The sequence below is a fragment of the Camellia sinensis genome, chromosome 11 (genome assembly GCF_055761805.1).
Source record: "Camellia sinensis isolate YWXY chromosome 11, ASM5576180v1, whole genome shotgun sequence".
Classification (NCBI taxonomy): domain Eukaryota; kingdom Viridiplantae; phylum Streptophyta; class Magnoliopsida; order Ericales; family Theaceae; genus Camellia; species Camellia sinensis.
In genome coordinates this window covers 169,217,314-169,278,211 of record NC_138971.1, presented here as the reverse complement: position 1 = coordinate 169,278,211, position 60,898 = coordinate 169,217,314, and the positions used below count along the sequence as shown (strand labels likewise).

Here is a 60,898-nt window from a genome sequence, read left to right as displayed (position 1 = left end):
TAGTTGCTATTAATAATAAATAATTAAAATTTTACACTTAAATTTAGCTCATAAAATTATTATTATTTTATTGTTGATCACCAAAAAAAAAAAAATTAAAATTATAAAGTGCCCCTTCTACCTTAATTTCTTGGTTCCGCCATTCCTTCAAAGCCAATTTGTGTTATATAAATAAAAAAATTTATATGTATATTTAGAAAAAATGTTGGGTTCTCTCAAGTTTAAAATTTGAAAGATTTGTAAGATTGATTATGGTTCCAATTTCGATTATTCGAATTATTTAGTTTGTAAGACCCTCTGTATATGTCAATCATAAAAAAATTAGATCAATTTAATAATTATAACATTTTTATTTTATTGTGTTTGTCTCTAAAAAAGAATGTCTCTTAATTTTTATAATAAAATCATGGGTAAATTCACTTTTAACTCCTATAATTTGATTATAATTTTTAATAATTTGATCTCTACACTTTAAGTCTAATTTCAACTTGATTATTTTGTTCAAGTTATAATTAAAAATTAAAAATTAGAATACTTGTCAATTTCTTAAAATGTACACAGAAAAAAAAGTAACAAAAATTTAAATAGAAGAATCAAATTAAAACCAAACTTAAAACATATGGATCAAATTATTTAAATAAAATAAAAAAATTAAATTAAACTATAAAAGTGAAAATGATTATAATTTACCCTAAAATCAAAATGATGCGTAAAAGGTGGAGATGAGGATAAACCATTTGGTCCCCATGGGGTAGCAGGTACCGTGAACCGCGAGCTACACGTGCACTACCACGAGGACAACTGCTTTTTTTTATTTCTTTTATTTTTTTTTTTAAAACCAAGATGAAAGAGTTTTAGTTTGGATGAATTAAACTAACTGTCCTTATAATTTGAAATTTATATCATTTTAGTCCTTGATTTTTTAATTATGACATATTTAATCATGAATTTTGAATTTTGTTCTAAATATGGACAATTGAAGATAATATTAAATTTTTCAAAGGTAAAATCGTCAATTTCATAAAATATAAATTAATTTGACAAAAATAGATGTCAAAAAATTATTTTTGAATTTTTAAAAATTATTTCTACCTACTAAAGATAAAATTATATAAAATTGATAAATCTTTTAGACATTTATTTATTTTTTTTACCAAATTAATTTTTATTATGTATTTGGATGATAATCATGTAAAATTAATTTTTAAAAATTAATTATGTAATTTTTATTAATTTTATATAATTTTATTTTTGATGGATAGAAATAATTTTTAAAAATTTTAAAATATTTTTTTGACATTTATCTTTGTCAAATTAGTTTATATTTTATCAAATTGACGATTTTGCCCTTGAAATTAAGCAATGGTATGTTCAATTGTCCTTATTTGGAACAAGATTCAAAATTCAGGGTCAAATGTGTTATAATTGAAAAGTCAGGGACTAAAGTGACACAAGTCCCAAACTATAGGGATTGTTAGTGTAATTTGCCCTTTTAGTTTTATTAGTAAAGTTGTATTACAATTAAAGGGTACTTACGTGTAGGTCCTAATAAGTAGATTTATTATCTAATAGGTACTATGAAAAAAATTTGTTATAAAAAAAGTCACTAATTGTAAGTTTTAGCGACAATTTATAAAAATCATGACAAAAAAAGTCATTAATTGTCAATTTTTAGCAATATATATATTAAAGGGTGGTCGCTATTTCGTTAGTTTAAATTTTTATTTTTTTTAGAAATAAATAAATTTTTTCATGTTGAATCTATGATAATGAGGATTATTTTGGAAAGATGGTTAAAAATTATTTTTAGCGTTTAACTCATTTTTAATTACATTATCTCTCACATTTTTTATACGTTTTTTCAAAGAAAAGTTAAAAAAATCAAAAAATAACTTTTAACTATATTCTCAAAACAACCCTAATGCTGTGTTTGGTTAGGAGATTTAGGGAGGAATTTGGAAAGAGAAAGGAAAAAGGTGTGTAAAACTAAATGAAATATGAATACATTCACATTTTACCTAACTTTTCTCTTTTCCTTTCTAAATCTCTCTTCAAATTCTCCAACTAAACATAGCGTAAGTAATCTTTTATTTCTCAATTTCGTAATAAAGATAATCAACATATCCTACTCATAAATTTTTTTATAAGTTTATTAGTTTAGAAGATCAATTAATTAATATTACATAGTATTTCAACATTATTAAATAATTACCCCTCTGATGCAAGAAAGGGACAGAGAAAGACAAAAGGAAAAAAGTGGAAAACAAACAAGGTTGAAGTTATCTTTAATTTAAAAAATAATGTTATGCTCACATTTTATTGCCTTTTCTTTAATATTTGACTTGGTAACAAACATGAGAGGTTTCAAATTATTTATCTTGAAAGTTTTATGTTTGAACATACCATCGTGTAAAATATAAGTTGAATAGATGTCACTATCACATAATCAAGTCTCAAAACTACGTACAAAATTATTAGTAAAGTATAATTTTAAAACTAAATCATTTACTTTTTAAAATCATACATGTTTCTTTTTTCTTTGCATGATTTTGTGATTCGATTATATAATTATTAATGTCTAATCAACTTAATCTTTGCATGAGTGATTTGCTCTAAAAATTTTAAAAGATAAACGATTTAAATTATCAAAATAAACTTATAAAAAGTTTATAGAAAATAAAATTATACAATCGAATCAATTTTCATGACTAGAGAAAAGCCTTCATCTAATAAAATAGTCCTAACTCATAATAATGATATATATATATATATATATATATTGCAATAAAATAAAAATAAAAATAAGAAGATAGATTTGCATGGTGGAGTGACATTGTTCATAATTTGAAAAAACTAAAATGATGATGCTGTCCGTCCCGGGTGGATGGGTCGGGCTAGTCCAGACTCTTTAAGCTCCGGTTTAGAGTGGTGATTCCGTCAAATGACCTGCATGCAAGTCCAAAGGGGAACGGGGCAGTCCCCCAGTGAACCCTCCGGCGTGAGAATTAGTAGAAGAAGAAGGAAATGTAGAGAGAGAGATGGATAGATCAAAAGCTTAACATTTCTCTTGTCTTTCTATTCTTGCTTATATCCTTTGGTAATCATTTCACTGTCCCTTGTGACGTGCCCCCCTTCCGCCGAAAGCCTGTGCCGTAGCCTACCTTGTTCAGGGTGAGGGGGCTCTGTTCCGACGGGGGGGTGTTGTCGTAATAAATGCTGTGATGGGATGCATTAATGGTGATGTGTTGTGATAATAACTCTGCAGATCTTTGTCTGCTGATGTGGCCCGTGTTCCACCTGCCATGTGCCCGAATGCCATTGGCCCCCCTATGTCTAGATGGCCTCCAGCTGTCCTGGGCTTTGCCAACCGGGTTATGCTATTGGTCCTAAGCGATGGGTTCGAGGTGGTTTGCTGTGGGCCGTATGCCTCGTAGGCCTATCCATGTCAGTAGTCCCTCATTTTCGAGTGCAGCTTTAGTCCAACGAAGGGAATAGGAATAAGGAAGGGAAGTTCGAACCGAGTGGAGAGGTCTACTGGAAGCCGCGCCGATCGCAAGGGTGACTGAACGGGAGAAGCTGACCGTGAGGGTGGCCGAGTGAGAGGGGTCGACCGTGAGGCGTGCCGACCGCGAGGGTGGCCGAGCGGGAGGGGTCGACCGAGAGGCGTGCCGACCGCGAGGGTGGCCGAGCGGGAGGGGTCGACCGAGAGGCGTGCCGACCGCGAGGGTGGCCGAGCGGGAGGGGTCGACCGAGAGGCGTGCCGACCGCGAGGGTGGCCGAGCGGGAGGGGTCGACCGAGAGGCGTGCCGACCGCGAGGGTGGTCGAGTGGGAGGGGTCGACCGAGAGGCGTGCCGACCAGGACGGCGCGGGGCTCAAAAAGAGAGGGGATAGGGTGGGGCCATGTGATGATTTAAAATGGAAAGGACAGGGGAAGGGGAGGGGGCAGTGCATCGTGGCCATACACGTGGTAATATCGTGGGGGAAGTGAAGCGTTGGAGCAGAAATGAAACGAACGGTCACGAGGGGGGTTTTGAAAAGGCGGTTTTGGCGGTTGATTTGAAAGGTTTTGAAACGGGCGAAAATTAATGTGGATCCATGGAATACGGGTAAACCGTGGGTGTTTGGTATAATGCGTTTCACCTACCGTTTTACGAAAACTCAAATTATCCAAGTGTTAATTCCTTCACTGCGTACGACACACCTGTGTTGCATTCTCTCAACTTCCTTGGTCCTGCGTCAGAAGTGATTTGTAAGCAAACCCTAGAAATGGCACAAGAAGAAGTAGTCAATGTGAGGGTGGACCCGCTGGGGGATGATGACACGGGTGGTGTGGGCGGGGGTGGGGGAATCGGTGGGAGAGTCGCAGGCGTCGGCCCTGATATTGGCTCCAAAGCCACTAAGCCAGGTAGAGCCAGATCAGTGGCACACTAAGGCGGACAAATCCACACTCACGGCGGCGGATTTGGAGGTTATCAGGGAACGATACCAGATTCCGGCGGAGGTAGAGTTACTGCTGCCAACATCAAGGGAAAGGCCGTCTACTGCGAGGCCAGGGGAGTTTTCCCTGTACGAGGAGGAGCTAAAGGGTGGGCTGAGGTTGCCACTGCCTCAAGTGGTGGTTGACGTGCTGAATCGCCTGGAGGTAGCGCCGGGGCAATTGATGCCCAATGCATGGAAGATTCTGTTGGCCTGTGCGAGTGCGTGGCCTAAGGCGAATGGGGGGGAGGCCATGACGGTAGACGAGTTCTTTTCATGTTACAAGGCGTCGGGGCAGCAAGAAACTTGGGTCACCCTGCAGGCGGTGATGGGGAAGGGATTAGTGGCGGGGCTGCCTATGTCGATCAAGGGGTGGCGGCCACGGTGGTTCTACGTGTCTGCTAATGGGGGAGTGGGGGTGCGCACCATCTGGAAGGTGCCAACCAGGTCGATGGAGTCGAGACTGGGGGCGATGGCAGAAGAAATGGTGAAGAGAGTGAAGGAGTGGAAAGAGAGAGAGAATGCCAAATGGGACGAGCTTGTCCAACTGTCTGCATTGTTTGAGGTGGGGCTGGGACCGCAGCCGAAGGGCGGAGACCTCGGCCGGGCAGAATTGGAGGTGAGGAGAAAAGCTCAGGAGGTAGAGGATCGGGCCGTTCTGGCCAAGGCCACGAAGTTGAAGGAAACGCAAAGGGACCGACCGCCTCAACCGATCGCGCGGGAGAGGATCCGACCGCGCTCAAGGCCATTGGGAGAAAAAGACTTAAGCAGTTTTGAGCCGCGGCTGCCTCCTGTAGACCCTGTAAAAGAATAGGCCAGAAAGGAGGGGGAGGCTCTGAAAAAGAAGAAGAAGAAGAGGAGTGCCCCAGAGGGAGCCGCAGATGAGTCTGGGGCCAAGAGGGCTAAGGTGACCCCAATTGAGGTGGAGGTCCCTGTGGCCAAGGACGCCCCAGAGGTGGTGGAGATCATCCCAACGGTGGAGGTTGTGAAGATTGCGCCAACAGTGCAAGTAGAGGCTGGGCTGACTGAGGCGGTGCCAAGCAGAAAGGAACAGGTCCAGAAGGGGCCTGACCTCCAGGAAGGAGGGGTTCGTCTGGCTACAGCGATCTATCATGCTCGCGCGGTAGCTGGGAGGTTGGAGGGGGAAGGAGGCCCAGCCAGGGCGGGGGCAAACCGCCTGGTGAAGATTGTGGAGGAGACAGCTCTGCGCGCGGCATCAAGGTATAATGAGGCTGACCTGCTGAGGGGGTTATGCTCCGTCCAAATGGAGGTAACTACCTTGGCAGGGGCCCTCCTTAGAAAGGCAGGGGCTGCCAAGTTAAAAGCTGAAGAGGCCAAGGCCCAGTTGGCCAAATTGAAAAAGGACAATGCCGACTGGAAGACTGCCCATGCCGATCTGCCAGCAGTCAAGTTGGAGCTGGAGGACACACGCCGCAAGGTCGTGTCGCTTGAGTTCCAACTGGCTGGTGAACAGAAAAAGTTGGAAGAGTCTGAAAGGGCCTGCGCCGTGGCGGTCGAGCGGCATGAAGAGGCCATGATCAGCAATGAAGAGCTGGTCAGGCAAAAAGATGAAGCAGATTCTAGAATTGGAGATTTGTTGAAGGAGTTGGGGGAGGAGCACGCCAGAGCAGAGGAGAAGAAGGGGCGGCTTCTGAGGGAGTGGGAAATAGAGAAGGCGAAGGCGGTGGCGGGGCTGGAGAGTCTGAGGAAGGGGGTGGAAGAGGAGAGGGCGACGGCGGCTGCTGAAAGGAGGGCCCTGCAAAGAGAGCTGGACGAGGAGAGGGCGAAGACGGCGTCTGAGAAGGAGGCCTACCCTGATCTGTGCGTTGCAGTAGTGGAGCAATATAAAGGGTCCCCTGAATTTCAGAAGGTGGTAGATGCCGCTGTCGCCAGGAGTCTGGTTGGGCAAGAGTCTGGGGGGGTGGGCCTATCAAGGAAGACTGCTGGAGGTAGGACAGAGGCAAAGGTGATTGAAAGCTTCCAGCAGTCAGACTTCTATAAGCACGAAATGGCCGAGTTCTGGGACAGCGGTTGGAAGATGTTCAAGTGCAGAGCTGAAGAGATGTTCCCACACTTGGACCTTAGCAGTGTAACGATAGGTGAAGATGATGTGGCCCAGACCCCCCTGGACGAAGGCATTGAAGAAGAAGATCTGGCGTCTAGCGAGGAGGAGTAGCCAAGGAGAAGAAGAGTTGGGCGTGCTCTGTGTTTGTGTGTTTGTTTTTGTTTTTGTTTTTGTTTTTGTTTTTGTTTTTGTGATGAATTTGTGAACACATTGTAAAGGAATGAGTGAATGAATGAATGTATGAAAAATTTAATTGTAATGAATTTATGTACAAAGGTTATTTTGTTTATTTTGTTTATGTTGCCAAAATGAATGAAGTGTTGTTATAAAAACTGGTCATAAAGATTGGGTCAATAAAAATATCGTGTAAAGTTAAAGTTAAAGTTAAAGTTAAAAGGTCCTCCTTGCGGAGTGTGATTGGAGTTGTATGAAAATTGAAAGGATAATAGTGTTTGATTGAAAAATTGGAGTGGGAAATTGTAGAACATAATATTAAGCACGGATGAAGAATCCACGGATGAGGACAAGAGGCGGGTTGCAAATTGTAACTAAACAGTTAATTGTAAACTAGGTGAGGTGGCAAATAATCTGATTAGTAAATGAAATACGTGAGAGCATGTTTGGAATTTAACTAGGTAAAAACGTGGTCCTGGAATTGGGAAGAAGCTTCAAAATGTGACTAAGTGTTAAAAATGTGGTTCTGCTTGGCTTTGAAGTGCTCAGTCTGGCCGAGGCTTGAAAGTGCTCAGCCTGGCTGAGGCTTTGAGTGCTCCGACTGGCTGAGACTTTGAGTGCTTGGTCTGGCCGAGGCTTTGAAGTGCTCAGTCTGGCTGAGGCTTTTGAAGTGCTTGGTCTGGCCGAGGCTTTGAAGTGCTCAGTCTGGCTGAGGCTTTTGAAGTGCTCAGTCTGGCTGAGGCTTTTGAAGTGCTTGGTCTGGCCGAGGCTTTGAAGTGCTCAGTCTGGCTGAGGCTTTTGAAGTGCTCGGTCTGGCAGAGGCTTTGAAGTGCTCAGTCTGGCTGAGGCTTTTGAAGTGCTCAGTCTGGCTGAGACTTTTGAAATGCTGCAAGTGAAAAAGTTATGGGGGCGACATAGAGACAGTTGAATTATGAAAGCCGAGGTCACCAGTCGGAATTTGCATTATGTAAAAAAGGGAAATACAACAATATTGACAATACAGAAGTATGAACTTATTGATAGTAACGCTTCAAATGTTCCGCATTCCAGGGATGGGGCAGGTCTCGGCCTTCCATGTCTTGAAGTCGGTAAGTGCCTGGTCGTGGTTGGGCTTTCACGACGTAGGGCCCCTCCCACTTGGCTGCCAGTTTGCCCTCGGTTGGATTCTTTGTGGCAAGAGTCACTTCTCGTAAGACAAGGTCCCCTACAGAGAACTCTCGTGGTCGAACTCGGCGGTTGTAGTGTGTTCTCATTTTCTGCTGGTACGAAGCCAATCTGACAGTAGCGGTCTCTCTGAGCTCTTCGACGAGGTCCAAGTCTGTTCGATGGAGTTCTTCGGCTGCGGCCAGATCCGGATGTAAAACCCTGGGAGTGGGCAAACCGACTTCTACCGGAATAACCGCCTCGTCGCCTGTAGACGTCCCCGAACGCCCCCAGGAGGAACGAGCTCCCGTTCCGTTCATATTGGGGTCACTACAGCTCAGGACTCTCAAATGTCACAGTTCTAAGTCTGAACCAAAGAGTCCAAATCCGGCAAATCGTTTTGAGAAAACTGATTTTTGAAAGAAGTACCAAACATGGACTGCTTTGCCAGATACAGAGTCGCCACCTAAATGTTTTTTAAATGGGAAATTTAGGAAACCCTGACTCGGTGCCAAAGGCCACGTGTCCGTCATCACCAAAGTTGCCTCGGCTCGGGAACTTGGGTACGATTGGGGAAGGTCACTTCGTGAGCACCCCCGCTCGCCCGATCAAAGATCGGCCTCTACTAACCATGATATCAATTTTTGAAAACTTTGGGTGTCCTTATTCCGGTTATTAGCCTAGGTTACTATGTGATGCACACAGCATATAAGTATAGACTGCGTCGCTCGAATTGGAACAAAACATTTCCTGCTTGTTTATTTGAAAGATGGTTTGCTACTCGCAAGTAGGCTTAAAATGCAGATTTTGCCACCCGCAGGTGGGCTTAGAAAAGATGGTTTTGCCACTATCTAGTGGGCTTAAAACAAACAGTTGATGATTTATTCCAATCCAAGTAACCCAACCTTCACCCACAGGCATTCAGGCAGTTATATCACATAAGCATATAGCCTCATGGTAAGCATGCTATTCATGGCAGTCACTCACACGCATGCAAGGATGCTAAAGCATAAAACTCACCGAGTACTCCAAGCCAAAACAAAAACTCATTAGAAATCATGCATGAATCCTAAGTATACAGAAATGCCTAATGCAACACATGTAAGAATGCAAACTATAGCAGGCTCAGCTATTCTAAACATGGCATATGGAATGCTACAACTAACATGTATTCAACTTGGAATTGAAATACAATGCAGTTAGTATGATGCGCCGAGCCCGGTGCATGCAAAACAGATGAATGATGCAAACATGCTGTCATACTTTATGCTAATTGAAATATGCCCTAATCTAACCATTATAAGCAATCAATCAAATTAACTAAGAAAGCTGTAAAACTGGCGTGCAAGCCAGGGACTGCCTTGCTCCTGATGAATGATGCATGTTTGGGCTGCCTTGTGCGGAAATTCACTGGGATGCCCCAATTAGCCTCTGTTTACACCTTTTCTTGAAATGCGCGCCAAACTCCAAAAAGTTGCTGATTCTTCATTTTGCTGCAACAGAGAGCAGGAAAGGGGCATGGCAATGTATTTTCACAGATATACGCATGCCTCGATCCTCGTGCCACCAATCACGCATATCGATGCATGATGGAAGAGGAGTCGAAATGTGCAACTCAATATAGAATGAATGCACGTATAAACACAACAAGAACCTAACTCCATCATGGATGATCCGGAGTGTCGGTGACTAGGGAATTGAGACACGTTCCGTCACTCGGAATACGAAACGCACCTCGTTTCCCGTGCCCGGGCTAACTCCTATCCCGGACACGATGCAATATGCATGATATGCATGAATGCAACTAAGATACAGCCTAGCATGCACGATGCTATGAAAATGAGATGTCTCGAAATGCGTGCACACGGACACGTAAATCGAGAAAAATGACTGAATACGATCTAAGATACAACCTAGTATGTACTATGCTGTAAAAATGAGATGCCTCGAAATGCGTGCACACGGACACGCAAACTGAGAAAATGACATACGCAATGCAAATAACATGGAAATGTGATATGGGCTTACACTAACATGAGAGAGCCTCAGCCACACTCACATAAGAGGCCGATGGATGAAAATGAAGTGCCTCGAAACGCGTACACACGGGCACGCAAATCGAGGTAATGGCATATGCAATGCAATAATGGGCTTACACCAACATGAGAGAGCCTCATCCACACTCACATAGGAGGCCATTGGATGAAAACAAGACAACTCGAAATACGTGCACGCGTGCACGCAAACCGAGGACCGACCCTCAAGCACCGAAATGCCACTCTAATGAGACATAGCAAAGACATGGAATATGATATGCAAACATGCAATTTTCAGTAGCAAAATGAGGGGCAAAACAGCCCCGAAACGAGGCGAAATGATACCCAATGCATGGAATTTCTCCCGAAATGCAAGATTAAGTACGTGAAATGGCTTACAGCTATACAAAGCATGCATAATTTGCACATGGAATGAAAATACAGAAGCAAGGAAGCCTCAAAATAAGCATTTTTACAGTTCATAGCATGGCCAATCAGCAAACACAAATAGGGCAAAACTAGTATGCAAAAATGGCCCTAAATATGAGGTTATGAAGCTACTCACAGCTGCTGACCCCAAACAGGTTAGGGCCCTTCAACAACATTGAAGAGGGGCCCAAAATAAGCCACTTTACAGAACTGTAAAAAACCCCAAAACAAACATAGGTATGGCTAAGCTCTTATGCAAGAATTGGACCGAAAAATGGACAAAGAAGCAAGTGGTATATGCAAAGCCCAAACAGAAAAAGAGTCTTCTATAACACTGAAGAGGGGCCAAAAATATGCACATTTACAGTTTATGGCAGCCCCTAAATCAGTATACAAACATGATAGAAATGCAATGCAAAATGAGGCTCAAAAGTGACTATAACATGAGGTATACAAAGAATTCACCAAACAAGCAAAGACCCTTAATAAAACATGTTAAGAAGGTCAAAATAAGGCCACTTTCAGTTCTGATCATGGTCCAAAAATAGAAAAATGATAGGCTAGTGAAGCATGCAAGAATATTGAGATACAAAGAGATATTGAAACAAGTGTGAGATAAGGTTCTCAAAGAGGGTTGAGCCCTTCAACAAACATGTAGAATAGCTCAAAATAGACCTAGTTTCAGTTAAGGTCGGAGCCCAAAACAATAAGCAACTTGGCTAAGAAATTGGCACAAAAATGAGCTACAAAAGGGGGAAAGTCTACTTACCCTTGAAGACCAACACTTTTGTTCCTTCTTGGAGCAGATTTGATGACTCTAAGCTGCTGGAATCCCTTCCTTTGCTGCTGGAATGGAGTGGTGATGGTAGAGCTTGAAGATGATGAAGAAATGGAGCCAAAACTTAGGAGTTTTCAAGGAAAATGAGAGAGATGGATGGAGATATGTATGTATATGCTTGAAGCAATTTTTCTAACCCCTAATACAAGAGATGGCAGCTGGTTATATGGACCAAAGAGAGGGGGAGTATGGAGGGAAAGGGTGGGGGAAAAGGACCAAGTCCTTTCCCCAAAAGGTGTCCCCCGGATAAAGATATTTTCTGGGGGAAACAACTATACAGCTGTAAAGTGCATTTTGTGAGGATCATGGTCGGCCAATTTTTGGAGTTGCAGGTGGCCAGCCGGCCACCCCCCCTAGCCGGCCGGCTAGGGGTCAAAAAGGTCAAGTTGATTTTCTGGCCGGCCACCACAAAAAGGTGTCCTCCCAGGTGCCCTCAACACAATCCTGTGGTTCAAAATTGGCAACTGTAAAACAGGAAAGAGAATGAGCCATTTTTAGAAAGGGGTCAAAAGGGTCAGGTGGAATTACTGGCCGACCACCAACTTTTAGGGTCCTCCCATGTGTGTACAACACAAGTATGTGGTTAAAAGTTCAAGAAAATGGCCCAAGGGTGTTCAACATTGGCTTGGAAGTGAGAAAAACGGGCGTCGGAGGGCGCCGGAGGATATATAACTGGTTGCTGAAACAATTGCTGGCCTCCCATCCTTCTACGGCCTTCCTGGTGATGAAACAGAGGTACCTGCCAAAAATGAACGAAAACCGATGCAAAACGAATGTTCGGGGGCCAAAACGCGCAGTTCGAGGCCCCGAAAACTGCCTGTTAAGCACCGAAAGTGGTATTCGACCACGAAGTGGGTCTCTCAGACCCCAGTGTCCCTCAAAAGGGAGTAAATAAGATGTATGCCAAAATTCAGAGCAAACGGAGATGGTTAGACGGTCCCGAACCGAGGCACACGGCCAACAGTCCCGAAAAACCGGAAACCGGGCTCCGAAATGGGCAAAATGGCCTACGGCCACAAAATGTAGCCCACGGCCACTGAGAGATGGTCTACGGGACCTCTCCCTCCCCTCAGGAAAAGAAACAGAGAAAATCGAGTCTGGTTCGCAAACCGAGGCAAGGCATAGAAGAGGGTTCGGAAGTTCGGAGGCAGGGCTCACGGTCGCGACTCTGAGACTTCTGAACGAGCGCGATATGCAACATCACCAAGCGCTCAATCGGTGACGTCTGAGTCTCAAGGTCGGTCAAAAATAGGGTGTCTACAATTGCCCCTCTTTGACAGAACTCGGAAGTCACAAGTGACGGGAGTGAATGTCAAAGCCCAGAGACGACCCATTTTTGACAAGGCCGAAGACTTAGACAAACGTACAAGATAAACACAGTGATGTGCCCGCAGGCATGCCCGCAGGCAAAGGGGGCAAAATGCAAAATGATATGCAAGAAGATTTTGAAGATTGGACTTATACGCTACGCGAAACCGGTTTTGAAAGTTGGACTTATACGCTACGCGAAGCCGGTTTGAAAAATGAGGATTCATGCAATGCACTGTAATGTAGTGGCTAAAATGCAATGTAATAGCTAAGAGGTAAAGGTACCTTACAGGGGCAATTGGCAATGACTTACCTCATGCTGCTGGGGATCTTTCGCTTCTCCTTGGTTGAACCACAGGTACTACTTTTCTCCCTGACTATGGTCGCAGCTTTCTCTATTCTCCAACAGGGTGACAGACTAGGTTGGATCAGTATCCAGAATTGAGGTGCATACAGATGCTATCTCAATCTATGGGGTTGCCATACAGATTTCAAGCCGGGGATATACCCCTGGGTATTTAAACCAGACTTTAATCTCAGAAATCCCGAACCTTTGCGTTCTAGGCATAAGCCATTCGAACTCTAGTTTCCACTGTCTCAGTTGGTCTCCTAGGAACTCACCGCAAACACAGGCAGGTGGCTATACCAGACCACTGGAAGTCGTTCGGGCACGACAAACACCAAAGGAATTGCACCTTTAGAGGATTTAAGGTCTCCTAGACCGGGGAGTGCACAAGACAGTGCGAATAAAGATGCAGGATTTAAGGTCTCCGTAGACCCGAGGATTCAAGGTCTCCTAGACTAGGGAGTGCACAAGACAGTGCGATGCAGAGTGAATGCACAAAACAGTGCTAAACAGATGCACAAAATAGTGCGATGCTAAAGGTGTACAAAACAGTACGAGCAAGGTGAATGCACAAAACAGTGCGATACAGATAAGGTGCGCAAGATAGCGCGATACAATGCACTAACAAATACAGGTGAGATGCGCAAGATAGCGCGATGGAATGCGTGCAAAATGCAAGTAAGGTGCACAAAACAGTGCAATGCGCAAGAAAGCGCGAGTGATTTGAAATGCACAAGACAGTGCGAGTGATTCGAAATGCACAAGAAAGTGCGATTGAGGTGTGTAAAATAGCGCGAAATGTAAACTGCACAAAACAGTGCGATGCGCAAAATAGCACGAATGATAAACTGCACAAAACAGTGCAATGCGTAAAATAGCGCAAATGATAAACTGCACAAAATAGTGCGATTGAGGTGCGCAAAAAAACGCGAAATGTAAACTGCACAAAACAGTGAGATGCGCAAAATAGCGCGAGTGATTTTGAAATGCACAAGACAGTGCGATACGCTAAACAGCGCGATTGATTTGAAATGCACTAAACAGTGCGATACGTTAAACAGCGCGATTGAAATGCACTAAACAGTGCGATATGCCAAACAGCGCGATTGATTTGAAATGCACTAAACAGTGTGATACGCTAAACAGCGCGATTGAAATGCACTAAACAGTGCGATACGCTAAACAGCGCGAGTGATTTTTGAAATGCAATGCACAAAATAGTGCGAGTGAGATACAACCACAAGATGCACAAGACAGTGCTAGTGAGATACAAAGTGTAAGTGCACAAGATAGTGCGAGTGAATGCATGTTCTATGCAAATGAGGTGCATTTTCTATGCAAGTATGGAAGAGTGCATTTTCTATGCAAAAGATACGAGCATTTTCTATGCAAGAAACAGGAGCATATTCTATGCAATATTGAAAGCAAATTCTATGCAGAATCGAAAGCAAGCATATTCTATGCATGAATCATAACGATGCGCGGCACGCATGTCACAGAAGTGTATATGAAAGTGCACATTCTATGTAGTAGAGGAGCATCAAATAAGTACTCTGGTGCCTCTGATTTACCTCTTAGAGGACTTTGCAACACACTCAGCTCAAAAAGGGCACACCCTGTTCATATTGGCGAGAGATAACATCTGCTGCTGCTGCTTTAATTGCCGTTCTGGCTTGAAGCATGCTTAAGCTTGGAGTAGAGGCACACTCATTCTTCAGGGCACTAGCAAGGCCTGAAGAGGTACATATGGAATGCAATCTCAGAATTTTCTGAAGGTGAAACACACTCAGATGCTCAAAATTTTTCCTATTTTCTTTTGCTTCGTAGTCCGGAACTTATATAGCTTCAGATAGGTCCTTGTTTTACCGTTCACACTTATCGGGAGTGGACCCTGTAGTTTTATGAAAGAACAAATCTTGTTTTGTACAAATGTGGAGAATGGCACAGCACTCTGAGCACAAAAAGACTTATGAAAATTGAGAAATGAGTTTTTAACCGGGTATTGAGCCTACGACTGCACACAGTGAAAAAGACTCAGCAACGGAAAACAAAAGGTAAACAACCTAAACACATTGAGTAACACTCGAAGCGACTCACAACAAGAATCGAGACAGACAAAATAAAACACAAGACTCAAATGTGCACATGGAACCTGTTTCCCCGGGTATTGTTTCCCACCCTTTCTCATTTGTGATCCTCACATTACTCGGCCCTCAAGCTCTATTTTTCTGAAAAAGCCCTCTTCTCACTTTTTCTCTCATCGCACATCTCTCTATTCTTCAATCTCTCGTTTTTTTTTTTTTTCAATCCCTCCCCTGGGCGGTTGATGGATAAACAGGAAGTCGTGGGCCCTTGCCCCTGGTATTCTACCAGCTTTTGATTCTTGTTCACAACAGTGAATTTCTTCCAAAGAAGGGCTACGCTACAATTGGGTGTGTAGCAAATCTGCAGCTGACATCGGTTGACGATGCTCTGCTGGGGAGTTTGGACGTGATCAGACTTGTTTAGATAAAGGAGTGGAATATCTTGTCCCATTCCGGTTCGTGCTTCGCACTTGGCTTGATACCTTGTTGCTTGGAGGATGAGGGAACCTTCAGCCGTTTTGTGATCAGCCTCAGTGGTGCCCTTTTTCTGGCAAATATGGTGCCCTTTCGGCAAGTAGAGTTCCCTTTCTGGCAAGTAAGTTGACAACAGGAGGAAGACAGAAAATCTGACTCAACTGTGCCCCTATTTCATCATTTTGATCATTTTTTATTTTGGTTTTAAAACAATTTTGACCAATCATGAAAGTTAGATTAACATGCTTGTTCAATTTTTGATTTGAAAATCATGCAAGTCAGGCTATGAGCACTGAAAATTTTCCTTTTTTTGGTCCAAGAAGTGGTCCAATTTTTGGAAAAGATGAAACAATTTTCGAGAAAATTAGTCAACCTCAGTAAAAATTCTCAAAGACTATTTTCGCAAACGGCCGATGCTTAACAAGCGCGGAACTTACTCTTGAGACGTACAACCTCGGATCTGGACGAAAATTGCTCCTTTGCTCGAAGAGAGCTGCATGGCAACGGAAAGTTGCCCCTTGTTTGAACGGCACCGTAGTGCATTGAATGGCAACGGAAAGTTGCCCCTTGTGTGAATGGCACCGCAGCGCATTATAATCAGTCCTCGAAGCGATGATTGCAACCGAACTCTCGGATACAGAAAAGGCAAAGATTATCAGAACCATTACATGGACATGATCGAATTTGAAGTGTTTTAGGGCTGGACTTCATAATGAAGTTGCCTACGTATCCCAATGATGGGAATCAAGCCTTACGTAGTTCGGGGTTAAGGTACACTCGGGTATTAACCTCTCCTTTTTAGGCTCTAACTTTTGCCAAGGCGTCCGTCGCGGGTTTTCGACCTTGCGAGCTATGTTTTTCTTCTCTCTTTTTTTTCAATTCTTTTCTTTTTTGATTTTCTTTTTTTATTCTTTTCTTTGCATTTTTCTTCATTTTGTTCTTTTGTTCTTTTCTCTTTTTTGTTCTTTTTCTTCTTTTCTTGCTCTAACTTTTGCCAGGCCGCCCTTTCGGGTTTTCGGCCCAGCGAGCCTCTCAAAGGGTAAAAGTGTAGCTTTGTCTATGTCAAATGGTTTTGAGATCCCGAAGTCATCTGAATCCAGGAGAATGGCTGCTGTTCTAGCTTCGTAAGCTTCTTCTAATGAGACCTGATCTTCTTGACCCGACTTCCTTGCCTCTTGTTCGAGGGCTGCTTTGAATCTGGCCACACAGGCCTCACATTGTAGTTGACCGTTGAACGTTCTGAATGGGCCCAAGGTTTGAAAGCAAGGGCTCAAATCTCGAGGCTGAGAGCGATCCTAAGCTGCACAATCTCAAGAGCGATTCCACACAAGTCTTCGCAGGACCGCGCAAAACATTTTGTTTTTGAAAATTTTTAAGAAAGCGACAAATCGCTCGCGCTGAAGATAGTGTAGAACTAATCTGGATCAAGCCAAAATCCTTCCCAGTACTCACGCTGACAAACATGATTTCAATCATTAAGGGCTTAGCATGCCTCTCTTTCTCTCAATTGATCAAAATTTTGCAAAACCCGAGGAATCCCTTCTTCTTCGTTTTCACCGCAGTGTTTAAAAAGTTTTGAAAAACTTAGGTCAATGCAATGATTTTGGGGTGCAGAAGAGTAGGCGAAAAGTACTGCTGTTTCATTCAAACTTTCTAGCACTAATGGTACAAGGCAGAAGCAAGCACAAAAGCATGAAAAACCACTGTTGTTTCATTCAAATCTGTTGGCACAACTGGCTCCCTGGCAGAAACAGACTCAAAAGAAAACAAAAGGACAAACACAAAACAAAATAGTGATATCCGAAGTAATACCCCCGGAATCACCCGACTCTAACAAAACAGGACTGACTCGACACAACAAGACAGACCCTTAATCAAAAAGACCGACTCAAAACGAAGAGACAGACTCAAAACAAAACCATAGAACTGACTTAACACCCAAGTCAGAAGCTACAAAAACTAGTATTCACAAATGCTCAAAACAGTGCGTGCCACACGTCACATCTGGAGGAAACTGAGTGCTGCCCGCAGGTGGTTCACCCCTTGATCACATCACATTGTCCCCTACAAGTTCACTGATCATGTGCCGATAGACTTTGCAGGACCTGGTGCGGGGATGACCCCATTGTCAAATAGATCCTGTACTTCATGGCGAAGACGGAAGCATGCGTTGGTAGTATGGCCAGTTTGTTGATGGTACGCGCAGTACTGGGTAGTATCATGTGTAGCCGGAAGAGGGTTCGGGAGAGGCCGAGGCTCTAGGGGTTTGAGATGGCCTTGTCCAACAAGGATTTGGAGAGCTTTGGACAAAGGCATATAGAGGGCATGGAAGACCCTCCGACCTCGGGGTTGGTACTTCAAGACTTGTGGATTTTTACTGGGCGCACCAGCAAAGGGATTGGCAGGTGCTGGCCTGGTTTGCCGATCTCTTCCGAGTGGAGGATTAGAGATAGCAGGATTGTCTCTGGTATGACAGTCCTTCTCCCGATGTTCCCTTTGATTCAGACCGCCCCCAACTTGAGCAGCGAAAGTGTCATCCACAGCTTTTGCAACAACTGCGAGGACTTGCTCTTTGTTCAGTCCCTTGGCTTTCAAGCCTCAACAGCCAACAGAAGACGTTCATTGGGATCCATGTCCGCCCCTATCTTGTTCCTCCCACTCACCTCCACTCCGCCAAGGGATTGGCTTTCCTCAAATGCAGCCCGTCCCAACATCGGGGAGTCTTTTGACATGAAGTTCCCGGTATGTGGTGTGGTCGATGATAGAGCCAATGTCCCGGAGGCCAGATCCGTCACGGTTTTTTGAAGATCTTTAATCATTCCCATCAACTCAGAAGTAGTGGGTTCACGGGTTTGAGATGGTTGAGGTTCAGGTGCACCCATCATGCATAAGTCCATGCTTTCTGGGATAAACACCTCAGGCTTGGGTAGATGGGCCGGGGTGATGTATATGCTGGGGTCAAAGGTGGATGGCAGTATGTGGATGTAATTGAGATAGGCAGGAGATGTTTGGTCATTGGGGTCTGAAGGTGGAGCTATCATCCGGTTGTCGATGAGATTTTGGACCTCATGACGAAGGCGGTAGCAACGGTCGGTGCCATGACCGCGCTGCTGATGGTACACACAGTACTTGGCGGGGTTATGTCTGGCTGGGAGTGGGTCGGAAAGAGGTTGAGGATCGAGGGGTTTGAGATGCCCTTTTTCCATCAAGGCTTTTAGTGCGCTAGTCAGGCTCATATAGAGGGGGGTGAAAGTTCTACCCTGAGCTCGGGCTGGGCCAGCTGTTTGTAGGCTTGGTTTGGCAAAAGGGTCGGTTGTGGCGACTGTATTGATTTCGGTGGGTTTGGGAATAGCGCTACTACCAGCGTTGGTACTCCCTGAAATCACCTTCCTTGTCAGTTCCCTTGTCTTGGGAATGATCCCGTTGTTGAACGCATTCTCGATTTGAACCCCCAGTTCATGCAAACTTTTGAAAGTGAATAGTGGAGCGACTATCAACTTTTGCAACATATCATGCTCGAGGTTTCGCACTATCATCTACACTTGATCCTTCTCAGAAGGGCGATGATCTGTCATTTGTGCTGCCTTTGCTCTCCACCTTGTAACGAATTCCACAAAAGGCTCTGTTGGGTTTTGGCGAGTTGCTTCAAGCTCTTGGATGGTCATTTCAACTTGGGTATTGTAGGAATACTGATCGACAAAGGCCTCAGCCAGTTCTTCCTAGTTTTGCTTCACTGTATCCTCCAATTTGGCATACCGAGTGGCTGTTACACCCGACAGGGTTCTTCCATACAGAGAGAGTTTCTGTGGCTTAGTCAGACCCATCGGCTTCAGGACATCTAAGAAAAGTCGGATATGTACCATTGGATCTCCAGACCCGTCGAAACGGTCGATATATGGCATTTTGAATCTGTCTGGGAGCCGGATGGCAGCCTCGGTGCGCCCATCCTCAATGTCAGGAATGGAGTTAAGGCCCTGTGCCTTTTTTAATTGCTTCTCAAGGTTTGCAATTTTCACTACAGTCAGATTGAACTCATCAACATGAAAGGGTTGAGTTCTCTCATTAGGCTGCACCAGGGGTCTGAGCACCTGAGTTTGAGCCAACCCTTCTCGAGGATTCAGACACTGCAAATCTTCAACTGGCGGAATTGGGTCAAAGTTCGGCTGGGGTCCCAAAGCTGGATGTGAGGCAGATGCCCCAGATGGGCGCTGCGTTTCAATACTGGTCTCAACCTGCATGGCAGTTCCCTGATTTAGCGCTGCTATCACTGCCGCAAATTCTTTCGAACCTTGTGCCATCACGGTCTGCTGAGTCTGAACAAAGGTGATGTGACTGGCGACTGACGGATTAGATGAACAGATGAGCCCTGACCGGCTTTTCTTTACCTTGCCTCAGCGAAAGAACACTGGTTGCCCTTGAATTGAATTTCTGACCTAACAAAGTCTATCAGCACTAGTCCAATGTACCCGGGGGATATCGAAGCCTTCTGAAGCTATGGTTCCAAGACTACGTAGCAAAAGAGAAAACAGACAGCACCTCAGCCTGATTTCACGATAACCCACATGAGCAAAGTTGAGTGAGTGTACTCTCTACTGAATTTTGTCCCAAAATTTTGCCTCAAATCTGAGTCTGATACCCACAGGTAAAGCTGACTCCCAAATACTGATAGTAATGCCCGCAGGCCTGATGCCCAGACTTGCAAACTGATACATGCATTCTTGTAGAGACGCACTCTAAAAGCACATAGCAGATAAGTGAGAGCCAAAACACCCCTATGTTGGGGTAGGGTTTCCCTGTCCTATTTTGTCAGGACCTAGGGTTTCACTACGCACATAGCGGTTTCAAACAACCTATAAACGGGTAAGCAACCTGTCCTAGTTTGGAATGGTCATTACGGATCCGAATATGCACTAGGTCGAATGGTCAAAGAGGGTGCCCCGGTAAAATCGGGGTTTGTGTTCCCATACTGGCAGAGCCCACAACCGGTCAGCCTTATGGTCATGCCTTGACAAGACAAGCCTCCGGCAAACCGTTCAGGAATAGCAGATGGCAAACACGGTGTCCTAGGCGCACCAATGCAAATGCAATGCAAAGAAACACACAAGTGTAGTCAAAAACAGATATCAAGAGTTTGAGTCAAGTTCTCTAAATCCCCAGCAGAGTCGCCAGAAACTGTAGACGTCCCCGAACGCCCCCGGGAGGAACGAGCTCCCGTTCCATTCATATTGGGGTCACTACAGCTCAGGACTCTCAAATGTCACGGTTCTAAGTCTGAACCAAAGAGTCCAAATCCGGAAAATCGTTTTGAGAAAACTGATTTTTGAAAGAAGTGCCAAACATGGACTGCTTTGCCAGATACAGAGTCGCCACCTAAATGTTTTTTAAATGGGAAATTTAGGAAACCCTGACTCGGTGCCAAAGGCCACGTGTCCGTCATCACCAAAGTTGCCTCGGCTCGGGAACTTGGGTACGATTGGGGAAGGTCACTTCGTGAGCACCCCCGCTCGCCCAATCAAAGATCGGCCTCTACTAACCATGATATCAATTTTTGAAAACTTTGTGTGTCCTTATTCCGGTTATTAGCCTAGGTTACTATGTGATGCACACAGCATATAAGTATAGACTGGGTCGCTCGAATTGGAACAAAACATTTCCTGCTTGTTTATTTGAAAGATGGTTTGCTACTCGCAAGTAGACTTAAAATGCAGATTTTGCCACCCGCAGGTGGGCTTAGAAAAGATGGTTTTGCCACTATCTAGTGGGCTTAAAACAAACAGTTGATGATTTATTCCAATCCAAGTAACCCAACCTTCACCCACAGGCATTCAGGCAGTTATATCACATAAGCATATAGCCTCATGGTAAGCATGCTATTCATGGCAGTCACTCACACGCATGCAAGGATGCTAAAGCATAAAACTCACCAAGTACTCCAAGCCAAAACAAAAACTCATTAGAAATTATGCATGAATCCTAAGTATACAGAAATGCCTAATGCAACACATGTAAGAATGCAAACTATAGCAGGCTCGGCTATTCTAAACATGGCATATGGAATGCTACAACTAACATGTATTCAACTTGGAATTGAAATACAATGCAGTTAGTATGATGCGCCGAGCCCGGTGCATGCAAAACAGATGAATGATGCAAACATGCTGTCATACTTTATGCTAATTGAAATATGCCCTAATCTAACCATCATAAGCAGGTAAAATAAAAGGGGAGAAAGACGTGGGGTTGGAAGACATACAACACACACACGCACACTTATTACAGTTGTGCCCTCGCGTAGAGGGTCCGAATAAATAGTACAGTCCCGAATAAAAGAATATTACAGTCTAAATAATACAGTCCAAATAATATACAAATTCCTAATTAATCAATCAAATTAACTAAGAAAGCTGTAAAACTGGCGTGCAAGCCAGGGACTGCCTTGCTCCTGATGAATGATGCATGTTTGGGCTGCCTTGCGCGGAAATCCACTGGATGCCCCAATTAGCCTCTGTTTACACCTTTTCTTGAAATGCGCGCCAAACTCTAAAAAGTTGCTAATTCTTCATTTTGCTGCAACAGAGAGCAGGAAAGGGACATGGCAATGTATTTTCACATATATACGCATGCCTCGATCCTCGTGCCACCAATCACGCATATCGATGCATGATGGCAGAGGAGTCGAAATGTGCAACTCAATATAGAATGAATGCACGTATAAACACAACAAGAACCTAACTCCATCATGGATGATCCAGAGTGTCGGTGACCAGGGAATTGAGACACGTTCCGTCACTCGGAGTACGAAACGTACCTCGTTTCCCGTGCCCGGGCTAACTCCTATCCCGGACACGATGCAATATGCATGATATGCATGAATGCAACTAAGATACAGCGTAGCATGCACGATGCTATGAAAATGAGATGTCTCAAAATGCGTGCACACGGGCACGCAAATCGAGGAAAATGACTGAATGCGATCTAAGATACAACCTAGTATGCACTATGCTGTAAAAATGAGATGCCTCGAAATGCGTGGACACGGGCACGCAAACCGAGAAAATGACATACGCAATGCAAATAACATGGAAATGTGATATGGGCTTACACTAACATGAGAGAGCCTCAGCCACACTCACATAAGAGGCCGATGGATGAAAATGAAGTGCCTCGAAACGCGTGCACACGGGCACGCAAATCGAGGCAATGGCATATGCAATGCAATATTGGGCTTACACCAACATGAGAGAGCCTCATCCACACTCACATAGGAGGCCATTGGATGAAAACAAGACAACTCGAAATACGTGCACGCGTGCACGCAAACCGAGGACCGACCCTCAGGCACCGAAATGCCACTCTAATGAGACATGGAAAAGACATGGAATATGATATGCAAACATGCAATTTTCAGTAGCAAAATGAGGGGCAAAAAATCCCCGAAACGAGGCGAAATGATACCCAATGCATGGAATTTCTCTTGAAATGCAAGATTAAGTACGTGAAATGGCTTACAGCTATACAAAGCATGCATAATTTGCACATGGAATGAAAATACAGAAGCAAGGAAGCCTCAAAATAAGCATTTTTACAGTTCATAGCATGGCCAATCAGCAAACACAAATAGGGCAAAACTAGTATGCAAAAATGGCCCTAAATATGAGGTTATGAAGCAACTCACAGCTGCTGACCCCAAACAGGTTAGGGCCCTTCAACAACATTGAAGAGGGGCCCAAAATAAGCCACTTTATAGAACTGTAAAAAACCCAAAAACAAACATAGGTATGGCTAAGCTCTTATGCAAGAATTGGACCGAAAAATGGACAAAGAAGCAAGTGGTATATGCAAAGCCCAAACAGAAAAAGAGTCTTCTATAACACTGAAGAGGGGCCAAAAATATGCACATTTACAGTTTATGGCAGCCCCAAAATCAGTATACAAACATGCTAGAAATGCAATGCAAAATGAGGCTCAAAAGTGGCTATAACATGAGGTATACAAAAAATTCACCAAACAAGAAAAGACCCTTAATAAAACATGTTAATAAGGTCAAAATAAGGCCACTTTCAGTTCTGATCATGGTCCAAAAATAGAAAAATGATAGGCTAGTGAAGCATGCAAGAATATTGACATACAAAGAGATATTGAAACAAGTGTGAGATAGGGTTCTCAAAGAGGGTTGAGCCCTTCAACAAACATGTAGAATAGCTCAAAATAGACCTAGTTTCAGTTAAGGTCGGAGCCCAAAACAATAAGCAACTTGGCTAAGAAATTGGCGCAAAAATGAGCTACAAAAGGGGGAAAGTCTACTTACCCTTGAAGACCAACACTTTTGTTGCTTCTTGGACCAGATTTGATGACTCTAAGCTACTGGAATCCCTTCCTTTGCTGCTGGAATGGAGTGGTGATGGTAGAGCTTGAAGATGATGAAGAAATGGAGCCAAAACTTAGGAGTTTTCAAGGAAAATGAGAGAGATGGATGGAGATATGTATGTATATGCTTGAAGCAATTTTTCTAACCCCTAATACAAGAGATGGCAGCTGGTTATATGGACCAAAGAGAGAGGGAGTATGGAGGGAAAGGGTGGGGGAAAAGGACCAAGTCTTTTCCCCAAAAGGTGTCCCCCGGATGAAGATATTTTCTGGGAGAAACAACTATACAGCTGTAAAGTGCATTTTGTGAGGATCATGGCCGGCCAACTTTTGGAGTTGCAGGTGGCCGGCCGGCCACCCCCCCTAGCCGGCCAGCTAGGGGTCAAAAAGGTCAAGTTGATTTTCTGGCCGGCCACCACAAAAAGGTGTCCTCCCAGGTGCCCTCAACACAACCCTGTGGTTCAAAATTGGCAACTGTAAAACAGGAGAGAGAATGGGCCATTTTTAGAAAGGGGTCAAAAGGGTCAGGTGGAATTACTGGCCGGCCACCAACTTTTAGGGTCCTCCCATGTGTGTACAACACAAGTATGTGGTTAAAAGTTCAAGAAAATGGCCCAAGGGTGTTCAACATTGGCTTGGAAGTGAGAAAAACGGGCGTCGGAGGGCGCCGGAGGATATATAACTGGTTGCTAAAACAATTGCTGGCCTCCCACCCTTCTACGGCCTTCCTGGTGATGAAACAGAGGTACCTGCCAAAAATAAACGAAAACCGATGTAAAACGAATGTTCGGGGGCCAAAACGCGCAGTTCGGGGCCCCGGAAACTGCCTGTTAAGCACCGAAAGTGGTATTCGACCACGAAGTGGGTCTCTCAGACCCCAGTGTCCCTCAAAAGGGAGTAAATAAGATGTATGCCAAAATTCAGAGCAAACGGAGATGGTTAGGCGGTCCCGAACCGAGGCACACGGCCAACAGTCCCGAAAAATCGGAAATCGGGCTCCGAAATGGGCAAAATGGCCTACGGCCACAAAATGTAGCCCACGGCCACTGAGAGATGGTCTACGGGACCTCTCCCTCCCCTCAGGAAAAGAAACAGAGAAAACCGAGTCTGGTTCGCAAACCGAGGCAAGGCATAGAAGAGGGTTCGGAAGTTCGGAGGCAGGGCTCACAGTCGCGACTCTGAGACTTCTGAACGAGCGCGATATGCAACATCACCAAGTGCTCAATCGGTGACGTCTGAGTCTCAAGGTCGGTCAAAAATGGGGTGTCTACAGCGCCATATGTTAAGCGAAAAAGGGTTTCACCAGTGGGAGTGCGAGCAGTGGTTCGGTAAGCCCAGAGTACGTTTGGTAGTTCCTCAGCCCAAAGGCCTTTATCAGCTTCGTGCTTAGTTTTGATGATTTTCAGAAGGGAACGGTTGGTGACCTCAACTTGGCCCTTTGCTTGGGGGTGACCGGGGGAAGAGAAGCATGGTTGAATCTGGAGATCTGCACAAAATTTTCTGTACTTCGCGTTATCGAATTGTTTGCCATTGTCAGAGATGATGGCTTGAGGGATGCCAAATCGGCAAACGATCGATTGTTAGATAAACCTGGTGGTGTTCCGCTCGGTGATTGTGGCAAGGGGATCAGCCTCGACCCACTTGGTGAAGTAATCAATGGCGACAATCGCGAACTTGGTCTGGCCTCGACCGGTGGAAAGTGGACCAACTAGGTCGATCCCCCACTTGGCAAACGGATAAGGGCTGCAGAGTGTGATTAACTCTGTAAGAGGAGCATGAGGGATGTTGGCAAAGCGTTGACATTTATCGCATTTGAGCACGAAGTCGGTCGCATCCTGATTAAGAGTTGGCCAAAAATACCCAGTATGGAGTATCTTCTGGGCAAGGGACCTGCCACCTGAGTGATTACCACAAATTCCCTCGTGGATCTCCTGTATTATATAAGTTGCTTGAGCTGGATTGAGGCACCGTAGATATGGCCGGAAGAAACCGCGCTTGTACAATATACCGTCGACAATGACGTAACTGGACGCTCGGGATCAGACTTTGGTAGCCTGCTGCTGGTCATCTGGGAGTGCTCCTGTGGTCAAGAATAGGAGAATGTTGGATGCCCAAGGGATGGGTTCGTTTTGGATGTATTGTACAGCTTGCAGATCGGGTGAAATGGCTGGGTGGTGTAGATATTCGACGCGGACATCATGGCTGAGAGTAGGATGGTCAGCAGAGGCCAACTGAGCCATCTCATCTGCTTTGGAGTTTTCCGCCCGAGGAATGTACCTGATGTGGAAGGTATTGAAGAGGCGAGCAAGGGGGAGTGCCAGGTCCCTGTAAGCTCGCATCGTGTCTTCCTTGGCATCAAAGTCCCCCGTCATCTGACTGACGACGAGTTGGGAGTCGCTGAATACTCGGAGGTGGCTGACCCCTATGTCCTTGGCAAGGCGGAGTCCTGCTATTAATGCCTCATACTCGGCTTCATTGTTGCTTGCTTCAAACAAGAAACGGAGGGCACATTTAAAGTAGCCGCCCTCAGGGGAGGTGAGGATGAGGCCGGCACCACTTCCTTCTCTTCGGGACGAACCGTCGACATTAAGAGTCCAAGAATGAGGGTCTTCTGGCTCTGTTGGAGTTGGTGGGGGCGGAGGTGTAGTGGTCGGGGCCGGCTTGGTGAACTCCATGATGAAGTCAGCTACAGCCTGCCCCTTGATTACTGTCCGAGGGCGGTAAGAGATGTTGAACTGGCTGAGTTCTACGGACCACTGCATCAGTCTACCTGAGAGTTCTGGTTGCTGCATGACCTTCTTCAGGGGCTGGTCGGTGAGGACCACTATGGAGTGGGCTTGGAAGTATGGGCGGAGTCGTCTGGATGCAATGACCAAGGCTAGGGACAGTTTTTCCAGCAAGGGGTAGTTCTGCTCCGCGCCCCTGAGAGCCCGACTGATGTAATAGACCGGCCATTGGATTGAGCCATCTTCTTTGAGGAGAGCTGCACTGACTGCGGTTCCCAATACTGCTAGGTAGAGGAAGAGGGGTTCGCCCGTGATTGCTTGGGAGAGAAGGAGGGGTTGGCCATGCATTGTTTTAACTGTTGGAAGGCCTCTTCGGATTCAGCTGTCCATTCAAAAGTCTGCCGAAGAACTTTGAAGAAAGGCAAGCACTTATCTGTCGCACGGGAAATGAAGCGGTGAGGGCCGCCACTCGGCCGGTGAGTCTTTGAACCTCTTTGACCGTCCTAGGCGACTGCATCTCAACCAAGGCCTTGATCTTCTCAGGGTTAGCTTTGATGCCGCGCTGACTGACCATAAAGCCCAAAAATTTGCCAGACCCTACGCCGAAGGCGCACTTCTCTGGGTTGAGCTTCATCTGGTATTTGCGCAAGGTGGCGAAGGTCTCACGTAAATCAGTAAGGTGATCGGAGGAGTATTTGCTTTTGACTAGCATGTCGTCGACGTAGACTTTCATATTCCAACCTATTTGGTGATGGAAAACGGCGTTAACCAGCCGCTGATAAGTGGCCCCAGCATTCTTCAATCCGAACAGCATTACACAGTAGTGGTAGGTACCTCGGTCGGTAATAAATGATGTGTGCTCCCGATCAGATGTGTGCATTAGGATTTGGTTGTACCCAGAGAAGGCATCCATGAAGCTGAGCATTTGATGACCGACCGTGGCGTCGACCAGCAGATCTATGTGAGGAAGGGGGTAGCTGTCTTTGGGACAAGCTCGGTTCAGGTCAGAGTAGTCGACACAGAGCCGCCATTTGCCAATGTGTTTGCGGACGAGGACCACGTTGGACAACCACCTAGGATAGTCCACATTTTTGATGAATTGGGCCTCGAGGAGTTTGTCAACTTCGGCGGCTATAAGAGTGTTGCGCTCCGGATGGAAAATGCGTTGCTTCTGGCGGTGGGGTCGAAAGTAGGGTTCGATGCTGAGGCGATGGGTTATGAAGGAGGGGTCGATGCCTGGCATGTCAGAATGGGTCCAGGCGAATACATCTCTGTGCTCGATCGGGAGAGCAGTAAGGTCGGCCTTGGCTTGGGAAGGTAATTGGCTGCCAATCTTGGCGGTTTTGATTGGGTTGGTGGGATCAATGTTAACTTCAACAAGTTCCTCTACAGGTTCACCTCTGACCAGCTCGTCCTCGTCTCAGACGTCAAGCCCTTCGATGATCATGGCCTCTTTTAGCTTGACTTCTTTGAGTAAGGCGACATAACACTCCCTGGCCATGGTCTGTTCTCCTTTGACAGTTCCGACACCGAGATCAGTAGGAAATTTGATGGCAAGATGATATGTAGATGTGATGGCTTGGAAGGCGTTGAGGGCTGTGCGGCCAAGGATGATGTTGTAAGCAGAGGGGCAGTCGACCACAAGAAAGGTGAGCAACTTAGTGGTCTGCCGCGGGTGCTCGCCAATGGTGATAGGTAGTTCGATGGAGCCGATGGAGGTCACACGGTCGCCGGTGAAGCCGACCAGAGGGGTTTGGAGAGGAGACAAGCTTTCTTCCCCAATCTTGAGCTGGCGGAAGCAATTGAGGAAGATAATGTCTGAAGAGCTGCCGTTGTCTATGAGGACTCGTCTGACTTTGTAGTTGGAGAGGATGGCGGAAATGACAAGGGGGTCATCATGTGGGTAACGGACTCCTGCACAGTCAGTGTCGGTGAAGGTAATGGGTTCGATCCATTGTTTTGACTGTTTGAGAGGTCGGTCCACCGTCGCCACTGCTTTGTCTGAGCCCTGCCTGATTTTTCTAAGTTCTGCCTTCTGAGCCGAGCGGGATGGTCCCCCGCAAGCAAGGCCGCCTGAAATAACTCGGATTTCTCCGACTGGTGGAGGGGGATTACCAGGAGGCCGAGGCGGTGGTGGTAGGCGATCGTGGCCTTGGTTAGGTGGGGCTTGATTGCGGGGTGGTGTTTGTCGGCGATTGTTCCTGGTGAGGTCGGTTCTTTGCCTCTGTGGAGGGCGGGTGTCTGTGAATTGGCTGAAACGGCCCAGGCGTATGAAGGTCTCGATCTGATTTTTGAGGTTAATACACTCGTCGGTGGTATGACCATGGTCTTGGTGGAAACGGCAGTATTTGGACTGATCTTTTCGAGTGGAAGGGTTTCGTGAAGGTAGGGGCCACTTGAGGGGGTAGTCCCGTTGGATCTGATTGAAGACGTGCTCCATAGGGGAGTTGAGAGGTGTGTATTGCTCAAACCGACCGGGCGGTCGGGTCGGAGTCGACCGGTCGGCACGGGGGGGTCGGTCATTATAGTGGGGTGTTTGGCTATTATACTGGGCGGCTCTGGGTTCGGAGTCTTTCCTCTTGTTTCTAGGGATCGGATTTTTAGGGGTGGGCTCTTGCCGAGCGGCCAGGGAATCTTCAGCATTCATGTATTTCTGGGCTTTGGATAGTAGGGCTGCCATGGTGGTTGGAGGGTTTTTGAAGAGGGAGAAGAGGAAATCCGACGACCGCAGGCCGGCCATGAAGGCGGTGAGGATGACCTTGTCGTCATTCTCCGCTACTTGAAGGGCCTCGGTGTTGAAGCGGGTGACGAAGCTGCGGAGCGACTCTCCCTCGGTCTGACGAATGTTTAGGAGTTGGGTGGCTGGGCGTCTCTGACGCTGGGCCCCGATGAAGTGGCTCAGGAAACAGTCACTGAGGTGTTGGAAGGTGGAGACGAAGTCCGCCGGTAACTGGCTAAACCACAATCCAGCTGATCCCTTTAGTGTCACTGGAAAAGCTCGACACATGATCTCGTCAGGGAAAGCATGGAGGATCATGAGGGTGCGGTAGGTTTCCAGATGGTCGACTGGGTCTGTCGTGCCATCAAAGGAGTCAATGGTAGGCATTTTGAACTTGGCGGGCAACGGTTTGTCGCGGATGGAGGCAACAAAAGGCGAGTTGGCGGTGGCTGAGGGCTTGTGCTGGATGTTCTGCATGACCCCTTGTAGTTGGAGTTTCATAGCTCGGAGTTCTGTGTCCCAGAGGGGAATGTTGTCGCCATGGTCGGTCAATGGGGGCTGGACACTGCTGGCTTCCCCCTCAGGGGCTAGTGGCACGACTGGCGGGCGTGGAGGCGGAGGTGGTAGGCTCATATGTGGAGGAGGAGGGGGTTGTAAACCTTCTGGGTTGGGGGGAGGGGGTGGTGGAGCAGTGGGGTCCGGGGTTCTTTCTTGGTTGGGTGGAATGTCTGGGGGTGGAGCAGGGAGGTTTCTTTGGAGCAAAACATTGATCAGGGCCTGGTTTTGCTCGGCCATGCGGTTGATACTGTTGGTAAGCTCGATGATGTACTGTGGTGGGTTGTTTGGATGGGAAGGGTCTGTTTGATGATCGGTGGTATTATGGTGGGAGGCCATGGACCTACCTGGACGGGTGAGAGGAAAAAGGTAATAGTGAGAAAGGAGGGCTCCGGCGATAGCGAACACAACTAGCGCACGAATAAACCACAAGGTTCCCACAGACGGCGCCAACTGATGATGCTGTCCGTCCCAGGTGGATGGGTCGGGCTGGTCCAGACTCTTCAAGCTCCGGTTTAGAGTGGTGATTTCGTCAAATGACCTGCATGCAAGTCCAAAGGGGAACGGGGCAGTCCCACAGTGAACCCTCCGGCGTGAGAATTAGTAGAAGAAGAAGGAAATGTAGAGAGAGAGATGGATAGATCAAAAGCTTAACCTTTCTCTTGTCTTTCTATTCTTGCTTATATCCTTTGGTAATCATTTTACTGTCCCTTGTGACGTGTCCCCCTTCCGCCGAAAGCCTGTGCTGTAGCTTATCTTGTTCAGGGTGAGGGGGCTCTGTTCTGACGGGGGGGGTGTTGTCGTAATAAATGCTGTGATGGGATGCATTAATGGTGATGTGTTGTGATAATAACTCTGCAGATCTTTGTCTGCTGATGTGGCCTGTGTTCCACCTGCCATGTGCCCGAATGCCATTGGCCCCCCATGTCTAGATGGCCTCCAGCTGTCCTGGGCTTTGCCAACCGGGTTATGCTATTGGTCCTAAGCGATGGGTTCGGGGTGGTTTGCTGTGGGCCGTATGCCTCGTGGGCCTATCCATGTCATAAAATAAAATAAAATTAGACTGTAAAGGGCAATGTTCCTCACCAATTACAAACCACGACGGCCAATGTTATTTCTTAATGATTTAAAATAAAATTGTAAATTTCATCTATTCTGTCAATCATAATATTTCTAAACACCACATCACCATACCTTAAAACCACCAAATAAGGAATTTTAGGATATTAAGGTCTTGTTTGGGGAGTTGGGTTTAGACTAAAATAACTAATAATATAAAATGTCACATGTAAATAATAATCATTTTTTTTTTTCCCTCACAACTATCAAATAAAAAAAAAAATCAACTATCATCTCAATCATAATATTTTAATTAGGTTAAAATAATTAAAAAATTAAAAATATATTTATTTTAATGATAGTATAAAAGATAATTAGTGAGAGAATAAAGTAAAAAATTTAAAAAAAAAAAAAAAAACCTTCAACACTGTGGTGGGATTAGTTTTTCAATCCAATCTGTATTGAAGGCATCCCAATCCCACCACTGCGTAGGACTTACAATTCATTTGGAGTGACAATCCAAGAGCCCATAAACCAAACAAACAAGATATATGTGGTTCCACTTCAATCCTAAGCGAATCCCACTCATGAATCTGGATAACAAACATGACCATAGTATCATACTCTCTTTTTATCATAATTTATAAGGTCTACGTGTAACACCTTTTTCTTGTTTTAATAACCTGCCTCCACCAATGAATTAGAGTGCTTTTTGTTTTTTTGTTTTGTTTTCTCTTTTTTATCATAATTTAGAAGTCTACGTGTAATACCTTTTTCTTGTTTTCATAACCTGCTTACGCCAATGAATTAGAATTTTGTTTTGTTTTGTTTTATTTATTTATTTATTTCCAATCCCTATAAAAAGGTACTCTGACTCGAAACCCTCACTCTCACTCCTACTTCCACTCTCCCTCTCATTTTAAGTCGCAATATGGAATCACCATCACGTCCACTATCACTCTACTTCCTGCCCTTCCTATCACCAGGCCACATGATCCCACTATTCGAAATGTCCCGCCTGTTCTCCGCCCGCGGCCACCGCGTGACCATCATCACCACCCCTGCCAACGCCCAATTACTCCACACCACCATCTCCAAAGACTCCTCCTCCGGCCACCCCATCTCCGCCCACACCTTCCCTTTCCCTTCCAAACAAGTCGGCCTCCCCGACGGCATCGAAAACTTGTTCAACGTCTACGACATCGACACCGCCACCAAAATCCACACCGGCATGCACCTCCTCCGAGAAAAAATTGAACAATTCATCACCGCCAACCCCCCCGATTGCATCTTCTCCGACATGTTCCACCCTTGGACCGCCGACCTCGCTATCAAACTCCGAATCCCCAGGATCGTATTCCACGCCACCTGTATCTTCGCTATGTCCCTCAAGGACTCCATGAGAAAACCTGACTCTCCTCACCTCTCTGTTCAGTCTGATGACGAACCCTTTTTGATTCCGGGTCTTCCTCATCCGATCACCATGACGAAATCTGAGCTTCCTGACTACGTTCGGACCCCAAACGGGTATACCCAGTTGATGGAACAGTTCAGAGAAGCCGAGCTGAAAAGCTATGGAGTTTTGGTTAACAATTTCTACGAATTGGAGTCTGATTACTGCGAACACTATAAAAAAATCATGGGTCACAAGGTCTTTCACGTTGGTCCGGCGGCTCTCATTCATCGAAACGCCGCCGAACAGGCCGATCGAGTCCACAAGGCGGTGGTCGGAGAGCACGAGTGCCTGAGTTTTTTAAACTCGAAGAAACCCAATTCAGTCCTCTATGTCTGCTTCGGAAGCGCGTGCATTTTCCCCAGTGATCAGCTCATGGAATTAGCTTCCGGAATCGAAGCCTCGGGGCATCAGTTCATCTGGGTGGTGTTTGGGAAAGAGGAAAACGAAAATGAGGAAGAAAAAAACAAGTGGTTACCAAAAGGGTTTGAAGAGAGGACCAAAGGTAAAGGTATGATCATCAGAGGTTGGGCACCGCAGGTGCTGATCTTGGACCACCCATCAGTTGGTGGATTTTTGACTCACTGTGGTTGGAATTCTGTGATTGAAGGTGTAAGTGCAGGGTTACCATTGATCACATGGCCTCTGTATGCTGAGCATTTTTACAATGAGAAATTGGTGACTCAGGTGTTGGGGGTTGGGGTGGAAGTGGGGAAGAAGGATTGGAACTTGTGGATTGATGCTGGAAAGAATGTGGTGAGGAGAGAGAACATAGAGGCCGCCGTAAGGAGGGTGATGGACAGCGGTGATCCGGCGGCGGAGATGATGAGGGAGAAGGCTAAAATGCTGGGAGAGATGGCACACAAAGCTGTCAAAGAAGGTGGGTCCTCTCATAGAAATTTAACGGTGTTGATTGAAGAGCTTGAGCAACTAAGAGATCAAAAGGTTAAGGGTAATTGAGGGGTTATTATTACCTTTTGTTTCCGATGATTGGGATGATTGTCTGTGTCTCTGTTCTTCACTACTTATTACATTTTGTCGAAATAAAAAAATCTGAGTGGCATTTATCTATCTATCTATATTTATGTTTCATATTTTAAATTTTTAAAAAGTATCTCTATATCAATTATATGGACAGTTATCTTCTATTTCTTTTTTTTCAAATTTCTCAATTTTTGATTTTTTTTAAATTTACTTCAATTTTCAAATTTTAAATTCAATCATACACTTTATAATCTTAAATTTTGAAATAAAATAATTATATGTGTCCAAATCGTGTGCATCATCATTTCTAGACTTAGTTTGGAAAGACTAAATAAGTGCACTTTTTGACTTTTTATGAAATATGGATTCGATTTGGGTTGGGTTTGAAGTGATGTGTTAGAGAGGTGATGTGACTTAAATAAGATGATGTGACTTAAATAGGATAGTGACTTTTTGACTTTTTATCTTTTTTCAATCATGCCAAACTTAGCCCTAGTATAAAACCAACACTATTATTTGTGTTTATGTCACAGAATTTTGTTTTCTCAAAATTTTCATAAGAACAGTTACAATAACAATTATGTTATTATTCTTTCTTCTTTTTTTTTCCCTAAAAGAAAAACCTCTCAGTTGTCCCAAGTAGACCTTTTCAATTGCACACATAATGCGCTTTCCTTCTAGTTATCAACTTCAATGACACTTTTCATGCAGATATTGTTCTTCAATTATATGTAATTCGTCTTATGAGAGTATTTTTAACCACAAAAATGTAAATAATATTATAAAGACTAACATGTCACGTGACAATGAACATGCATTTTCTGTTTAGTGTTGAATAGAAATTAGGTTTAAGAGTTAATATAAAAATAAAAATAAAAACTTGAAATATTAAGGATCAAAATAAAATAAAAAATTTAAAGATCAAAGTGGAAAAACAATTAAACATAAAGGGACAAAATGTAATTTACCTTTTTTTAAATTCAATATGCACTTTTGCTTCTTGATAATGCAACAGTTTCAGCGGAGGATGAGTCGGGCTGATCTACACTTCTAATAGGTTTGCTAGCCTTGAAGTCCACGAAACGTGCTTGCAAAAAGGTACAAGGGGGAAGGTAATCCCCCGGCGGACACTCCGATGATCGAGTTAGGATAGAGTAGATTGATTGTGTAGAGAGAGAAGAGGGGGATGAAGAACCTAACTTTTAACGCATCTCGGAATCTTCCTTATATCATTTGCCCATCATTTCCTTGTCCATTCCAGACTGTCTTGTTGGTCGAAAGTCTATATTCTAGCTTGCATCGTTCATGGTGAGTCTGTATCCTTCGACGTGAAGGGGTTGTCACATTTAATGCTACAAGAGCTTCATTAATGGCTGATGTGTGGGTGTAATAACTTTGCAAGATCTTTGTCTGCGTACATAGTTGATTCCCTACCCGACAGGTGTTTGAATGCTATTGCTCTTGCTCCATCACTGATTTCTCAAGGCTATTGGGCTTTAATATCTAGTTCGTGGGCTGGATCCTGAGTCGTGAGCCGGACCCTCTTACGGGCCCATCAATATCAGTAGTCTCTCATTCCCAAGTGCAGCTTTAGTCCAACGAAGAGAATAGGAAAGGTGGAGGGAGCCCCCAAGCCCGAGTAGAAGGCAGGGATTTGTGGAAGGGGGAGTGGTGGACTGAAGATGAAAGACCGAGCGACCATGAAGAAGAGGACGGAGAGGAATGACCAATCGGCAAGGACGGTCGACCGTAAGGAGGATCGACCGCGAAGGTGCCCGAGCAGAATGGCACTAGAAGAAGGGCTGAAAACTCAGTGACGACGCACGGGGCTCGATGAACGAGTAAGCATGTAACAACATGAAGTGGAATAGACGGGGGAGAGGAAAGAGAATTGATGGGAAGAGGAAGGGATCGTAACCGTACATGTGGCACGATATTAGGCCACAGATAGGAATATGAATCGACGGGAGGATGTGAAGGGACTGGTGGTGAGGATGTGGAAAAGGCGGGGGTTTGTACTTATTTGTTGAATTTCAAACTGTTAACCTCGATCCTTGGAACATAGGCAAACCCTAGGCATTCAGACTGGTGTGATTTATTTACCTTATTGAGAAGAATCAACACATTCCAGCCTTGAGCTCTTACATCTCGGTGGACTCTCCTCTCTTTCACATTGTCGATTTCCTCGCCCCCGTAACCAAGGCGATATACAGAAACGTGAAAGAGATGGCACAAGACAAAGCACCGGCGATGACATCGGATGTGTTAGGAGATGATGACGGAGTGACACTAGTAGAGCAATATAGAATAGAGAGGCGTGAAGAGAGGGTTGTGGAGCGGCTAGTACGACTCTCTCCAAGGACAATGATGGTGGCGGTCCAACCGATTAGCTAAGTGGCGCCAGACCACTTGCATACCGAGGCTGACAAATCCACGCTAACGGTAAAGGATATAGAGGAGCTGAGGAACAGATACCAGATTCCGGCAGAGGTAGAGTTGAGAGTGCCCACGGCGAAGGAGAGGGCTTCTGATGCATGGTTAATGCAGTTCGTTCTGTACGAAGAAGCGCTACGGAGGGGTCTGAGGTTACCCCTCCCACAGCTAGTGGTCGACGTGCTAAATCGCTTGGAGGTGGCCCCAGGACAACTAATGTCGAACTCGAAGAAGATTCTATTTGCGTGCGCAATCGCGTGGCCATGGGCGACCGGAGGAAAGAGAATGACGGTGGATGAATTTTTCTCATACTACAAGGTGTCAGGGCAACATGAGACATAGGTGACCTTACAAGCCATAGCAGGAAGGAGATTGGTGACAGGACTACCTTTGTTAGTGAAGGGCTGGCGACCACAGTGGTTTTTTGTGTCGGCGAGCAGCGGAAGAGGAGTGCGCACAATTTGGAAAGTCCCCACCAAGTCATTGGAGCCAAAGTTAAACGCTGAGGTAGAAAAGAGGGTCAAATAGGTGAAGGAGTGGAGGGAGAAAGAAGGGCTAAAGTGGAACGACCTCATCTAGCCCTCAGCCTTGTTTACCATAAATCTGGGGCCTCAACCAGCTGAAGGAGATCTGTTACTAGAGGAGATGAACACAAGGAGAAAAGCTCATGAGGTAGAGGACAAGTGAGTTTTTGCAATGGCGGATAAATATAAAGAAAAACAATTAGGCCCTGCGCCTAAGCTGGTTGCGAAGAGGTCAGTCCGACCACGCCCCAATCCCTTAGGAGAGAAGGACTTGACTGACTTTGTGCCCTTGCAAGCGCCAGTAGATCCATTGAAGAAGAGAAGCAAAAGGGAGATGGAGTCGATGTTGAAGAAAAAAAAAAGAGAAAGGTGGCTTCGGAGGGAAGTGAAGGAGGATTGGTGTTGAAGAAGACAAAAGAAGGGGTGTTGGAGTTGCCCCCAGAAGTAAAAGAGGGGGAGACCAGGGTTGCTGTGGGGGCGGAGGAAGGTTTGACCAAGATCCCAAGTGGCTAAGTGCCGAACGAAGTAGATGAATAACAAGGGTTGGCAAAAGCCGACCGGTCGGTAGACCTACCCTCCAAGGATGTGCCCTTACAAGAAGTGCCCCTAAGTTAGGAGGCAGGGAGAGAGCGGGCGAGCGGAGCAGAGACGAGTGCAGCGTTGAGGACCACCACGTATCATGTTTGCGAGGTGGTCGGCTGCTTAGCGGGTGATAGGGGTGAATCCAGGGTCGCTGCAGACCGTCTGTTGGGGGTTGTTGAGGACGCGACCGTGTGGAGTATGGCATAATTTACAGAGGTTGACCTCATGAGAGGGTTCTACTCAGCGCAGATGAAAGCAGCGACCCTAGTAGCAACCCTACTGGGTAAGGCAGTGGGGCGCGAATGTGGAAGCAGAGCTGTTGAAGGCCCAGCTAGAAGGGGTACGAACGCAATTGCAGAACTTAAGGATGGAGACGGCTGGCTGGAGAAAGGCAGCGCAGAGAGCCTACGCTCAGAGGGCGAAAAAGATGGAGGTATTGGTTATGGTGCAGAGTTACTTGACTGAGCGCGCCAGGGTAGGCCAAGCTGAGGTCACCTCTGAGCTGTCAGTCGCCAAGTCTGAACTTGAAGTGGTATGCCACAAGGTGGTATCACTAGAGTTTGAGCTGGCAAGTGAGCAGAAGAAGATGGAAGAGGTCCAAGAAGCCTGCAACACCACCAAAGAGAGATTAGAAGAGGCCCTCATAAATAATGAAGAGCTATGCGATCAGGCCTTGAAAGACAAAAAAGAGACAGATGCGCGTGTCGTTGAGTTGGAGAGGGCCTTGGGTAAAGAAAGGGCCAAGACTGCAAATTTAGCCAGGATGATGACGTCTGAAAAGGTTGTCTATCCGAACTTATGCCCCATTGCGATGGAACAGTTTAAGTCATCCCTTAAGTTCCAAATGGCCATTAACGCAGCTATGGCGAGGGGCTTGGCCAGAGAGGGGAAAAGTGGTACTAGGTCGTCAGAGGTGGCTGCTGCTGGGCAGACCGAAGAAGAAATAATCCAGAGTTTTTAGCAGCAAACTACTACAAACATGAGATGAGCCAATACTGGGATAGTGGCTGGATGAGCTTCAAGTACAGGGTGGAAGAGCTCTTCCCTAACATGGACTTTAATGTTGTTAGGCCAGGAGAGGGGGATATAACCCAGACCCAACTAGATGAGGGGGTTTGGAGGAAGAGTTGGTATCCAGCGAGGAAAGTGAGGGTGAAGGTGGAGCAGTGTGATAATTAGATTTAGGCTGTTTTGTTTTTCCTTTTCTTTGTTTTTTTGTCGAATTAACTTAGCTCCTTGTAAAGAACGGTTGACATTTGTAAAGAATTTAAATTTTGAGGATGGTTTGTGAAGTTTGGTTTTTATTTGCCTCAATGGTTTTTTTTTTTTTTTTTGAACTTGTTATATAATAAACCTGTACATAGAAAGATTTAAGTGTTGGGTAATGAAGTGGTTGATAAAGTAATGTGGCTAAGGAGACTTAAAAGTGACTAAATGAATCATGTAACTAGCTGCCCACACTCTGAAAAAACTACGTGTTGTTATGGTTTTTAATAAAGTTAAGTTATAAACTGTCGTGTGTTTTGCTTTTTGGACTGTGGTATAATGAACTGGCTGTGCACATGGTGTTGTGTTTCAAAGAACAACTTAGTCTGGTTGAGGCTTGGAGGGCTCTGTCTGACTAAGCTCTTCAGGCTCAATCTGGTTGAGGCTTTGGAGGGCTCAGTCTAGCTGAGCGCTTCATGTTCAGTCTGACTAAGGCTTTGGAGGGCTTAGTTCGGCTAAGGCTTTGGAGGGCTCAGTCTGGCTGAGCGTTTCATGCTCAGTCTGGCTAAGTGCTTTGTGATCAGCTTGGCTGAGGCTTTGGAGGGCTCGGTCTGGCTGAGCACTTCGTGCTCAGTCTGGCTGAGAGCTTCATGCTCAGTCTAGTTGAGGCTTTGGAGGGCTCAGTTTGGCTGAGCGCTTCATACCCAGTCTGGCTGAGGCTTTCGTGGGCTCAGTCTAGCTGAGTGCTTCATGCTCAGTCTGGCTGAGAGATTCATGCGCAGTCTAGCTGAGGCTTTGGAGGGCTCAGGCTGGCTGAGAGTGGTTGAATATTTGTTCAACTCAGTCTAGTTGAGTGCTTCATGCTCAGTCTGGCTGAGGCTTGGTGAATATTTGTTCATTAAGGCACAACGTAAAAAATAGAGAATTCAAATAGTTGGCATTAAGGTACAGTCCTGCATAAGTTGATGCATTGTATGGCTAGCACAAAAATGAACAAGTGTTCCAAACAACAAAATAAAACATACAATAATTGAATTTATGCAAAAAACAAAAGACGCCGTTTTACTGGAAATAGCGTTTTAAGTGCTTAGCATTCCAAGGGTGAGAGAGGTCTTTGCCTTCCATGTCTTAAAGACGGCAAGTGCCTAGACGGGGTCTAACTTTAATGATATAAGGTCCTTCCCACTTAGTTTGAGCTTTCCCTCGGTCCGATTTTTAGTGGTGAGGGTTGCTTCTCGAAGGACGAGGTCTCCCACTGGAAATTCTCTAGGTCGGACTTTGCGATTATAGTACTGCATCACTTTCTGTTGGTATGAGGCCAGTCAGACAGCGGCTGTTTCTCGTAGTTCTTCAATAAGGTCCAGGTCGACCCTCCGGAATTGGTCGTTCAGTTGTGGATCGAGATTAATGACTCTGGGCTTCGGTAGGCCCATTTCTACAGGGATGACTGGCTCGGCATCACAAGTCAGATGAAAAGGGGTCTCCCAGTCGGAGTTCTGGTTATCGTCCGATAGGCCTAAAGGATGTTTTGCAACTCCTCTACCCTTGGTAGCCTCCAACTTGGTCTTAATAATTTTCAACAGAGAGCGGTTGGTAACTTCTGCTTGGCCATTAGCTTGAAGATGGCCAGGGAAAGAAAAACAGGTTATAATGTTGAGCTCATCACAAAATGCTCTGAATTTGGCGTTGTCGAACTATTTGCCATTGTCGGAGATAATGGCTTGAGGAGACCCGAAGCGGTACACAACAGATTGCCAAATGAACCTGTTGGGATTCCGCTCGGTAATCTTGGCAAGGGGCTCTGCTTCTACCCACTTGGTGAAGTAATCAATGGCGACCACAACAAATTTAACTTGGCAAAGGGGTAAGGACTACTGAGGGTGATCAACTCTGTGAGGGAAGCGTGTGGAATGTTGGCGAAACGCTGGTGTAGACACCCCATTTTTGACCGACCTTAAGACTCAGACGTCACCGATTGAGCGCTTGGTGATATTGCATAATGTGCTTGTTCAGAAGTTTCAGAGTCACGGTCGTGAGCCCTACCTCCGGACTTCCGAACCCTCTTCCGTGCCTTGTCTCGGTTTGCGAACCAGACTCGGTTTTCTCTGTTTCTTTTCCTAAGGAAAGGGAGAGGTCCCGTAGACCGTCTCTCAATGTCCGTAGGCTACATTTGGTGGCCGTAGGCCATTTTTCCCATTTCGGAGTCCGGTTTTCGGTTTTCGGAGCCGTCAGGCCGTGTGCCTCGGTTCGGGACCGCTTAACCATCTCCTTTTGCTCCGGTTTTTGGCATACTTCCTATTCAGTCCCTGTTGAGGGACACTGGGGCCTGAGAAACCCACTTCGTGGCCGAACACCACTTTCGGTGCTTAACAGCCCGTTTTCGGGATCCCGAACTGCGTGTTTTGGCCCCCGAGCGTTCGTTTTGCAACGGTTTTCGTTCATTTTTGGCAGGTACCTCTGTTTTATCACTGGAGAGGTCACTGAAGGGTGGGAGGCCAGCAATTGTTGCAGCAGCCAGTTATCTCTCCTCCGGAGCCTCTCGGCGCCCGTTTTTCCAACTTCCGGGCTAATGTTGAACACCTTAGGGTTAGTGTTGCCAACTTTCAACCACATATCTATGATCTACACACCTGGGAGGCCCCTAAAAGTTGGTGGCCGGCCATTAAGGTTACCTGACCCTTTTGACCCCTTTTTTCCGGGCTAATGTTGAACCCCTTGGACCCTTTTTCTTGAACTTTGAACCACATATCTATGATGTACACACATAAGAGGACCCTAAAAGTTCATGGCCGGCCAGTAATTCAAATTGACCCTTTTGAACCCCTCTTTCCGAGCTAATGTTGAACCCCTTGGACCCACTTTCTTGGAATTTTAACCACATGGTTGTGTTGTACACACATAGGAGTACCTCCCCAGTAGCTGGCCGGCCAGAAAATCTCATTGAACCTTTTGACCCCTAGCCGGCCGGCTAGGTGGTGTGGCCGGCCGGCCACCTGCAACAAAAGTGTTAGGCCGGCCGTGTTCCTTGCACTGTGCACTTTACAGCTGTGGGGCAATATCCCCCAGACAAGATATTTATCCGGGGGATATTTTGTGGGGGAATTTTGCTCTCCTTTTCCCCCACCTTTACACCCCCTTTTGAACCCTTATAACCAGCTGGTGGCCTCACTTACAAGGGTTAGAAAAACTCTCCTTCAAGCATCCATACTCAACTCCATCTCCATAGCTCTCAATTCTTCAAAAAACCCTAAGCCCCTAACCATCATTCCTTCTACACCACCAAGCTCTACCACCACCACCTCATTTCCAGCAACAAGGAAGGTTTTTCAAAGGCCAAAGAAGCTGCAAATCCATCCAAGAAGCAACAAAAGTTTGAATCTTCAAGGGTAAGTAATACTTTTACCCTTTTGACCCTTTTTCTTGATCTATTTCTAAGCCCCACTTGCTTTTTGTTTCAAGCTCCGGCCCTAACTGAAAAGGGCCTCTTTTGAGCTCATCTTCACTTTTCATGAAGGGCTCAACCCTGTTTGAGCCCTCCATAATATACTTGCTTCATTGATCCTCTTGTATGTCATAGTTTTGCATGCTATTTTTGACCCATGAGCAATTTATTTTCGAGCATGTTGTAAACTGACATTAGGCCTCTTTTGAGCCCCTCTTCAACATTGGAGAAGGGCTCAACATTGTTTGGTGTCTCCATGTGTCACTTGTAGTTATATCCCTTATTTGGCCCCATTTTTGCATTAATTGGAAGCCCCCTTTGCTTCTGTTTTTGGACCTTGGTCCGAACTGAAAGTGGCCTTATTTTGGCCTACACTTCATGTTTCATTAACACTTTTTTTCTGTTTGGTGATTATTTTGTATACTTCATGTTATAGCACCTTTTGAGCCTAATTTTGTATCACATTTCTATCATGTTTGTATACTGATTTGAGGCTTGTCATATACTGTAAATGTTCATATTTTTGGTTCATCTTCAGTGTTGTAGAAGGAAATTTTTCAGTTTGGGTTTTTCTTATATCACTTGCTTCATTACCCCTCTTTTGGCCCCTATTCTTGCATGCTATTTTTGACATACCTATGCTTGCTGTTTGGCCATATTTATAACTGTGAAAGTGCTTTTTTTGGGACTGTCTAGCTTCTGTCTTTGCATTGCATGTCCATATTGTGCATGTTTAGCATAGCTATAGGCCATTTCGGGTGCCTAAGGTTGCATTTCGGGACAATTCCTTGCATTTGGTATCATTTCGCCTCATTTCGGGACTGTTTTCCCCATATTTTAATGCTGAAATTCCATTAGTATGCTTGCATATCATTTTTGCCATGTTGCATTGCATTTTGTCATCGTCTCGGTTTGCGTGCCAGTGTGCACGCATTTCGAGGCACTTCATTTTTACCCGCCGGCATCCTACGTGAGTGTGGCTGAGGCTCACTCATGTTGGCATAAGCCCATTTTTCATTTCCATGTCATTTCATCATATTTTGTCATCGCCTCGGTTTGCGTGCCCGTGTGCACGCATTTCGAGGCACTTCATTTTTATCCGCCGGCATCCTATGTGAGTGTGGCTGAGGCTCACTCAGGTTGGTATAAGCCCATTTGTCATTTCCATGTCATTTCATCATATTTTGTCATCGCCTCGGTTTGCGTGCCCGTGTGCACGCATTTCGAGGCACTCTATTTTTACCCGCCGGCATCCTATGTGAGTGTGGCTGAGGCTCACTCATGTTGGTATAAGCCCATTTGTCATTTCCATGTCATTCGTATTGTTTCTGTCATCGCCTCGGTTTGCGTGCCCATGTACACGCATTTCGAGGCATCTCATTTTCATTGCATTTTGTCATCGCCTCAGTTTGCGTGCCCGTGTGCACGCATTTCGAGACACATATCATCGTCTCATTTTGCGTGCTCGTGTGCACGCATTTTGAGACACATATCATCGCCTCGGTTTGCGTGCCCGTGTGTACGTATTTCGAGACGCATATCATCACCTCAGTTTGCGTACCCGTGTGCACGCATTTCGAGGCACCTCATTTTCATTGCATTCTGTCATTTTCTCGGTTTGCGTACCCGTGTGCACGCATTTCGAGGCATTTCACTTCCATAGCATTGTGTATGTTAGGATTGTATATTAGTTGCATTTCATGCATATCATGCATATTGCATCGTGTTCGGAATAGGAGTTAGCCCGGGCACGGGAAACGAGGTACATTTCGTACTCCGAGTGACGGAATGTGTTTCAATTCCCCAGTCACCGACACTCCGGATTATCCATGATGGAGTTAGCTTTTAGCTGTAGTTTCATGTGCATTCATCCTATATTGAGTTGTGCATTTCGACTCCTCGGCCATCATGCCTCGGTATGCGTGATTGGTGGCACGAGGATCGAGACATGCATATATCTGTGCAAATACATTGCTATGCCCCTTTCCTGCTCTCTGTTGCAGCAAAACGAAGAATCAGCAACCTTTTGGGGCTTGGCACGCATTTCAAGAACAGGTGTAAACAGAGGCTAATTGGGGCATTCCGGTGGATTTTCGCGCAAGACAATCCGGACATGCATCATCCACCAGAAGCAAGGCAGTCCCTGGCTTCCATGCCAGTTTATTTGCTTTCTTAATTAATTCTTTAATTAATTCGAATTTTGTAATATTTTGGACTGTAATATTCTTTTATTCGGGACTGTCATATTTGGACTGTATATTTATTCGGACCCTCTGCGCGAGGGCACAACTGTAATAAGTGTGGGTGAGTGTGATGTATGTCTTCCAACCCCACGTCTTTCTCCCTTTTATTTATCCGCTTATGATGGTTAGATTAGGGCATATTTAAATTAGCATACAGTATGATAGCATGTTTGCATTCATCCATCTGTTTTGCATGCACCGGGCTCGGCGCATCATACTAACTGCATTTGTATTTCAATTCTAAATCGAATACATGTTAGTTGTAGCATTTCATATACCATCTTAGAATAGCCGAGCCTGCTATAGTTGCATTTTGCATGTGTTGCATTAGGCATTTCTGTATACTTAGGATCATGCATGATTTCTAATGTAGTTTCTATTTTGGCTTGGAGTACTCGGTAAGTTTTTATGCTTTAGCATCCTTGCATGCGTGTGAGTGTTGCCATGAATAGCATGTTTACCATGAGGCTATGTGCTTATCTGATATAACTGCCTGAATGCCTGTGGGTGAAGGTTGGGTTATCTGAATCGGAATAAATCATCAATTGTTTCAAGCCTACCTGCGGGTAGCAAACCATTTTCAAAAACAAGCAAGAAATGTTTTGTTCCAATTCGGGCGACCCGGTCTATACTTATATGCTGTGAGCATCACATAGTAACCTAGGCTAATAATCGGAATAAGAACTCACAATGTTTTCAAAAATTGATATCATGATTAGTAGAGGCCGGTCTATGACCGGGCGAGCGGGGGTGCTCACGAAGTGACCTTCCCCAATCGTACCCAAGTTCCCGAGCCGAGGCAACTTTGGTGATGACGGACACGTGGCCTTTTGGCACCGAGTCAGGGTTTCCTAAATTTCCCAAAATAAAATATTTAGGTGGCGACTCTGTATCTGGCAAAGCAGTCCATGTTTGGCACTACTTTTTCAAAAATCAGTTTCTCAAAACGATTTGCCGGATTTGGACTCTTTGGTTCAGATTAGGAACTGTGACATTTAAGAGTCCGAGCTGTAGTGACCCCAATATGAACGGAACGGGAGCTCACCCTCCCGGGGCGTTCGGGGGACGTCTACAGTTTCTGGCGACTCCGCTGGGGATTTAGAGAACTTGACTCGAACTCATGATATCTGTTTTTGGCTACATTTGTGTGTTTCTTTGCATTGCATTTGCATTGGTGCGCCTAGGACACCGTGTTTGCCATCTGCTATTCCTGAACGGTTTGCCGGAGGCTTGTCTTGTCAAGGCATGACCATAAGGCTGACCGGTTGTGGGCTCTGCCAGTATGGGAACACAAACCCCGGTTTTACCGGGGCACCCTCTTTGACCATTCGACCTAGTGCATATTCGGATCCATAGTGACCATTCCAAACTAGGACAGGTTGCTTACCCGTTTATAGGTTGTTTGAAGCCGCTGTGTGCGTAATGAAACCCTAGCTCCTGACAAAATAGGACAAGGAAACCCTACCCCAACATAGGGGTGTTTTGGCTCTCACTTATCTGTTATGTGCTTTAGAGTGCGTCTCTACAGGAATGCATGTATCAGTATATGAGTTTGGGCATCAAGCCTGCGGGCTTCAATTCCGTATTGTCAGTATCAGGCCTGCGGGCATCAGATCAGTATATGAGTTTCAGCATCAAGCCTGCGGGCATCAGTTCAGTATTGTCAGCATCAAGCCTGCGGGCATCAGTTCAGTATTATGGGTATCAGGCCTGCGGGCATCAGCTAGTATTTGAGAATCAGCTATCTGCGGGTATCAGATTCTGTTTTAGGGAACAGTGATACAGGGATGATAATCAGTGTTTGAGGACAGTGTGTTATTCAGCTTATTGACTGTGTGTTAATTATGCCCGACTGTGTGTCATGCATTTTATTTTAAGCTGTTGTGCTGTCCGTTTATCTGTTTATTTATTTCCTTTTCGCTTTATTTATCTTTTGCTAGGCCAGTTTTAGCACGATTGCTTCCAACCCAACAGGCATTCCCCAAGCACCTTGGACACGAGGTCGTCGACTCCACCGATCTGAGGATCTAATCGACGGACAGCCAGTGTTCCATTCTCTACCCCCTGTTACCAGAAGGAAGCCGAAAAGACGCAGTGTGTCAGAACAGAGGTTGTCAGGGCAGTGGGTTACCCCGTCAGAGGACAATAGAGGTGAAGTCCTGATTAGTGCTATAAGAGTAAACATACCAGTCAGACAGATGGATCAACAGAACACATCAGGGATGGAGGCTCTAACGCGCCAGATACAGGAGAGCATGAGACAGATGCATGATGATGCCACTCGTCAAACGGAGTTCTCCAAACAGCAGGCCGCGATCATGGCCCAACAGGCCGAACTAATCGCCAGATTGCAACAGCAGAATACAACATCTGCTTCACACCAAATCCCTCCTCCGGCAGGGGCTTCATTACCTGAGCAAGCACCTGTTCAGAACGCCCCACCAAATGCCCAGAATACTGTACCGACTGTCCAAAATTTACAAGAGGACACGAGTCTTCCAACGGGGCCAGCTCCGCCCCCGCTTCTACCACAACTGTCTAAGGTCCATACATCCAATCACCCGGACTCTCCATCCGAGGTCGAGGTTGATCATACAGCTCTGAAATTGAGCAAACTGGAGAAGCTCTTCAAGAAATCCCAAGGGGTCAAGGCTATGCCGGATATCGGAGATGGATATACCGAGGAGGCCGTAACACTCCCCGATAGGTTCAAAATGCCACAAATCGACCGTTTTGACGGGACCGGCGACCCCATGGTCCATATCCGACTGTTTGCGGATGTCTTGCGGCCAATGGGCCTTACACGACCACAGAAGCTCTCACTATTCGGCTGAACCCTGTCGGGTGTGGCCTCCCATTGGTACGCAAGATTACAAGATGAAGTGAAGAAGAATTGGGACGAAATGGCTGAGGCCTTTGTCACGCAGTATTCATACAACACTCAGATCGAGGTCACAACCCGTGATCTTGAAACGACGAGGCAAGAGCCCAAGGAATCTTTCTCGGACTTTGTGATCCGATGGAGGGCAAAGGCGTCAACAATGACCTTAAAGCCCACGGACAAAGATCAAATCTGAATGATTGTGCGCAATCTCCATCCAAAACTGATGCTGAGGATGATTGTAGTCCCCTTCCCTACTTTCGCAGATTTACATGATATGGGGGTGCAAATCGAAAACGCAATGAAACAAGGTCTGTTTGACCACGACAGAGAACAACCAAGGAGGACCTTTAATCGTAACAACAATGCGGGCACGAGTGGCGCTGCAAATACGAGAGCCTCGGAAGTTGGTATGGTCACCACCACTCCCCCTCCCCCTCCAAGGCCCATGACTGCCACACCTTTCTCCGGCGCGTCCGGAAGCAATACACAAAACAACCGATTCCAACCGCGAGGCCAAAGAACCTTTACCCCACTATATATTCCTCTGACCAAGGTTCTGGGAATACTAATCAGAAAGAATCATTTAAAACCCCTAGAACCAAAGCCATTACCAAATCCACTCCCCCCCTCTTACGACCCGTCAAAATACTGTGCATACCACCAACAACACGGTCATGACACCGACCGTTGTTACAGATTGCGTCATGAGATCCAAGATCTTATTGACAAACAGGTGATCGCACCTCCTGACAAACCCAACGTCACAACCAACCCTCTCCTATCACATAACCAAGCTCCTCCTCCCAAAAGAATTAACTTTATCCAGACTGGGGTCGCATCTTACGATCCTAGCATCTATATTACACCCACCCACCTACCCAAGCCGGAGGTGTTCCTCCCCGATTGCACTGATTTCTTGTGCATGGTGGACATCTCCAAAACCCAACCAGAACCGGTGGTGGTGACCGTCGAAGACGGAGCAGGGCAGATTTTGGGAGAGAACGAGATTGCTGAATCAGGGACTGGGCAGAATTTTGTTGCGGAAGTCTATGATCCAAGCAAGTACATCCTATCAACGAGCCGAATTGGGCTAAGTGCAGAATTGCCAGAGACAGGAGAACTATGCATGATCCGGGGGGATGGATCTGGGCTATGGGCAGATGAGCTGACAACCGTAGAGGAAGACTTTGCCAACCTGCAACTTCTTGATGACCAGGAACTGGGGGAGGCGTCGATTAACTGGTATGATTATGAGGGATCAGAGGAGGCCACGGGATGGCTCGAAGATCAACCGGATGCAGTGGGGGAAACCCAACCAGAACAGAGCCCGGCAGGGGTAGAAATATCAGTTGTGGCCGGAACGGCCGAAAATCAAGTTGTACCGCCGGAGAGCGCCGGCGTTAAGAATTCCGCTCGTGATATGGGCATTATAGATGTGGGAACTATTGAACAAACAGCTGTACTGACGCAGCTGGAACAAGGAAAGTTTGAGGAGGCTGAGAGAATTAGAAAAGCTAAAGGCCCTGAAGGGACCGAAAGTGCTGTGTGCACGAGGACAGACAATGCTGCGAGCATATGGACAGAGAGCACTGAGAGTGCGAGTGGACCGGAGCCAGACAGGTGTCTGTTGGCTGCCAGCGGAATGTGGTGGGAAGATGACGACTTGTGTCTTGCCCACACCGATGAAGACTGGGGAAATAACCAGCCGGATGATACTTGGTACCTCGATGAGGTTGACCATATGACAAGAAGTGGGCGGTACTTCAAGCCCCCACACTTGGACCAACCCGAGGCATCCGGGAAAGATAGAGAAGCGGAGAGACAGAAGGAGAAGCAGATTGAAGAGGAAGCTGTGCTGAAACAGTTAAAAAAGATACAAGCAGACATCTCCATCTGGGGACTGCTAATGGCATCACGAGTACACCGAGAGACTGTTCTATCTGCTATGGACAAGTCCAAACTCTCCATAGACACCACGCCTGAACAGCTGGTTGGGCTGGTTTTTCCGGGAGGAGGTTCCCCGGCATTAACCTTTTCAGACAAGGAGCTACCGCCTGAGGGCACAAGTCATAACAAACCTCTCTATATTTCTGTGGAATGTAGAGATAAGTGGATACCGGTGGTACTTGTTGATACCGGGTTTGCGATTAATGTCTGCCCAACCAGAACGACATATGCAATCGGGTTAAAGCCCGTGGACTTCGTCCCAACTACCCAAGTAATCAGAGCATACGACAATACCAGCAGAGAAGTGATGGGGACTGTTAAAATTCAAACCAAGGTTGGTCCAGGACAACACAATATTGAATTTCATATCTTGGACGTTCCTGCAACCTTTAACCTACTTTTGGGGCGACCGTGGTTGCACCAGGTCAAAGAAGTCTCTTCCACTCTACATCAGATGCTAAAGTACCCCCACGGGAAAGGGGTAGCGATCGTTTTTGGGAATTCATCAATCCATCCACCGCCGGAAGTGTCTACACCAGTCTTGGAGATTGAGCACGGCACGGAGGATGTGTTTTTATCGGGGTTCACTTTGGCCGAGGCTCAAGTGGTGCAGAATGTCATGGCTGTGAATGAGGGCATGTGTGTTAGTGCACAATCTATCTACCTCATGAACAAGCTAAAACATACCCCCGGGATGGGATTAGGGAGAAGCGGCCGGAAGGGCGTCTCAGTGTTGGCCGAAGTGCCACACAACCCTCACGCCTTTGGACTGGGTTATCTGCCCACCAAGGAGGATTGGGTGAGGAAAGGAAAAGAAATGGCCGGCAGGGCCAAGGCAAAGAAGGCCGGGAAGCCATTTGATTTAATGCACAGGCCCATCTGGGGTACCCTAAACGGACGTTTCGTCCGGGAGGGGGAAGATTTCCCATTCTGCGGCTTCCCGGAGCCATGGCTAAACGCGGAGGGGACGCGCGTGCCTGGTTTTGAAATCTTCTTCGACATACAATTATCTGGGGATGACGTTGCCAAAGCGCAGACAGACCCACCAACTGAGGTTGAGCAATGTGAAACAGTGGATCCTGAGAGTACAGAGCTTGAAATGGGGGTAGCACTGGCGAGTCTACTATCAGATCCTCCGATCGGCCAAGAGTGCTTGGGGGATAACTCTTTGGTTTCTGTGATTGGAGATGAAATAGCTGCGGGCTTTCCAGCGCCGATCTTGGATGCATCTATCGCACCTTCTCTCATCTGGCAATATGAAGAAGGCTTTTTATCTAGCAGTTCCGGGTCAGGTAGTGAGCCGGAATCTGATTCTACCGAATCTTCTGCGTCGGAATCAGATTCCAGCTCGACTGAGTCTGAGTCCGGTATTCCTGGGAGTGATAACCCGGATACCACAGTCCTGTCTAGGTCGTCTTTTTCATTTTCTTTTGAGTCTGTTGTAACAGAGGAATCTGACGGCTTGAAAGTATTTAATGAGAATGATGTGGATGTGGTTTCCGAGTATTTTTCTGTGCCTTTGATTTATTGCTTAAATCAGGATTTTCAAAATTTTGATGAAAACAACGAGGGAGAAATTTCCCCAGTTTTGCAACGATTAATTAATCAAGAGCAGGAAAGATTTGTTAAACCTTTAATGGATGAAATCACTACTGTGAATGTTGGTACTGAGAAGGACCCGCGGCTTGTCCAGATTGGGTCCATGTTGTCTTCAGAGGAGCGCGAGCGCTTAGTCGCTTTATTAAAAGATTTCAAAGATGTTTTCGCGTGGTCCTACGAAGACATGCCTGGAATCGATCCTGAGATTGTACAGCACCGGATCCCTCTTGATCCCGAGGCCCGCCCTGTCAAACAGAAACTCAGAAGGATTCGCCCGGACTGGGCCCTCAAGATTAAGGAAGAGGTCACCAAGCAAATTGACGTAGGGTTCCTGCTGGTATCTGAATATCCAACTTGGTTGGCCAACATAGTTCCGGTGCCAAAGAAGGACGGCAGAATTCGGGTCTGTGTAGACTTCAGAGATTTGAACAGGGCCAGTCCGAAGGACGACTTTCCCTTGCCACACATTGATGAATTGGTGGATTTCACGGCAGGGCACGCTTTGCTTTCGTTTATGGATGGTTTCTCAGGCTATGATCAGATAGTGATGGCACCCGAAGACCGGGAGAAGACTGCATTCACTACCCCGTGGGGGACATATTGTTATCGAGTGATGCCGTTCGGGCTGAAAAATGCTGGAGCTACGTATCAACGGGCAGCAACTACAATATTGCATGATATGATCCATAAGGAGGTCGAGGTGTATGTGGACGACATGATTGTCAAGTCCAAAGATAGAGAGGGCCACTACACCGCCTTACAAAAATTCTTTCAAAGGATCAAAGAGTTTCGGCTGCGACTGAATGCCCAGAAATGCACGTTTGGTGTTACAGCAGGGAAGATGCTAGGGTTTCTGATCACACAAAGGGGCATCGAAGTCGACCCTTCCAAAATCAAGGCCATCTTAGAAATGCCACCACCAAGAACCGAAAAGGAGGTGCGAGGCTTTCTGGGTAAAGTGCAATTCATAAGACGGTTTATTTCTAAATTAACCTTGACTTGTGAACCACTTTTTGGTCTCCTGAAGAAAGGAAAGAAATTCCAATGGGACGGCCGATGTCAAGTAGCTTTTGAGCAGATCAAAGAATATCTACAGAACCCACCCGTGTTGTCACCGCCAGAGCCGGGGAGACCGTTGATACTGTACCTTTCGGTAACTGAGACTACCATGGGCTGTATGCTCGCGCAGGAGTCAGAAGACAAAGTGGAAAGGGCCATATACTATCTGAGCAAAAAGATGCTGGATTACGAGACCCGCTATACACCGCTGGAGAAGGCTTGTTTGGCCTTGGTATGGGCAACCAGGAAGCTGCGGCACTACCTGTTAGCCCACTCTGTAATGTTGGTTTCGCGTTTGGATCCCATCAAATATCTTTTCGAAAAACCAGCACTTACGGGTAGGCTAGCTCGTTGGCTGCTGTTGCTCTCCGAATTTGATTTGAAGTATATAACGCGCAAGTCGGTAAAAGGGAGAGCGGTAGCGGAGTTCCTTGCCGACCACCCGGTTGAGGGGGATGAAGCGGTTGAGTATCTATTCCCAGATGAAGCCATTCTGCACGTCGAAGATGAAACTTGGACAATGTACTTTGACGGAGCGTCAAACCAGTATGGGTATGGGATAGGGGTGTTGCTGATAGCGCCTGACGATTCCCGTATTCCTTTAGCATTCAAGCTCCGGTTCAAAGTTTCCAACAATGAAGCAGAGTATGAGGCATGTATTGCTGGCCTGGAAGCAGCCCTGGAACTAGAGGCAAAACGGTTGGACGTCATTGGGGACTCGAACCTTGTTGTGTCTCAAGCAAAAGGAGATTGGAAGGTCAAGGAGGAAAGGATGATAATCTACCACCAAACCTTGGATCTGCTAATTCCTCGGTTTGAGAAGCTAAATTTCACCCACCTCGTAAGAGAGAACAACAGGTTTGCAGATTCACTAGCAACTCTATCTTCTATGATAGACATCCCGTCCGAAGTCCGGATGCGTCCAGTCATTATTGATCAGAAGTTCGTGCCGGCATACGAGTCGATTTCCACCATAGATGAGGTTCAAGACGGCAACCCCTGGTATTACGACATCTGGAACTTCTTGGAAAATGAGACATATCCACTAGGGGCAAATGCCAAAGATAAGAGGGCTGTCAGGAGAATGGCTGCTCAGTTTATCATCTGCGGGGGTAAGCTGTACAAAAGGGGTCATCTGGGAATGCATAAGCTCTGTGTAGAAGCTGAAGAGTCAAAACGCCTGATGGAAGCCATCCATGGGGGAGAGTGCGGAGCACATATGAATGGAGTAATGCTGGCCAGAAAGATCCTCAGACAGGGCTACTACTGGTCAACCATGGAGGAGGATTGTATTAGCTTTGTTAGGCGATGCCACAAGTGTCAAATTCATGCAAATCGCATGAACATCCCGCCGTCAAAGTTGTACAACATGACTTCGCCGTGGCCTTTTTCAGTCTGGGGAATTGATGTGATCGGAGCTGTTACCCCGAAGGGGTCAAACGGGCATGAGTTTATCCTAGTGGCGATAGATTATTTCACAAAGTGGGTCGAGGCCCAATCATACGCGGTGTTGAAGGCGTCGCATGTCGCAAAGTTCATCAGGAACAACATCATCTGTCGCTACGGGGTGCCAAACGAAATAATTTCAGATAATGGTTCCCACTTCAAGAAAGAAGTGATAGACTTGTTGGAGAAATACAATGTGGCTTTCCATAAGTCATCTACATACAGGCCGCAGACCAATGGAGCGGTTGAGGCCGCCAACAAGAATATCAAGCATATACTGCAGAAGATGGTGGAAACCTATCGAGATTGGCCAGACAAGCTGCCATTTGCTCTGTGGGGCTATAGGACTTCAATCAGAACTTCTACTGGAGCAACTCCATATTCATTGGTCTATGGAATGGAGGCTGTTCTACCCATTGAGATTGAGGTCCCATCGTTACGAGTATTGGCTGAATGCCAGATAGCCGAAGCAGATTGGCAGCAAAGCAGATTCGAAGAACTCATGCTCTTTGATGAAAGAAGACTGAAAGCACTGTACCACATCCAAGGCTATTAACGCAGAATTGCCCGGGCTTTCAACAAGAAGGTTAAGTCCAGGAATCTGAAAGAAGGAGATTTGGTGCTCAAAGACAACCGAGCTCCCATCCACGACCCAAGGGGCAAGTTCAAACCAAATTGGACTGGTCCTTACATCATCAAAGCTATCTGGTCAGGTGGAGTTGTGGTTCTGATGGATCTAGATGGCTTGGAGTTCTCACAACCGATCAATATGGACAAGTTGAAGAAATACTATCCTTGAGAGGCTCGCTAGGCCGAAAACCCGAAAGGGCGACCTAGGCAAAATTCAGAGCACAAAAAAATTAGAAAATATAAAAACTGAGCTCGCAAGGTTGAAAACCCGCAAAGGGCGGCCTTGGCAAAAGTTAGAGCGCAAAAGGAGAGTGAAAATACTCGAGTGAACCTTAGCCTGAACTACGTAAGGCTTGATTCCCATCTTTGGGATACGTAGGCAACTTCACCTTGAAGTTCAGCCATAAACTTTTCCCCGATCAACTTTGTCCATCTTGATCATCTCAGTCATCTTTATCCATCAGCATTTATTGTGATCTCCAGTACAGTGCTGTTCAAACAAGGAGCAACTTTCCGTTGCTGTGCAGTGCCGCATTGTTCTTCAGACTAGGGGCAACTTTCCAGTTGCGGGGATCTGGGGTTGTGCATCTCAGTGACAGATTTTCGGCGTGTCCAATTCTGATCCACATCGAAAATAGTTTTGAAAAGTTTTAATAACAGTTGACTTTGCTCAATTCAATCTTTTTACGACTAAGACCATTTTTGGACCAAAAGCGGAAAATTTTCAGTACCACAACTTTCAATTTCATCGATTTCAAAATAGAGTTCTCCTGCTCTTGCATTACAATCGAGGTTGCTTTTTAGTACATTCATAAAGAAAACTTGAAAATGCTAAATAAGCAATAAATTTGAGGCATAGTTGAATCAAGTATCTCTGCGTCCCCTCCCAGAGCTGGACGGAGCATCTGATGCCAAGCTGGGCCCAACCTGTGCCTCCTCATTGAGCCAATCCACGCACTCATCGGACAAAGTGCAACTGAAAGTGGAAGCAGGGGCCAAAAGCTCTCTAGTCCTCCATGCCGTGGCATATCGGGCAAGCTGTGCCCCCCGGACTGGGAAAGCGGCTGGGTACTCAATCCCCTCCGGTGGGCAGGTCTGATCATGACCAAACTGACGCAGAAACCGGAATGGAAAATAGAATACGCAGTGGGTTAGACCAATCAATTGGATCCCAATCAGCCGAGACATACTATAGCTCATTGCCGGGAGGTTGAGCCAAGGGCAACGCCAAGCAATGCCATCTGCGGACAAATTGCGCATCCAATCGAACCACCACCTTTCGTCAAGAGCATTGACTAGGCGCTGTCGAAAGAAGTAGCCTCGAGCTGAATAGGCCGCGCAAGAGTCCACAACCTGCAACTTATCCATTAACCATACCTAGGGGAGGGATGGAAAATGAGAGAATAAAGAACAGAGAGATGTGCGATGAGAGAAAAGTAAGACAAGGGTTTTGTGAGAAAAACGAGCCCGAGGGTCGAGTGATGTGAGCAAATATATATGTGAGGTCGGGTGGGAAATATTACCTGTAGCAGCAGTGGACTCCCAGCAAACCTAGTCGCCTCCCGGCGATGGACAGAATCTAAGCCCATCAGTGTCTCGGCCAAGGTCATGGCAATACAGCTCTTTCCTTCTCTCAAACCTTGGGCGACTTCAATCAGGCGAATGCTAGCCCCGCCGAAGCCCGAGGAAAGCAGAAAGTGAGATAACAAACATAAGCAGAGGGCGTGTTGCCGAAAACCCTGCCAATAATGGTTGCTGCGGTCACCAGCGTCGGAAAAACGATGGATCAAGCCGAGGATGTCCAGCTCCCCACTGCAGATCAGAGATCGAGCATCATGCGCCGTAAGCCCACACATCCGCCCTAAAGCCTGGGCGTGACCAAAACGGAGCTGGGGCAAGATCACTTCAGAGCACTCAGACTCCATCAAAACTTGAAAATCTTCGAAAGTGGGGCACATCTCTTGACCACCAAAGCTAAAAACATGCGTCACTGGATTCCAGAACCTTGCCGCGGCATGGAGAAAAGGGAGATGTAACGGAGTACGGCTCAGCGTGAATAGTGCATTCAAGCCGAAACCCCGGAAATTTAATTTTTCCGAGCCATCTAGAGAAGAGATCCAAGATGCGACATTTTCTGCGAGAAACGCCTCCATCTTTGCCTAAAACTAAGATGAAATGAATGTTCCCGAAGTTGAGGCTTTTATAGAAAGAAAAACACTATTCACGGGGACACGTGTCAAAAATCTGGAGGCTGCAGGACTGAATGGTCGGCCAGCCACTTTTTTTGGCTGGCCAGCCATTCACTTTTTCAGAAATGGCCGGCCAGCTGTCTCTCTCTGCAAAGAATGGCCGGCCGGCTCCCAGGGATGGTTTGTAATGCTGCAGTGTATCTCCTTGGCCCTGTTTTACCCTTTGAGGAAAGTTTCAAGCATTGCCATGCAACGGGAGAGTCAAAGGCCTTCATTTCGGATGCGTTCCGATGCCCAGATCGTCAGAAGTACACATTTGTTGTTGTTAAGTTTTGTTTATCGAGTTGTTGTTGTGCTTATCGAGTTGTTTGTCGAGCGGACGTGTTTCGTGTTTTTGAGTCATTGCTCTCTGTTTAAGCAATCTTTGTTTAAAATCTTGTTTATTTGCATTGTCAACGTTGTTGCATTTTGCTTATCGAGTTGTAAACTTTCTAAGGTCCTGTTATATCTTAGTAAGTTGAGTTGTTTAGTTTGTTGCGTCGGTTCACTACCTGACTTGGTGATTACACAAATGCGCATTCCCATTCAATTTCATTTTGTGCAAAATAAATGATGCGATACGATGCTAAAAGTTTAAAATACAAACACCTTTTCAAAAGCTATTTCATTTCATCATGCTTTACAACAAACAAAGGTACAAGTTTTACAAAAAAAATAAAACTACCTAACAATGTGCAAAGTGCTATAAACTACTAGCAAAAAGAAAAATAAAGCAGGAAATAGCAGCATCAAAGTCCTCGAGAGCGGGAACGAGAAGCACGCCTCATCCTCTTTTGCGGGACAATCACCGCACCATCATCATCATCTGAGTCGGAGCCTCCTTCCTCAGCAGATGTCTCTGACTGACGATCGGTAGCCTCCTCCTCCTCCTCAGCATCCTCCTCCTCCTCATCAGGCTCCACCTCCACAACGTGAGCCCTGCGTCTGCGGACGGGCCCTCCTCGAGCTCCTCGAAAAGGCCTAGATGGCCCGGCTCCTCGGGAAGGCCGAGATGACCCCGCCCCCTGAAAAGGCCCAGATGGCCCAGCTCCCCAATGAGGCCCAGATGGCCTGGCCTGCGGCTGACCGGACCAGGAAGGCATCTGAAAACAAAGAGTTCAATTCAAATGCATCAGTCCAAATATATACATCAGATGCAGATACAAGCAAAGGCTGCATGAAGTGGGTGCATATAAATACAGTGTCCAAGTGGGGTGTGTGTCAGATGTGCTCTACACAAGTAGTCTATCGATGCAGTAGAAATCAGCATGTCATCAGAAGTATGATAAATGCCAGAAAACTGAAGGGTACCTGAATGCCCGCGACAGACAACTGTGCCTCCCTCCGCAGGACCATGCCCTCGAGTGTGGCCACCAGTCCAACCACCTCCTCCATGTACCCTCGCGATGGCTGCAAAAATGAGCTCATAATCATCAGCGAACAAAAGAGTGTCTAAACATTTGAATGATGAATGAAAAAGTGGAGCATACCGGCGGTGAGTCCGGGTCAATGGCGTATCGATCACTGGGCATCGGAGGCTCTAGTGGAATCGGAGTCGGAAAGCTAGCCCCGTACTGCCACGCCATCAACTCAGTAGGCATATCTGGCCATCCGGGATGAGGATGAACCGACGGAGTCGGAGGAACCGGTCTACTCCCACCTCTAGATGTACCGGCCTTGCTAGTAGAAGGGGCGTCTGCAGCCCGAGCCCGAGCCTGGTCCGAGGATGACATACCGGCAGGCCTCATCATCGGGATACGAGCTTCCGTCAATGGAGGCATCAAATATATGTGACGGTAAGTGGCGTAGTCCCCCTCCTCAATGTATAGTAAAGCATCAGTACCCAGCATGGCGCCGACTACCTCTGAGTAAGAGAGCCTGTCAGCAGTCCGCATACTGGCTGGGGGTACTGCGGGAATATCCTGAGAAAGATACCCCCATACCTGGCGCAGAAAGCGCTCCCCCAGGAACCATGCCCTGCCAACCGGCCCTTCGAGCAGGACCCTATACTGGGAGATGTCCGATGCTCCGGTATACTGAAGTCGGAGACCATCACCCAGGGACACCCAGGGCTGCCATGTAATCTACGGATGATGAATGCATAAGCCAATCAGAAATCGAGAATATACAGAGCAAATCAAAGATGAAAATGAAAAGAACTGAAAGTTCTGAGGTACCTCTGAATGTCGCACAGTGTCGAAGTACTGTCGCAGGCGAAGGAGGGTCTCTCGAGGTCTCGGCCGGTGCGGGCCCTCGAATATCAATGAATATGGGGTCACGGGAATCCCTACCACCTCCAGCTCTGGGGCTAATGATGGGAAGTATACATAGACCCATAACTGAGAAAAGCAATGCGGAATGTAAGTACGAAATGCTGAGAGCAAAATACAGACTGTAAAAGTACGCTGTGTGTGCAATGTACAAGTAATGAGAAGCAGAAATGTAAATCAAGGGGACAAAAAGTACCTCCTAGGCTCTCCAGTAGCCGCCAAGCAAATCGCCCCGCCCGCGGGAGGTCGCGCTCATATAAAAGTAAAGGGTAGCCAGGCCGGCGCCACCCCAATCATATTTACTGACCTGTGATAGGTCAACCAGAGCGCTCAGAAGGTATAGCCCAACGGTGTTCCCTCTGTCGGCGAACAGGGTAGTCCCGAAGAGGAACATCAGGAAACCACGGGCATACTGCTCCGTCTCCTCGGGACTCTCAGGCACCATCTCCGCCTGCCGGAAATGGGAAGAGAACCAAGTGTATCGGACTCTCCCTGAAACCCTATCAACAGGCGGGTGAGCCCCCAATAAATACATCCAGGCGGCCTCCCACTCGCCCATATCCTCATCGTAAGGGATGGACCAACCTCCGACGTCTAAGCCGGTCAATACAGCGAAGTCAAAAGGGGTCATGGTCATATCCCCGGTAGCAGAGAAATGAAAGGAATTGGTGGTGTCCCACCATCTCTCTACCAAGGCTGCCATCAATGTCCTCCTGGCAGGACAACGTGACAACCCGACGCAGAAGGGTCCGAACCCTGCCAAGTCCACTAAGTCTCGGACGGCCTCCGGGAGCTCGGCATACCAATCCCGCGCAATGGTGGAACCATACCCCCGCACACTGCGGGAGCAAACCTGCATTCAGAATGAATACATGTGTCAACAATGAGATGAAATGGGCTATATGCCAATGAGATAAATGGGCTATATGCCAATGAGATAAATGGGCTGTGTGCCAATGAGATAAATGGGTTGTGTGCCAATGGAATGAAGTGGGCTGTATGCCGTTGAAGTGAAATAAGCTACATGCAAATCAATGTGGGCTGCGTGTTCACTATCTATCTGGGCTGCGTGTTCAGAAAATTTGAAGTTTGGGCTGCGTGTTCAACTTTCAGTTAAAATGTGGGCTGCGTGTTCACTATCTATCTGGGCTGCGTGTTCAGAAAATTTGAAGTTTGGGCTGCGTGTTCAACTTTCAGTTAAAATGTGGGCTGCGTGTTCACTATCTATCTGGGCTGCGTGTTCAGAAAATTTGAAGTTTGGGCTGCGTGTTCAACTTTCAGTTAAAATGTGGGCTGCGTGTTCACTATCTATCTGGGCTGCGTGTTCAACTTTCAGTTAAAATGTGGGCTGCGTGTTCACTATCTATCTGGGCTGCGTGTTCAGAAAATTTGAAGTTTGGGCTGCGTGTTCAACTTTCAGTTAAAATGTGGGCTGCGTGTTCACTATCTATCTGGGCTGCGTGTTCAACTTTCAGTTAAAATGTGGGCTGCGTGTTCACTATCTATCTGGGCTGCGTGTTCAGAAAATTTGAAGTTTGGGCTGCGTGTTCAACTTTCAGTTAAAATGTGGGCTGCGTGTTCACTATCTATCTGGGCTGCGTGTTCAGAAAATTTGAAGTTTGGGCTGCGTGTTCAGAAAATTTGAAGTTTGGGCTGCGTGTTCAACTTTCAGTTAAAATGTGGGCTGCGTGTTCACTATCTATTTGGGCTGCGTGTTCAGAAAATTTGAAGTTTGGGCTGCGTGTTCACTATCTACCTGGGCTGCGTGTTCAGAAAATTTGAAGTTTGGGCTGCGTGTTCAACTTTCAGTTAAAAATGTGGGCTGCGTGTTCACTATCTATCTGGGCTGCGTGTTCAGAAAATTTGAAGTTTGGGCTGCGTGTTCAACTTTCAGTTAAAATGTGGGCTGCGTGTTCACTATCTATCTGGGCTGCGTGTTCACTATCTATTTGGGCTGCGTGTTCAGAAAATTTGAAGTTTGGGCTGCGTGTTCAACTTTCAGTTAAAATGTGGGCTGCGTGTTCACTATCTACCTGGGCTGCGTGTTCAGAAAATTTGAAGTTTGGGCTGCGTGTTCAACTTTCAGTTAAAAATGTGGGCTGCGTGTTCACTATCTATCTGGGCTGCGTGTTCAGAAAATTTGAAGTTTGGGCTGCGTGTTCAACTTTCAGTTAAAATGTGGGCTGCGTGTTCACTATCTACCTGGGCTGCGTGTTCAGAAAATTTGAAATTTGGGCTGCGTGTTCAACTTTCAGTTAAATTGTGGGCTGCGTGTTCACTATCTACCTGGGCTGCGTGTTCAGAAAATTTGAAATTTGGGCTACGTGTTCAACTTTCAGTTAAATGTGGGCTGCGTGTTCACTATCTACCTGGGCTGCGTGTTCAGAAAATTTAAAGTGTGGGCTGTGTGTTCACTTTCGAATTCGGGCTGTGTGTTCGACAAATCAGTGTTCGAGCCGTGTGTTCTAATGTGGGCTGTGTGTTCGCAATTAATTGGTGAGCCAAGTGTTCGGAAATTCGAATGTTGAAATTACATGTTCAAGATGCAAGCAAAGTACTATGTCATAAGCTAAACTGCATGTTCAAGCATGGCAAAGGTGCGAAATGTAAAATACAGAAGATGAGGTAAATACCTCTCAGGCCTCGTGAGAGAGATGCTGCTCCGGCTCTCTGAGAAGCAGATCCCCGGGTGCTCGCTCGTCAAAACTGGTAAAGTGACGGAAGACAGCGCGCGGAAGAACGTGTGCTGGCGGACGGTACCTCCCGGGAATGAAAGGTCGGGTCCTCGGGGGTAGAGTCATGGGATCGAAATCATCTCCGGCACCTGGAAAACCTCCGCCGTGGGGAGAATTGCCCGCCATTTTCAAAGAATCTGTAAAAGGGAGCAGAAATGAGCAAAATGGGCCAAAATTGGAAAAAGTCAACTCTCGGGAAATGAAAAGTCAACAAAAGTCAACTCCCGAGAAAATATTCCAAATATTGAGACAAACTTACCTCAAGTGGCGAAAATGCAAAAAGAAGCTCCGAAGCCGGAATTTAATCACTTCAAAGTGTTTGAAACTGAGTGTTTTTGCGGAAACAATTTGCGCGGGGCGTTGGAAAACGCGCGTGAAACTCAGATCTGGAGAGGAAAGTGTTGTAGAAGGCAAGAAAAGGAAGGGGCCTCGG

The 60,898-nt window shown here is 46.3% G+C and overlaps 2 protein-coding genes across 2 annotated transcripts; one reads left to right on the top strand and one right to left on the bottom strand.

The window, feature by feature from the left end:
- Nucleotides 1-31,672: 31,672 nt before the first annotated feature.
- Nucleotides 31,673-33,324, top strand: LOC114283463 (UDP-glucosyl transferase 73CC6). Its single transcript, XM_082896079.1, has one exon. The coding sequence runs from the start codon at nt 31,732-31,734 to the stop codon at nt 33,211-33,213; it is 1,482 nt and encodes a 493-aa protein (XP_082752205.1). The 5' UTR covers nt 31,673-31,731; the 3' UTR covers nt 33,214-33,324.
- Nucleotides 33,325-39,304: 5,980 nt separating this feature from the next.
- On the bottom strand, nt 39,305-60,649 carry LOC145802858 (uncharacterized). The gene is made up of 7 exons (XM_082895652.1): nt 60,364-60,649; nt 57,927-58,583; nt 57,638-57,799; nt 56,951-57,544; nt 56,772-56,870; nt 56,275-56,563; nt 39,305-39,597 (listed from the first exon to the last, which is right to left on the bottom strand). Exons 4-7 carry the CDS (start codon nt 57,353-57,355, stop codon nt 39,305-39,307), a joined length of 1,086 nt encoding a protein of 361 aa, XP_082751778.1. The 5' UTR covers nt 57,356-57,544; nt 57,638-57,799; nt 57,927-58,583; nt 60,364-60,649.
- Between the last annotated feature and the right edge of the window lie 249 nt (nt 60,650-60,898).

Excerpts from the sequence above, each read along its gene's own strand:
- LOC114283463 (XM_082896079.1), top strand. The coding sequence starts at position 31,732 with ATGGAATCACCATCACGTCCACTATCACTCTACTTCCTGCCCTTCCTA.
- LOC145802858 (XM_082895652.1), bottom strand. The coding sequence starts at position 57,355 with ATGCGGACTGCTGACAGGCTCTCTTACTCAGAGGTAGTCGGCGCCATG. Across the intron at positions 56,871-56,950 it reads TTGACCCGGACTCACCGCCG|CCATCGCGAGGGTACATGGA; the intron begins GTATGCTCCACT and ends TCATTTTTGCAG. Across the intron at positions 56,564-56,771 it reads TGTCTGTCGCGGGCATTCAG|ATGCCTTCCTGGTCCGGTCA; the intron begins GTACCCTTCAGT and ends CTTTGTTTTCAG.